The 72,089-nt window shown below is 42.2% G+C and overlaps 1 protein-coding gene and 2 pseudogenes across 1 annotated transcript; 2 read left to right on the plus strand and 1 right to left on the minus strand.

The window, feature by feature from the left end:
* Nucleotides 1-12,294: 12,294 nt before the first annotated feature.
* On the plus strand, nt 12,295-13,546 carry LOC130869097 (TAF5-like RNA polymerase II p300/CBP-associated factor-associated factor 65 kDa subunit 5L; annotated as a pseudogene).
* An 8,948-nt stretch (nt 13,547-22,494) lies between these two features.
* On the minus strand, nt 22,495-24,312 carry LOC130869110 (androgen-binding protein homolog). Its single transcript, XM_057761189.1, has 3 exons — nt 24,252-24,312; nt 23,602-23,783; nt 22,495-22,596 (listed from the first exon to the last, which is right to left on the minus strand). Exons 1-3 carry the CDS (start codon nt 24,310-24,312, stop codon nt 22,495-22,497), a joined length of 345 nt encoding a protein of 114 aa, XP_057617172.1.
* A 22,828-nt stretch (nt 24,313-47,140) lies between these two features.
* LOC130869867 (hsc70-interacting protein-like) lies at nt 47,141-49,021 on the plus strand (annotated as a pseudogene).
* The last annotated feature ends 23,068 nt before the right edge of the window (nt 49,022-72,089 follow it).

Genomic DNA, 72,089 nt, shown 5'->3' on the forward strand with positions numbered 1-72,089 from the left:
ACATATCCTTAGACTCAAATATTGAATTCAAGATATCTTTGAAATATGTATGTTGGCTTAGCTTAGCAGGCCATACAATGAAATGTCTCTCTGTACTTAATTCCTACATTGTCAAAAAAATTGAAATAAAACACAATAATATACAAAATCCAGAATCTCTGTGAATTTTCCATCTTTATGTGGCTTATATTTCTTTACTCCTTTAATTTATGAAAGACTGTACTTTATCTCTTTAAGGACTTTGTATTATTTTTTTAAAAATCATTAACTTATTTCTATAACTCTCTCTATACACTTTTTCCTCTCTCTCCTAAGGCCACATACATTTATCCATCACTGTGACCCATTTAGAAGTCTTTTATGTCTGAATTTGTCCTATTGTGATATGTAATTCTTTACTGTCCAGGAGAATTTCTTAAAAGGCTAAGCACTTCTTAAAAATTAAGGTGCATCATTACTAGGATGTAACAGCATAAATGAATGCAGACAGATTGTAAAAATACATACAGCTTTAATGGGGAAATAGACTTACAAAACCAGAGGTTCCCGCGGAGAACAGGAAAGCAGAAGGGGCGGCTGGGAGCACGCCCACAATCTTTATAAGTAAAAAATATCCTTGGGGGACCCCGCCCCCTGCTAGCAAGGTGATTGGCTGGGTCTCCCCTACATCTCCCCTTTTTGTCTAAATAAGATAGAGCCAAACCAAATACAACTATATACAATAGAAACAAATAATAAATATACTAAACGTTCTATTTCAAAGAATCTAAATAATGTAGAGAGTAACTACAATTATATAATCTTCAACTCTGTCAAAGATCTGAGAAGGGAATTAATATTACCTAACAAACGAGAGATATCCAAAATGTGCAACAATTGACAGAGACAACTGACTACCTGGGCAATTACCCAAAGTCTTGTTTGCAATGTTGAGTCAACCAACTTTGGCTAAGGCCTAACATAACTGACACACCATTATTAAAGGCAAGGAACTTTCTTAGAACTATCCTACCCTGTCTTGGCAAGATAAGACAATCCTATTTTATCCACTTCTGGATATTCTGTATCTTTGTCAGTAGTTGAGGTATGGGCTTTTCTTAACCCAAAGGCCAGTTCTGCCAAGAAGGCAAGCTCCCAGAGGAGCGTCTTTGGTGCTCAATGTTCTCTCGGCAGTAGAGTGGTGTTGTCAGGAGTAATTGTGTCTCGTTGGCACAGAATTTTAGGTTAGATTAAAGGCCATTTTTCTACAGTTCTTCGAAGAGGCTGAAGATCATACTAACTATACTAAATATAATCTCTATGTATCTAAAAAACCTGATTAACCTAAAAATAAATATGAAAAACATATAATTCTCAATACCTATCTAACTTGAAGACTAAGAGAATAAACAACTGTGCAATATATGAAGACAATGATCTTCAACTGTAAACAATGTCATTACATATCAAATGTAAACAATGTTATTATGTAAATAGTATCAGAGGTAGAAATGTACATTGTAATATGGAAGATGTATCAATACAATATAAATAGTATCAGAGGTTGTAGTAGGGAGCTGTGGGCCTGCTTTTTGTCCTGCCCGGCTCCTGTACGGCTCCTGTACGGCTCCTGTACGGCTAGCTTTATATCCGAAATAATGACACACAAACTGTATTCTTTTAAACACTGTTTGGCCCATTTCTGTTTGTGTATGTAGCACCCCAAGGTGCGCTTATCGGGAAGATTCTAGCCTACGTCCATCCTGGGTCAGAGCTTTATCGTGTCTGCTCTGGAGAAGAGAGCATGGCGTCTGTCTCCCAGAGGAGCTGCCCTGTATCTGAGCTCACTTTTTCTTTCTTTCAGCATTTTATTTTGTTTACTCCACCTATCTAAATTTTGCCCTATCAGATGGGCCAATTTTAAACTGATTTTTGAGAAGATTGTTGTCATTTTTAATTGTTTTTAAGTGTTTAACCTTGTCTCGTAAAGACTTTATCATATTTTTATTATCAAACCATACAGTACCAAGGAAAACTACGAATCCCAGAAAGATCCATATCTGTGGGCTGACAGACAGTTTTTGTAAAATCTCCCACATGGTACAATTGAAAAGGCTGTTAAAGTCTTGAATGGTAATGTTTTTAGACATTTTTTTTATTTATAAAAGAAAATTATGTACCTGTAATGAAGTTTTTCTGCCAGTGGTGGCTAAAGAAATGCACCTGAGTCCACGTGGTCTAAGCCAGAGCCGGTCTGAAACAATTAACTCAAAACAAAAATTATTGTACTGCCTGTTAAGGGAAGGGGTTGGCGGCTTTTTCTTCAAAACCGCAGGTGCTTCCCTTAAATCAGGCAGTGAGGGTTTGGAAGAAGCAGGGAGCTATTAACTGCTCTGTGGGGGGTCGCTGCTCTGCGACTGTAGTGGCCTGGAGTGGGGGAAGGGAAAGCGAGCAGGGAGTGCGCTGTAAATCGCCTTCCTGAGCTCAGGCAACTAGCCGGGAAAGGTGGAGCTTGCGCCCCCCCTGTGCCGGGTCGGGGGCAAAATAGCCCCACGTTGGGCGCCAAATGTGGTGGCGCAAATGAATGTAGACAGATTATATAGATATATACAGCTTTAATAAGGAAATAGACTTACAGGACCACAGGTTCCCGCGGAGTACTGGAAAAGCGGAGCAAAAGAAAAGGGCTGCTGGGCTCACACCCGGCAGCTTTATCCGTAAACATTAGCCCGAGGCGAACACGCCCCCAATGGGTGGGGCTATGTCCCTACAAGAGGTACATTGTAATATGGTAGATGTATCAATACAATATAGACAAAGTTATAAGCATACTCTTATACAAAAATAGAGGTAGGAACACTCTCATTCAATATTGGTGTATCGGCGTAAATAAATACAGACAGATTGTTAAAAATATATACAGCTTTAATGGGAAAATAGACTTACAAAACCAGAGGTTCCCACAAAAAACAAAAGGGGCGGCTGGGAGCATGCCCACAATCTTTATAAGTAAAAAATATTCTTTGGGGACCCTGCCCCCTGCTAGCAAGGTGTTTGGCTGGGTTTCCCCTACACTGGGATATGTACAGTACTTTTTGATTGTCTTCCCCAGTCCAGCATTGTAGAGCCCCTCGCACCTCTGAGCCACACACACTACCCCACTTCCAGGCACAAGGCTGGTTCACATTGCCACCAAGTAAGCTGCAGCTGGCTGCTTAAAAACCCGTTTTAAATGCTTGTTTCCAACAGAGTCAGAGTTCCTGCTAGTAGCACGTCCCACAGCCAGGAAACTGCCATTGTGAAACCTATCAGGTTTTATGTAGATGTAGTTACCCACATTGCCACACCAATGTGTTGAAGGGAGGGAAATGCTTTGTGGTTCCTAGCAACCCAGCTAGATTAGATCTGAAATAATCTCCCTGCCTGGTTCTGTTCTTGCCTGCCATGGGTTCAAAGAGTTCTTTATTCATCAATCAATAAAAGCAACACAGAGACAGAAGGAACTCCACACCAAGGAGGCATATTATCCAGAAAACCTACCCTTGTGGGATGTGTGGCAGAGGCATGAAACATCTTTTTCTGTGGACTGAACAGCAGGGAGTACATTCCTGACACAAACTGCATATGTGTGGACATGGGGAAGGCAATTCTCCTTCAGTGTAAAAACCTCCCAACCCCAACACAATGGAAGGAAAGGTCTCAGTGACGACGAGGACAAGAATCCCTGTGTTAAGAACCACACAGTCTCTAGTGCAGAAACCCCTTAGCTATTTGAAGAGGGTAGGGAAAACTCAGGCCTTCTCCACCATGAGACCAGAGGAGCTTACCTGTACACTATGGGTGCTGGGAACTCCTCTCAGTGGAGGTGGACATTGACGCTGCAGTGAATGCAGGAAATATTCAGCCACAAAAATAGGCTTCCCGAGCACCAGAGTATCCAGACTGTAGAACAGCCTTATAAGTGCCCTGGATGTGAGAAACGTTCATCAGATGGTCCCATCGTGTCCGGAATAAGAAAGCTCACTCTGGAGAAAGGCTCTCTGCGTGTCATGAATGTGGGAAAACCTTCAGCCAATGATATTACCTTGTTCAACATGAACAGTTCCACCCTGGGGACAGCCCATATTCCTGCAGCAGATGTGGGGAGGCCTATCACAGCCAATACTTACTTCTTCAGCACAAGAGAGTGAGTTCATCAAGTGTGCCAAGTTCTTCAGCCAACACTCTCGCCTTATTTTGCTTCAGAGAGGGATAAACAGTGTAGCAGGTGCCGGTGCATGTAGTAACTGTGTGGAATGCTTTAGCCAGAATTCTGACCTTCCTGTACATTGCAGAGTTCACACCATTCTCCCCCACCACTAACAGGCATTTAAATGCAACAAATGTGGAAAAGCCTTCACCTACCAACACAGATTTGGTCAACATCAGCGAGGTCACACTTACAAAGGCTTCATGAGTGTACTGGCTGTGGCAAAGCCTTAGCAGGAAGTGAAGACTAGTTGAGCATCGTAAAATCTGCAGTACATGAAGTTCTCATGAATGCAGGGAATGTGAAAAAGACTTTCAACAAAGCTATAACCTTATTCAACATCAGAAAATTCACACAGGGTCAAAATTTAATCAGTGTGATGTGTAAGAAATTCTTTTGCTATAGAAACACCCTTGTTCAACTGCATATAACATACTAGACAAAAACATTATGGAATCAGTGCACATGGAAACTATTTACCCACACATCCAGCTTCCTTAAATACCAAAGAGTTCACATTGAATGAGACTTTAGGCCAATGGCTCCCCATTCTTTGGTACTAGAAAATTCACTTTGAAGAAAGGTCTTGGAGTTCAGAGAGCATGTGACACGTTCAGCCAATTTAGTGAGCAATAGCAGAGATAACTCTGAAGGTAGCCTTCGTGATACAGCCATCAAGCACAAGCTGACTGCCATCTGGACATCCACACTGGAGACGTGAGCTGTGGGAGACAGGTATCATTAGCTCCATTGCTACTTTTAATCCGGACAAAGCCCTCTACTCAGTTATATCACTATGGTACTTGTTGCTGAAGCTATCCCACCTCTAGAAGTCAGCATGAATCAGGTTATTCAATGCTTAGAGAACCCTGGGTTATACAACCTCATGTGTTATCCCTGGAGGATATCAGGAAAGGAGTTAGCCCATTACAGTCTGCCACAAATACATCCATACCCTGGGTTTGATTAATAAACATGGAGGGCAGCAAATCCAAGAATATCAGCATCTAAATGTGCTTCTGGAATGTTCTGCTCACTGTAGCTGTGAGAGGTGAGGGTGCACACACAGTCTCAGGCCTTGCCTGGTTGTTTCCCTTTTGATACTCAGAGAAATGGCAGATGTTCTAATTAGCTGGATTCCCTGGACTACATGGGCCAGAACAAAGAGAAAAAAGGTCATGTGTGTGACCTGTGACTCAAAGTCAATCTTTATTGCTTGTGATGCTCTATGTCCTTTGAAGTAGCCCTCTATCACATCTAGGGTAGAACCAGTGTACATTTGCCAAACTTTCTTGTTTTTCAGTAGAGAGGAAATTCATATTTTTCAGCTCTTCATCATTCTGTTTGTACTGAATCATCCCTTTTACTAAAGCTCCCTAGTGGTGTCCCGTGTGTGACTGCTGAGATCTCCCTCACCTTGAGGCTTTGCCAACTTTCTCTTTGCAGAAGAAAACAGAAGCTAGCCCTCTCTCTTAATTATTTCATCTTTGACAGAAAACTCAAGGGAGTCACTTGCCTGCTCACCTGCATAGATGCGGCAAGCCCTACCCCTACCCTCCAGGTGTCTAAAAACAGGGTTCCAACAATAAAATTCACACAAGGGCCTGGACTGTTTGGATTTAAGTTTGGGCATTGAGTAGTTTGGGACATAACATGGACAACCGTTGGACTTTGGATTGTCCCTGCTGAATTGCAGCGCTGCCAAAATGCCCCTACAGAACACATTAGGGGATGTAGGAGACCACAGTCACCAGAGTGTCTGTCACTCTCATGGGCCATGGGCCATAGGGCACATACATGACATCCACGAACGAACTCCCCAGGAACATGGAACAGAGAGGCCGAGTGTCTGCTGAGGATCACACAGGCTCCGGACAGCAAAAGCTCTTTCTTCTTCTCATTGCTTGGGACAATGGCCAATTTTGTATGTGTAGTGTCTGTGAGTTTATAAGCTCAGTGGTTAAGAATACTGAATTCTCTTTCAGAAGTCCTGAGTTCAATTCCCAGGACCCACATGGTGGCTACAACCATCTATAGTGGGCTCTGATGCCATATTCTGGCACATGCAGAGTGAGCACTCGTATATATACATATATATGTAAATATATATTAAATAAACAAATAGTGACCCTAAGAGAGACATACATTGATCTACATAGGACAAAGAAATAGACAAGATCACCTGAGTAAGTTGGGAGTGTGGGAGTAACAGGAGAGGATACAAGGGGAGAGCGAGAAAGGGAGGGCGTCTGAGAAAGATGTATAACCCAATTCAAAAAAGAAATAGATATATAAACCATACTGTTCTGGGTGATAGATCAATTTTAGAGAATAAAACAAAAAATTTCAGGAAAAACCATCAAATAAATATTTTTGGCAGACTTCTACGAATGATCAGAGACCAAAACTGAAAATACAAATAAAGGACATTATAATTATAGACACAGGGGAGGATGTAACAATAATTGTACCAGAATCTTGACATCCAAATTGGCCTCTTTAGGAGGTAAAAGTTCAGCTTTTAGGAATTAGAACTTTTTCTTGGGGTCGGGGAGCACAAGATTGGTTGAACGTGTAGGTCCAGAAGAACAGAGAGGAAAATTAAAGCCATATGTGGCTAACATAGCTATGTATTTATGGATACGTGAATGGTTACAATAGTGGAAAACCTCCAATCTCAGAAAGAAACCATAAACTTCTATATGGTTCTAGGAAAAATATTACAAGGTCTTATAAAGAACAGTCATTGACCATTCTGGTTGTACAAAAACAGTGCACAACAGCTGCTGATCTTTCAAAAGTACCAACAGCTCTACCTTTAAAATGGTTAACTGAAAAATCTGTCTGGGTGGAACAATGCCCTTTGATTTCAGGAAATTCACAGGCCATAGTGAAAGACCCTCACCCACTTGGGTGCAGGCCCAAGGGGGAGAAGCCCCATGACTCAATTAACCAGTCCAGCAGATGCAAGAAAGAAGAGGCTTTTAACATTAACGATAGCACCACCAGGTGTATCTAGTCTCCAAAGAGGTAGAGCACACCGAACAGTAATTCCAGAAAACTTTTATAGGCAAAAAGCACAACATTAGCATGGCTAGCATAGTGGGTATGGGGTACAAAATGATTGGACATAACATAAGCATATTAAATCAGACATGGGCCACAATTATCAGTTCCCTTAAATTTTCCAGAAATACTATAAAATGTTGACATTTCCTACAAACTTTATCTGTCTCAGTCTGGGTACCAGATGCTTCATGAGGGTGAGCAGAACAGGGTACTGTGGTCAAGATGCAAGCACGACAGTTAGGATTATTTTGCAAAATTTGCAAGTTTATATTGATTATCTTCAATCTAAAAGTAGTTGCAAACAGGCACAAACAGGCTTTTCAATAGAATAGATGGTACAGGAGCAGGTAAATGCTCAACATTCATCTGGCGATGGATCGAGGTAGAGACAGAGACTCAATTAGGAGCAACCGTCTGAGCTCTTAAGGTCCAAATGAGGAGCAGAAGGAGGGAGAACATGAGCAAGGAAATCAGGACCACGAGGGATGCACCCGCCCACTGTGACAGTGGAACTGATTTATTGTGAGCCCACCAAGGCCAGCTGGTCTGGGACTGAATAAGCATGGGTTGATTCCGGACTCTCTGAGCATGGCGGACAATGAAGGCTGATGAGAAGCCAAGGACAATGGCACTAGGTTTCGATCCTAACACATGAACTGGCTTTGTGGGAGCTTAGCCTGTTTAGACGCTCACCTTCCTGGACGTAGATAGAAGACCTTCGTCTTCCCGCAGGGCAGGGAATTTGGACTGCTCTCCAGTATCGAGAGGGAGGGGGAATGGTGTGGGGGAAGGAGAAGAGGAGTGGGGATAGGGGGAGGGGACTGGGGGGAGGGGGCAATATTTGGGAGGAGGGGAGGGAAATGGGAAAAGGGGAGCAGGTGGAAATTTTAATTAAAGAAGAATAAAAAAAAAAAAGAAATTTGGAAAGTGGAGAATGGTGACAGATCTAAGAGCTATTGCCAAGGTGATTCACCCAACGAGCTCTTTACAGCCTCTTCCTTCTCAATTACATAAAGGATGGTCTATTATAACTGGTGGTATAAAAGACTGCTCTTTGTTGATCGCTTATAAGAAAAGGACACATAAAAATTTGCCTTCACAATGCCTACTTGGAATAATTCTGAACCTGATAAGAGATATCAGTGAAAACTTTTCCCAGAAGGGATGTTACCCAGCCCCACCCAGTGCTAATATTTAGTATGACAGCCATTGAAAATGATTTGTGTACAGTTTCCTCAGTCTGTAATTTCCCATCCTGTGGATGATATTTTTTTTTTTTTTTTTTTTTTTTTGGTTTTTGCGAGACAGGGTTTCTCTGTAGCTTTGGTGCCCGTCCCGGAACTAGCTCTTGTAGACCAGGCTGGCCTTGAACTCCCAGAGATCCGCCTGCCTCTGCCTCCCGAGTGCTGGGATTAAAGGCGTGCGCCACCACCTCTCGGCCCTGTGGATGATATTTTGCTGGCTGATTTAAATGTAGATCATTTAGAGAAGAAGTTTGAGGAAGTAAAGAAAATTTCACCTTGTTTGGGATTACAAATCGCTCCTGAAAAAATACAAAGAGAAGATTTTATTAATTACCTAAGATATAAAATCAGTTTACAAAAAAAATCAACCTCAAATGGTACAAATCAGGAAAGATCAATTGCAGACTGCTAAAGACTTTCAAAATTTTCTGGGAGACATCAATTGGCTACAGCCCATAGCTGAATTAACAACTCAAGAACTGAGAAATTCCTTTCAAACCTATAGGGTGACAAGGACTTAAATAATCCAAGAAAATTTCAGCTAAAGCTGAGAGAGAATTGGCTTTTGAAGAAAAGAAATTGCAGGATGCACATGTGGATCATTTAGATTCAGAGATTAATTCCTTTCTGGTTATTTTACCTTCTCCACACTCCCTACAGGAATTTTAATCCAGAGAGAAGATACCATCTTAAAATTTCATCTTTACCACACAAACAGTGTAAAAATATTAAAGACCTATGTAGAAAAGGTTTCTGAGCTGATTCCAAAACTGAAATTGAGACTTCATCAAATAAGCAGGAATAGAGCCAGCAGAAATTGTAGTACCTTTTACTAATGCTGAAATGGACTCATTATGGGCAGAAAATGAAAATTTACAAAGAGATCGCAGTACTTTTGGGGGAGAGATTAACAACAGATATACGAAAAGCAAAAGAATTCGGCTCAAAAAGACAACTAACAGCTTCCTTCCTCACATTGTACAGGGAACACCAATTTCAGGAGCCCCTGCATTCTATACTGATGAAAAGAAATCAGGAAACACAGGTTATAAATCAGGAAATTTGAATAAAGTGATTCAAAGGCCTTATGTTCAAAAGTCAGAATTATATGCTATTCTCATGGTAGTATTACATTTTCCAGAACCTCATAATGTAGTTACTGACTTTCAATATGCAGAGAGTTGTTTTATGTATTAAAACTGCTGAACTTATTTCAGTTGATTCAGAATTGACCTTGTTATCTATTCAGTTACAACAACTAATCAGAAATAGAAATCATCCCTGATATATAACATGTATTAGATCCCCTAGGGGTATTCCAGGCCCTCTAACACAAGGTAATGCTGAAACTGATAGACTGTTGGTAGTAAATGTGCCAGCAGCCTCAGAATTTCACTTAAAACACCATGTCACTAGCGAGGGATTGACAAAAGAATTTTCCATCACTTGCCTACAAGCCAAGGAAATGATAAGAAAGTGTCCTACTTGTTGCTTGTATAACCAAACTGCACTATCTACAGGAAGTAACCAAAAAAGTAATCAAAGAAATGAAATTTGGCAAATGGATGTGTTTCATTCTGTGAGGTTTGAAAAAATAAAATATGTACCCCACACCATTGTTATATATATATATATATATATATATATATATATTAATATCGATGGGCAACTGCTTTCATTTCTGAAAAGGCTGATTCTGCAATCACACATTCATTAGAAGTTATGAACATCATGGGCATACCCGTAAAAATCAAGACTGACAATGCTTCAGCATATATCTCTAGTAAAGATGAAAGTTTTTGCATATTACAACATAAAGCATATTGCAGGTATACCACACAACCCTACAGGACAAATAGGTATAGAAAGGTCAAATCGAACTCTAAAAAATATGCTTCATAAATAGAAAGCTGTAATAAAGACCATAATAGATTTAATAATGCTTTATTAGTTTTAAATTTTCTAAATGCTAATGAGAAAGAAAGGACAGCTATGGAGATACGTTGGATAATGGAAAAAAAACTACTGAATTGAATCAGCAAATATACTTTGATGATGTGTTGACCTCAAATAGAAACCAGAATATGTGTTATTGGGGAAGAGGTTTTGCTTTAGTTTCCACAGTAGAAGAAATGCTGTGGATTCCATCAAAATTGATAGAGATGAGATTTGAACAAGAGAGACCTTTGATTAGAAGAGTTCATCAACCAGTGAGATCATTCAATTTAGACTAACTTATTAGACTAACAAATGCTTTTCATTTGGTTGGCTAAAACTTGCCAATATGAAAATTCTCCAAAGTTAGGGTTTTTCAGGGATTTGGTTTTGTTTTTCCAGGAGAATGAAGGCATCCAATTAAGAAATCTGAAGATCACTGGACAAATGACACATTCAGAGTAATAAGACAAATCATCCAGAAAAAAATTATCCCAAGACAAAGAGTAAATTGGCCTACATATGTATCGCATTTCCAACAGGATAGCATTTCATAAATCATCCCAAATGTTTGTTTCTGCTGTTTTCTACAAACATATATAAATGGTTTTTTTGTACTTCTAGTTCAATTAAAAATTAAGCCTGGCGTTGGAATGGGTGAGTGGGTCTCCTCTTCTGTAAACGCAAGCGTGCTTGTTAAAGGACAACCCAAAATCTCTGTCTCAGGTCAGAAGATTTGCCTGATATGAAACGGAAGAAAAGCCAAAACTAAAGGACTATTCTATTGCCGCTAGTCTCATGACCCTTTGCTTTTATTTCTACTCTTTAATACTTTTCTTAATGTATAAATATTATCTAAAATGAATAAGGTTCAATATGTATTTTTAACTTTTGGTCATGATATTAATGGTCTTCTAGAATACTAATTCTAGACAAAGGCTTCCTCTAGATTCCTGTACAAGATTTCAGGTTGGAGTCTCTAACATGTAGCTAAGAATTAAGCTTTTATACTCTGGGTGAATGTAACAAATTATGATCCTTTAACCTCTAGGAGATCTGCTGCATGTGACACTAGAATGTTTAAGTTCTGCAGTCACCCATGACCATGCCCGCCAGTGACATTCGAAGTCTCCAAAAGGAGGATGGGCCCCACAATGACGATTACACCTGGATTATCATAATGTTACTAAGCTGACAAACACCCAAAGATCGGGTAAGAACTCCAAACTGCTCAGGACATTTTCAAGGTGGCTAGTTGAGTTGGTCCATCCTTACAGACTACTCGAGACATGACTTGAAATAAGCCCTGCATTTTCCCATTACACAGAGACTGAACAACAAATGATACAACTAGCTCTCCCAAGACATGACAGTTATTACAGTTTTATTAAGAGTCCCCAAAATATGCCATCATCCCAGGACAACAGGAAGTAATTTTAAGAACATGACACCCACATTCCTAACAGGTGCAGTGGGTGGGTTTTGGTTGTTCAGTAAGTTATGAATATTTGTCACCATTTAGAGGGATCAGTTACAAGTTGTTATTGGTAATGGTCAGGAGAATTCTGAACAAAGGAGATTAGATTCAGGAATCTCAATCTAAAAAGAAATGAGATGGGATGTAGAAATAGGTTAAAAGTGTAGATTATTGGATCTACTTTTAAACCAAAAATGTAACTACTACTTTTAAATATTTTACATTTAGTTTGAATTTTTTGTTTATTGATTTGTATATATATTTGAGTTTATTTTTGTTATACTATATGTATGTTTCTATTCTTAAGATATTTTTCTAGCTTCTATTGCCACTCCCACAGAATGTTCCTACAAAATGCAAGTCAGAAGGACATCATAGAGCAGCTGCAAACCACGCAGGTCATCCAGGACATTCTGTCAAACTTCCAACTTCGTGCATCCCTGACAATAAGTACATGGTCTATCTCCAGGAAGATAGCTACAACTACCTTATCCGCTATGTCCAAAGCGATAACAACACTGCAAGGTGCTTGCTGTGCACACTCACCTGGACATGCAGCCTGCCAAGATGACAGGCTACGAGCTGTATGCCAGTGGTGGCTCCTCCCGCGGTGAGAGCAGCAGCCTGGAACCACCTGATGTGCCAACCCTACTCTGCAGAATGAGGCTGCCCTGGAAGTCTTGCAGGAAAGTATCAAGCGAGTCAAGGATGGACCTCCTTCCCTCACCACCATCTGCTTCTACGTCTTCTATAACACAGAGCAGCTGCTGAATACTGCAGCGATCTCCTCTGATAGCAAACTTCTGGTTGCTGGATTTGACAATTCCTGCATAAAGCTCTGGAGCTTGTGGTCCAAAAAGCTGAAATTAGAGCCCAACCTTGTGGACACATCTCATATCCGGCTAGCCTGTGACACTTTGGAGGAGGGGGAGAATGAGGAAGACAATACAGGCACAGAGATGAAGACCCTGTGAGGACACTGTGGCTCAGTTTACAGCACACCGTTCCTTGCAGACAACTTGGGGTTGCTCTCTTGTTCTGAAGATATGTCCGTCAGGTACTGGTACCTGGTGAGCTTCACCAACACTGTGCTCTATCAGAAACATGCCTACCCTGTGTGGGACGTGGACATCAGCCCCTACAACCTGTATTTGGCAGTGGGTCCCATGACCTTACCGCCAGGCTGTGATCATTTGATCGGATGTACCCGCTGAGGATATATGCAGGACACCTGACTGACGTGGACTGTGTCAAATTCCACCCCAACTCAAACTACTACAGGTTCCACTGACAAAACTGTCCGGCTGTGAAGTGGACCCGGGGAACTCAGTGCGGCTCTTCACAGGGCCCCGAGGTCCCATGCTCTCCCTTTCTTTCTCTCCCAACGGTAAGTACTTGGCATCCACTGGTGAGGACCAGCGGTTAAAGCTGTGGGACTTGACCTCTGGGACACTTTTTAAAGAACTGAGAGGCCACACAGACAATATCACCAGACTGGCCTTTAGCACAGACAGTTGCTCCTGTGGCTTCTCGAGGGAAACGGGGACAGGAGCTAGGAAAGGAAGGATGATCTCACAGTCTTCATTTCCATAATGATAGAACCAAGACTTATTATTATTATTATTTATTAATTAATTATCGAGAAGAGGAAACCTAGCACTGGCAGAGGTGTCTCTGCTTGTATCTGCAGGTTTAACTCCTGGCACTGGCTGTGATACTTGGAATTTTGAGATTCAGGTAACTCAGACTTTGGTAGCCTGGTGTATCAGGAAAAGAGGGCACCATATAATGTGCTTCTGCAAGCAGGCAGACAGCTGAGCTGAACATGGGCTCCTGCACTGAAGGGAAGGAAGACTCTTTTATTGCCTGCACTTCTGTCAGGACTTCTCTACCCTGGAGAGAAATGCTGTAGTGGGCAGAGTGTGGACCTCAGCACTTGGGTTGGTTGTCCAAGGTTCCATCCTTAGCACCATGAACAAAATTATGATAAAGAGTAATTTTGAATAGGTCACAGGATAGACTTCAGAGTACTGATGACTGTTTCTTCTGGGATGTGACTTTCTGATGTCTTTCTCCCTCTGATCTGCTTCCACCCTCACTGCAGTTCCAGTGCAGTGAGCAGGAGCAAATCATGAGTGCACACTCACAAGTATTAAACATGCTCTAAGGACAGAGGACGTTCTGATGGTGTGGACAGGATTAAATATTTCTGTTTTCTGGAAAGAATTATTTTGTATTATGTTTTCTATTAAAATGTATTTGGTTTCAAAAATATTTTTCTATATTAATACAAATTTAAGGTTATTTTTCTTAGAAAAGACTGTATGTATGTTTCTACTGTTGTTCATGGAATTGTACTTACATAGCTCATTTAACAATGTAAATTTCTAGTTCTTAAAAGTTATTACCACAAGCTAGATAGGATAATATAAAAATGCATTTTAATTGTTAGTCTGCTATTACAACAAATTTGTAGTCATGTTAGGTGTGATATCAAGGTCAAGCAAGATATATTTTAGATAGACAAGCAGTCTTCAAACAGTTCAGAGATCCACAGAATATGGCATTTAAGATGTTTTAATAATATATGGTTGTTTTGTTTTGTTTTTAAGACAATGAAACGTCTCTTTTGGCAGCATCAATCTACTTCAGAGAAGATGATTAGCAACAATGAAACTCCACATGGTGTTTACTTTTTTGTGGCAAAGCTAGCCGCTGGGCAAGATACTGCCCTTTGCTCAACTGCTGACAGTATACTGTCCAAATGAACAAGCAGGAACAAAAGAAAATGACAGCTGTACTTTGCCAAGATGAGGTGGGGCAGTCCTTCAAAAATCCTGCTTTACAGAGAAGTCTGTCAGATATGCTAGACCCGTAGGCAAGAGTTGGAAGCACCAAGGTTGCAGAGAAACCTTGGAGGACTGTCCAGGCAGCCAGCTGTTTCTGTCATTTCTTAGTTTTGGAAGTTCTTTGCTCTTCCCTTCCTGTTTACTCAGGTAATTTTATACCCTTCTCAGGTCTCTCATGGAGTTGAAGCCTACACAGTTATTCTTAGAGTTTTCATTGTTACCAACCTCATAAAAAATTCTCACAAAAGATGTGTAAAACGTGTGAGGTTCAGAGACATAACATGATAGTTTTTGGATTGGTAATATAAGTTAGGATAGAAAGTATATTAGGTGTAACACTTTGGCCTCACCAAGATAGGGTAGATAATGGAGTATTTTCTCTAAATTTGTCAAATGCTAATGGACTAGACATTGTTACTATAATTACTGCCTGTATATATTTATTTATTGTTATTGTACTAACTGCATATAGTTTTTCTATGTTACTTAAAACCTTTGTTATTTAGACAAAAAGGATTAAATATTATGTGATGTCTTGTTTCTGTTCTGACAAATAAAACTTGCTTGGAGTCAGAGGTTAGAGCTAGCCACTAGTTAACCATAGGGGTGTGGATGTCTGTACTGAAAGGAAATGGGAAGTGAACAGGTTGGGCAGAGACAGGATCTCCGTCTTTTTGTTTGAAGGAATGGAAGAGGTAGGAAGTCACTGACAGTGCTACTTTGCTTCTCTGATCTTTCAGACCTGTGGTTTTTATTTATAAGATTAATTAGGTTTGTGCTTTAATTAAGTATCTACTACCTGTTAGTAGATATAGAAGGCTGAGGTTGAAGCTAGGAACAAGGTAAAACTCCCACTAGTACTGTGCACAAAAAAACAGGTCTAATACAGAATGGCATCCATGGTTCCATGGCCCAAGTACACAGGATGCCTTTGGGTTGAGCCACAAGGTTGCTGTGGCACGGGGGATGAAAGAAGTGGGAAAGAGTTGATCTACAGAGTGATGTTTCTTGAAGGGGGTGTAAACTGATATTCCCAGAACCAAGAGGAAACAAGCCAGTCTGGATTTGTGTAGGTACAGAAAAAGAGATTGGAATTGTAGGCAAGTTAAGGAGTGGGATGGGACCTTTATATTAGACCCACTGCTTAGATGGCATTAATCTGCTCAGGTAGCTTACTAGATGTGGGTGACAGGATGACCAATGAGAGAAGGAAGAATAGGGCAGCTATGCACCAGCTTCATATTCTCCTGAGACATAAACAAGGACACAGTGGGAAGGTTTGCAGTCTTTGGAAGGCTGAGAGTAGAGCATCTATGTAAGGACACTGTTTCTCTCACATCAAGGAGCACTGTGACCTTTGAGGATATGGCCATGGACTTCTCCTGAGAAGAATGGAAGCTTCTGGATGAGCGCAGAGACTCCTACACCATGATGTGATGCTGGATAACTTTGCCTCACAGCCAGACTGAGTCAGTTACTTCCCTTTCCTCCACTTCCCAGCATTTCCCAGGAGCGACTCTGCTTCTCATGGTCATCTATAGATCCTACTTCCTTCTTGTTTGTCTTGCATAGGTGCTGTGGTGGGGAAATGGGCCGAGTATTTGCTTATCTCATTTGACTCCTTTGCCTAGGACACAGGAACCTGCCAGGAAATGATACAGGATAGGAGTCTTCCAAAGTACCAGAGATGCACCCGGCAGTCCTTCCTTCATCCTGGCAGAACCACTGACGGAAACTGTTCCTCCTGCCCGCATCTGCCACTCCCCACCTGCTGACATTTTTGTCTTACCTGATTTCAGACCAATGTGCTCCCCCTCATTTCTCTCTCTCCAGTACATGCTAGGCAAGTGTTCTACTACTGAGCTGCATCCCCAGCCCCTAAAGATGCCTTCTCATTGCTGGTTTCCTGTCTAATGCTCTCTAGGGTCACCTGTGCTGCTACTGTTTGCTTTACCTTCATTGTCCTCTGAATAGGACATGTGCCTTCCAGGATTCCAGCTTGAGGAACAAGACTGGGTGACCCCAGGTCTAGCAAGATAGCCCTGGAGGAGGACTAGGTCTGGAAAGAGAAGCGTGAAGGCCATTGCATGTCAGGGCTGGCTTGTGATTGGTACCAGGAACCTGCCCTCGGCATTAGTGTTTCTCATCACCAACAAGAGACTCATTTAATTCATTCAGCACCCATTCCTTACTTTTTGTTGATTTGACAGGGCAGCTCTGGCTTTTGGCTTGGGTGAACCAAACCTCTCAGGCCAATTCCTTTCATGGCTCCATCTGCTGTGTTCTCTCACAATGAACTATCTACTCAGTGTGGTATGGATGCCTGTGTAGTCTGTGGGCCTGTTCTCAGTTGCCGTTTCATTTCCTGGGTTTGATGGACCCTAGCATCTCATCGGTGCTCACACCTCATCAACAGAAAAGCCTTGTTGAAAGCCATCTGCAGAGAAGTGAGTCCGAGGCCGCCTGTCCTTCCAGAAACTTTTCTCACAGAACTTTTGCCTTTAGTCATTAATACAGAACCTTTCTCACAGAACTTTTGCCATTATCTATTAAAGAGTATCATGTACAGATTCTTAGATTTATAAGACATGCATTTTTAGTGGGGCCATTTCTTCCAATGAAGTTTTTAATTTCCTTCGATATTTTTTATTTTCAGGTTTCTGGTTTCGAGTGGAGACTAAAGAGGCATATTTTCAAAGAGCATCCAAAGTCAAGGTTACCACCGCTGACTGAGTCATCCAGAAATCCTACCCTTGTGGGATATATGGCATGGTCATGAAACTTTTTGTTCTGTAAGCTGAACAGCAGGGTTACATTCCCCACACAAACTGCATATGTGTGGGACATGTGAAAGGCAATTCTCCTTCACTGTAAACACCTCCCAACCCCAACACAGTGGACGACGAGGATGAGAATCCCTGAGTAAGAACCACACAATCTCCAGTGCAGAAATTTCTTAGCTCTGTGAAGAGGGTAGAGAAACTCAGGCCTTCTCCAGCATGAGATCAGAAGGAGCTTACCTATACACTATGGATGCTGGGGACCTCTCTCAGTGGAGGTGGACATTGTGGATGCAGTGAATGCAGGAAACATTCAGCCACAAAATTGGGCTTCCCAAGCACCAGAGTATCCACACTGCAGAACAGCCCAATAAGTGCCCTGAATGTGAGAAACAGTCATCAGACGGTCCCATCGTGTCAGGCATAAGAAACTCAAACTGGAACAAACTATATTATTGTCACTAATCTCATAGTTATTTTCTTTTCAAGACTTTTCTTAAATATAAATATTATTTCAAAATTATAAGATTGATACATGTGTGTGTGTATGTACATAAAGTTTTGTAGGTAAAAGAGACAACTGGAGCAGGTTAACCAGCAAATCATTCAGCATCCTGACTCTGAACCCAGAGTCAGGGAAAGAAACACACCCTGGATATTAGACCTGAGCCAGGAAAAGAAACATCTTTATTCCTAGGCCCAGGACCGAAGAAACATGTTCTGCCTCTGAAACCAGTGTCAAAGAAAGACTTTGTCCATAGAATTAGAGTCAGTAAAAGAAATATGCCCTGGTCCTAAGATAAGAGTCAAAAGCTAAAATGAACCAGTGAAAGAAACACAGTTTGGCCCTGAAATCAGAGCCTTCTCTGCCCCTGACCAACTTCCTTAGCGATCAGGGAAATGCAAATCAAGACAACTTTGAGATACCATCTTACACCTGTCAGAACGGCTAAAATAAAAAACACCAATGATAGCCTTTGCTGGAGAGGTTGTGGAGAAAGGGGTACACTCATCCATTGCTGGTGGGAATGCAAACTTGTGCAACCACTTTGGAAAACAGTGTGGCAGTTTCTCAGGAATTTCGGGATCAACCTACCCCTGGACCCAGCAATACCACTCTTGGGAATATGCCCAAGAAATGCCTTATCATACAACAAAAGTATATGCTCAACTATGTTCATAGCAGCATTGTTTGTAATAGCCAGAACCTGGAAACAACCTAGATGCCCTTCAATGGAAGAATGGATGAAGAAAGTATGGAATATATACATATTAGAGTACTACTCAGCAGTAAAAAACAATGACTTCCTGAATTTTGCAGGCAAATGGACGGAAATAGAAAACACTATCCTGAGTGAGGTGAGCCAGACCCAAAAAGAGGAACATGGGATGTACTCGCTCATATTTGGTTTCTAGCCATAAATAAAGGACATTGAGCCTATAATACATGATCCTAGAGAAGCTAAATAAGAAGGTGAACCCAAAGAAAAACATATAGGCACCCTCCTGAATATTAAACTTCATCAGGCGATGAAAGGAGACAGAGACAGAGACCCACATTGGAGCACCGGGCTGAAATCTCAAGGTCCAAATCAAGAGCAGAAGGAGAGAGAGCACGAGCAAGGAACTCAGGACCGCGAGGGGTGCACCCACACAATGAGACAATGGGGATGTTCTATCAGGAACTCACCAAGGCCAGCTGGCCTGGGTCTGAAATAGTATGGGATAAAACCGGACTCGCTGAACATAACGGACAATGAGGACTACTGAGAACTCAAGAACAATGGCAATGGGTTTTGATCCTACTGCACGTACTGGCTTTGTGGGAGCCTAGGCAGTTTGGATGCTCACTTTACTAGACCTGGATGGAGGTGGGTGGTCCTTGGACTTCCCACAGGGCAGGGAACCCTGATTGCTCTTAGGGATGAAGAGGGAGCAGAACTTGATGGGGGAGGGGGAGGGAAATGGGAGGCGGTGGTGGGGAGAAGGCAGAAATCTTTAATAAATAAATTAATTAATTAAAAAAAAGAATATACTGTACATGAAGAAGCAGGGATGTCTTATAATTTCTGCTCCAAAGATTATGTCAAGATATTTCCTAACAATATTACTTATGACACTACGGTTCTCTTTATTGTGCATATTTTCAACATTAACACTCATGCTAATACAACTTGCTGAATTCTCTGCCTGACTGCTGTTAAATATATTCATTAATATGGTAGAGCCTAGTGGTCCACATTTTAGTTTTTGAAAATAATTTAAGAATCTAAATATTTTGTACTTCTCTTGCTTGTTGTTTTATTACTTTTAAATATTATAACTGCTTGAATTCAAAAAAAAAAAAAGAAAGAAAACATAGGCCCTTTCCTCAATTTATCAGCTTCAGATGTGCCCAAGCTTTCACAGCCACGCCCCCTCTGAGATGTATACAAGGTAACAGCAACCGTTTTGTTAGACTTTTCTGTTTTCTTTTGTCTTTTATTAATTTATTTATTTAGCATTATGAGGTAGGTTTTCTCTAATAGCTTTCTAAGATTCTCTCTTAATAGATTCTCTCCTGGAACTCACTCTTTAGACCAGACTGGCCTCAAACCCATGGAAAACCAACTGCCAATTCCTTCAGGGTGCTGCGATTAAATGCGTGTGCCACCACAACCAGGCATACTTCTCTGTTTTTGTAATCCTGTGAAATGCATGCCTAACATACTTGCTAGATACAAAGATTTGTTAATTGTGTCTGTGTAGGAATATAACTAGAAACCTTTTGGCATTGAAGAACACAAACAGAACATCGAGAGAACATCGAGGAGAATATTGGAAGCATAAATGGGCCATGACCAGCAGACGTGTGTAAGCTGATTTGTTCACCACCAGAACCCATTTTAGTCAGTTTTCTCACTGTACTGTTCCTTCTGGATTCTGAGAGGTTTAAGGGGGTGGCATCCCAATAAACCTCAATATAAAATGAGCATCTTTCATTCCTGTATGATCCTAAAGATTTCTCCATGAGAATATGAGCACTTGATTGTTGTGTTATGAGGCACTTCTGTCCTGCATTATTAGTCTGTAGTTTGTTCATCTGCTAAGGGACAATTAGATCTCTTCAAGTTCGTACATGAAGCTGCTATGAACACTTACCTCCTAGTGCCTCCTGTTTGTTAACATCCAGGCATCAAAGAAGTAGGTGTCTCATTTTACCCATGATGTTTTCCCTTAAATACATTACAGACAGCACGGACAGGTTGACAGTGAAAGAGCATAGTACTTACATGTCACAATTGAAGAGGCTACGCCACGCAACACGACCTCATGAGAGACTGGTATTGATGAGCCCTCATTCTTTGATTGGGAGTCCACAGGCAGAGTAAACAGTTCTAGGATTTCCTGCCCTGAATAGTCCCAACAGGTTTCAGATTATAGCCATGCCTGCTTCTGAGGTGTTGGTTTGGGACAGCACTGGCTTGGGTGCTAAAAGGAGAAGCCAGTCTGTGCACGTAGGAGTCGCTGGTTGTACATGAGAGCTGTGTTCCTGGAGAGGCCCTGTGGTCTTTCTAAGACACACCAGCCTTCCTTAGGAAGCATTCAAGCTATCACATACAGAAACTAATGCACACGGCCCTCTGGTCAAAGGCTACGTGCATGTTTATATTACACACTAACAGTCTGTGTCCTGTCCTTATGACTCAGTCCCTCACATGCTCACCAACATTGCTCTGCTCAATTGCTCTTCTCAATATTTGCACTCTCATTAGCTGTGCTATTATTTTGTATCTCCCTAATCACTAATGTTGTTCATGATTCATGGTTTTACCTCTTGCCATTCCTCTCCTTTTTAGTTGTCTCAATGTTTTGTGTGTGAGTGTATGAGAGAGAACATACATGCACATGCCACAGTGTGCATATGGGGGTCAAAGGACAATCTTGGGTGTTACCCCTCACTTACCTTTTTTTTTTTTACAGGTCACTGTGGTTGTCTAGACTCCAGACAAACTTCTGGGAATTCTCCTATCTCCTCTCATCTCTCAAAAAGAACACTGGAATTATGGGTGTATTCTGCCAAGTCTGGATTTATTTGGGTTTTGAGATTTGAACTCATGTCAGCAGTAATTCACAGAAGCACGTTATCTATTGAAACTTTTCCCCAGACCCTCTTTCTTCTCTTTAGTTGAGCTCCTACTCTAAATGGTTTCCCCATTTGAGTCTTTGGTTCTTTATTAATTTTTGTTTTTGTTTTTGAGGAAGTATCTCTCTATGTAGCTATTGAAGTCCTGGAGCTTGCTATATAGACCAGGCTAAACAAATGTTGATCTTTCTTGCAGACCAAGAATATATGGTAAGCACATACAAGTCATCTTCTGAGTCACAGCACTGTTGTGGAATGACCTATGTGGAGCTAGCAGCCTGTGGTAAGGCCAAGAGGCAACATATGAGGTGATTGCTTTGCATCTTCTTTTTATCCTGGTAGCTGGGGAGAAGCCTGTGGCTGCTTCCATGCTCTTTAGCCTCAGACAACTTGTCTTACAGTCTCACAAAGCTGCAGTGAGCCTTGCATGGTGGCGGCCAATGCTTTTAATCCCAAAACTTGGGAAGGAAAGATGGGTGGATCTCTGTGAGTCTGAGGACAGCCTAGTCTACATAGCAGCAAAAAAGGCTGCAATGGATTTCCCATGATACCTAGCCAGTCAGTGGCAGTCACCCTGCCCTAAGTGTCTGCCCAAGTCTTTTCTCTGTCTCCTAGATTTGAAGACATCCAAGACGCCTGTACAACACACAGACATGGGACGCAGAGCAAAGCTGCAGGTGTTTATTGAACCAGATTAACAGACTGAGCAAGGAGGGGACAGGTGTCTGGATTCCAACTTCAGGAAGGAAAGTGGATAGGACAGCAAGGTGGTTCTCAGATCAGTCATCATTTTCCACTGAAGTTAAGTTTGGAAATTAATGCCTTGAATTTGTCTATGATGTCTTGTTTATAGTATGCTCTACATTCTTTGCTGATGACGATGGCTTCCTGATAAACAAAGAGGCAGAAAGGGGCAGAAGTGGTTACAGTCAAGGAGCAGAACCCCAGCAGGGCTCCCCAGTCACCCATGTTGAGGCTGTTCCTTCTGCACAGGGAAGAAAATTTTCTGCAGGGACTCAGGGCTCCAGCAAAAGACTCTGCCCAGGGAGCTGCAGCTCATCCACAGATGTCAGGAGGAGTCTGAAAAGCCACCCTAGCCAGGCAGGGATGAAGGGACAAGTTCCCTAAAGCATGTTGGGGGCTAGGTCTGGAGAGGGGACAAGATGGCTGAGTTCTAGCTTTGATGATGTCTCATAGCTGAGGACATCTGTCAGCACATTGGTTGTGTGACCATGTTAGAAATATGTCCCTGTGTGGATGTGCTGGAAGAAATTCCTTCTTCGAGAGTGCTATGGTTTTGCAGGACCTGACACCCAAACTAAAAATACTTGTGGAAACCAAGAGTGAGAGACGCAAAATTCAAAATATGTATCACTGTAATCCAGCTATGTTTAAATAAGAGACTAAGGGAGACCAGGATCGACTGGGATGAGTAGCCACAGGCTACTCATGGTGGTAGTGGTGGTATCTAGGCCATGGAGAGAGGTTCTGGCTGTATCTCTGAGGAAGCCAGTGGAAGGAGGGCTCTATCTGAGACAGGAGACTAGAATTCAGGGAGGCTCCAGAGAAGGTGATCCTGGCCAGTAGACAGAAGCTTCAGGCATCTTAGAGTAGAGTTGAGGGTGTTCCTCCTATGCAGAAGTCAGAGCAAGGATTCTCCTGTGTCCCTGCCTGCCCTGCTGTGGTGAGAACCCAGTGGTCACTCATTGCTGGGGAGTGCTCTGCAGGACCTTGCATAGACAGACTGGATGTGGACCAGCATGCTGCATGGACAGGAGCTGGGGTGGGCAAGGTTTCGCTGCTATCATGTGGGTTCCCCCACCCCCACATGACTAGTTGCCTGATCATTCTACCATATAGTGCATGGGGGCATCAGGGTAGGGAGGACATTACCAGAACTTTGGTATTCAGGAATTTGCCTTCAAATCCTGACTCATTGTAGCATTCCAGAAGTTTTTCCGCTGCTGCCCTTTCCCCGTCAGTAGGGTCAAACTTGTTAAGGAGGACATTCAATATTCCCTTGTTTCCAATGAGGATTGTAGTATAGACTTCGAAGAAAGGAATGCATGCTTCCGCTGCAAACACAGACAGAAGAAGATCATTGACAGAGCCCCAGGCTGGCAGAAGTGTAGGTTCAGGGTTTCTTGCCACTTCTACAAATATCTTAACTGATCTTCCGCACAGTCCTGCTCTCCTGAAGGCTGCTGCCTCCTAGATACAGCACACAGTTTCCATAGACACACACTGCCAGCAAAAGGCAGACACATGAGTGTACCAATGTGCACATCTGACCTTCACATAAATCCCACACATAACTCAGTTTCAGCCATGCATGCAGGTAACAATCCGTCATCACCTCCACACCTCTGTCTCCCCGTTCCACCCATCCCAACTGTTGTAATCCTGAACAGAAAGCTTCCAGTGTCTCCTGCAGCTCTTCAGGCTAGTGACATCCCAGATACCCCCTAGATGTCCAAGCAGGTAGATATGGAAGGGAGATAGGGTGACCAACAGTCAGAAAGCCTGTCTGTTCCCATTCTCACATGTCTTGAAGCCCAGCTCCCCGGTCAACAGCAAGGCCAGCAGAAGCAGTGTCCTCTTCATGGTGTAGAGTGCTAACTGCTCTACTCAGAGCAGATCCTGCTACCTTATAAACTGCTGTGTCCCTGAACCCAGTCCCGCCTACTCCTTCCTACCCCACTCCCAACACTGCCTTCCAAGAGTTCCAAATGCCGTTGGGTAAGACCCGGGCACCTATGGATCCCCTTCCCCCTTGCATGGGTGACTGAGCTTAGGAGCCCCTCCCACTCTGAAGAACAAATGGCTGGAGAGAGATCCTGCTTCATCAGTTTCTGGACAGAAGTGGCTGTACCTTTGCCAGAAGATGCTTAGAGCTGACCTTTGTAAGAAGCCACATGCTGAGCCAAATGCCCCGTTCTGCTGTCCCCAACCTCTGCTTCCTGCTAACACTTCTCATCTCTCCTGGCTCCAACCATGTCCTTCTCAAGCTTTTAGGTGGAAACCACAGGGGTCAAGGAGGCTTTCCATGATTGTAGGCAGCCAACCTCCTAGAACACTGCATCTGCCTGAGTTCAAGATCTGAGCAGAAGTGTGTGTATCTAAGGGGACATACTGGGGACACTTGGACATCTTAGCTGCTGCAAACTTTGAACTAGACCACTGAGGACATGGGGGAACCATCTGGGAGGATATTCCCTGTGTGTTTGTTTGGTCATGTGTTGGATCCTCAGTGCACAGTGATGATTTTGTTCTACAACTGCATCATGCTGTTCATCACTGTCTTCCTGCTCTTGTCTATCTCAGTTCACCAGGAAGCAGGCCTCAAAGAGGTCTAAACAGTAGAGTCAATGTGGTTACAGCAGCCCTCAGTAGAGGGAGGGATTTATCTCTGTACCAGGACACTGTGGACTGGCCGTGTAGAAACTACCACTCTCCACTGTCCCCAGGCAGTGATGTGTGTGTGGACTCTCTCAAGTTCAATTCAACCTACTACCCTCAGAAAGACATTTGTGGCACAAATGACATTGTCGGCTGGACATTGTGTTAATCATTCCTGGAGACAGGAGACTACTGTGTGTGATGGCTAATCTGATGCTCATCCTGACTGGGTTTAGAATCACCATGGAATCATAGCTGTCTGTGGAGATGTGTAGGCTAGGATAATTATGTCTGACTATGTGGACAGTGTAGACTAGTTTCATGGACAGAGTGGAAAAAAGAAAGCAAGCTGGGCATTCATGTCTCTCTTCTTCCTGACTGTAGATGTGATCAACCAGGTAGAGTTCCTGCACCATGCCTGCCCTACCATACCTGTCATGCCATCATGGACTGTATCCCTGCAAACTATAAGCGGCAAGCTGCTTCTTATCTGGAGTAGCTTCACTAGTTCACTAACACAGTAATGGAGCATTTCTTAGCACGTGCAAAGCCCTGAGGTTAATCCACTAACTCACACACAAAAATTGGGTGGCTAAGGAGATGGTTCAGTAGATAAAGTGCTCATTATGCAAGCCTGAGGACCCGAGTTCAAATCCCCAGAACTCTGTAAAGAGGTGAGTGTGGTGGATGCACCACAAACTGCATGGGAGCTCCAGGTTCAAACACATACCTCATCTCAAAAAACAGGGTGGAAAGCAGTTGAGCTAGCGTAGTGATTAACTGTGCTTACTGCTAAACCCGATGACCTGAGTTCAAATCCAGAACCCACATGGTTGGAGAAGAGAACTAACTTCTGCAAATTGTCCGCTGACATTCTTGCACACCATAGGACCTTTTCACACACACACACAAACACAAACACAAACACACACACACGAATAATGTCTGTGGAAATAGCCAAAAAGAAAGCTAAACAAGCTTCTAATGATCAAACTTCAAACATTTGAACAAAAAGACTAAGTAACATCTGTTATGGTCCACAGAAACTGTGAAGTAAGATTTCAGCTGACAGAACAGAAGGCTGAGCCCCCAGAACAAATGTGTTCTGACTGAGAGAAGTCCTGTTTGCAAGGTGCTGGGCCCGCCACCTTTTATATATCATCTGATTCTTTCAGTATATGTCTTGTGAAACCATAAGCTCTCTCCCTTGGTGCAAGATTTGGCAGAGTATGGATTATTGGGCACAATTCTCTCCCATGTACTGGTATAGTGGGCCATCACCCAATCACTCAGTGGGAAATTTAGTCACAGTCAATAACCTTGGTTCCCACAGTCTAATCTCTGCTTCATTTCTTGAGATACATTAGATACCACCTTCTTGTCCCCATCTTCCATTTGTCAGGACATGCAGTCAGGAAAGGAGTATTTCTTACTCATCTCATTTAGGACCTTCAAAGATAAAAGGATATTCAAGCTCAGAGAATTGCCTTTGTTTGTATGTACATAAACTGAAAACTTTACAGAATAAGAAGAGAACAATAGAAGAATAAAGAAACTGATGCAAAAAAGTAGGCAATATAAAGTTTATTTCTCCCTCAGTTCCAAACCCGTGCTTGCTGTGAGTCTTCGTCTGGACACTGAGGAGACCCTGAGGCTGGCACTCAGAGGTCCCTGATAACATCATATTGTAATATAGTTGTGAAATAAGAAATGAATCCATGCTGGCATGAATGGTTGGATGAGCAGATAAATAAATAGGATTAAGCGAGGCTGTTCTTCCAGAAGAAATCATGAGTATCTCTAGATGCTCCTCTGGGGAGGGCAGTTTGCTTCCTTGAGATCTTCAGTGTGAGCACATGCTTCCAAAGACAACAGCAAGGTGGGCTCAAGGCTGGCCCAGTCACAAATGTGCTTGATGTGAAATTGAATACTTGAGTTTCAATCTCCAGAACCCAAGAAGAAAGCCAGGCACAAAGGCACACCTGTAATCATAGTTCTAGAGAGTCCGCCCCTGGGGATCTCTGACCTGCCAGTCTAACCAAATTGGCAAACTCCAGGTTCAGTAAGAGACCCTGTCCCTAAATCTACAAGGTGGTCAGTTGTTCAAAGGACAAAGTACCCCTATGGCAGCTAACAACCATCTGTCATTCCAGTTCCAGAGGATCTAACACTTTCCTCTGACCCCACACACATATTGATTTGTTGAAGTGGGACTGAAGGCACCTGATTGTCTATCTCTGGCTACCATGTGCATACACATATGAATGCCATGTGTCGAGTTAAGACTACTATTGTTCATCCAGATGTGGTTGTGCACACTTTTAATCACAGCACTCAAGATACAGAGATAATAGGATGTCTGTGATTCTGAGATCTGCATGTTATACAATGTGAGTTCTAGGAAAGGTGAGGCTACACAGAGAAACCCTCTTGAAAATGAAGATAGATAGATAGATAGATAGATAGATAGATAGATAGATAGACAGATGATAGATAGATAGATAGATAGATAGATGATAGATAGATGATAGATAGATAGATAGATAGATAGATAGATAGATAGATAGATAGATAGATAGATAGATAGATATAGATAGATGATAGATAATAGATAGATTACTATTGCTGTGATAAAACACCATGACCAAGAGCTCACTGAGGAGGATAGGGTTTCCTTGTTTCATATCCATATCCCCATTCAACATCAAAGTCAGGACAGGAACTACGCAAGTCTGGAGTATGGGGGGAGACCTGATGCAGAGGCCATGGAGGGAAGCTGCTGACTGATTTGTTTCCCAAGGCTTGCTCAGCTTGATTTTTATCTATAAAACCAATGACCTCCTGCCCAGGGATTACATCACTCACAATAGGCTGAGCATCCCCCACTGATCACTAATTAAGAAAATGCCTGCCCAGGGGGTGGTGGCACATGCCTTTAATTCCAGCACGTGGGAGGCAGAGACCGATGGATCTATAATTTCAAGGCCAAGCCTTTCTACAAAGTGAGTTCCAAGACACAAAGGGCTGCACAGAGAAACCCTGTCTTCGGGTCGGGTTGAGGAGAGACAATGGAGGCCTTACCTGATTTCCGAAGTCTACACATAGCGAGCATTTGTTTTTCTTTTTGTTTTTTTGTTTTTGTTCATTTGTTTGTTGTGGATGATCAAGACATGTTTTTACTATGTAGGCCTGGCAGTCCTGGAACTCTCTGTAGACCAGGCTGGCCTTGAACTCAAAGAGATCTGCCTGCTTCTGCTTCCCAAACACTGGCGTTAAAGGCATGTGCCAGTACTACCTGTCAGATGCGTGTTCTAGAATTAAGAATAACTTCTCGCTGATGATTTCAGCTTTTGTCAAGTTGACATTAGACTAGCCAGCATACCATATAACCACATACATAAATGAACATATGTGTGCCTGTGCACACATACACAGAAAGGAAAATGAGGAAAGATGAGAAAACAGTAGAGATATCTTCTAAGAGAATACTAATGGTTGTAGTAAGATGTTACAAACACTGCGGAAATGTGTACATTTCTCGTGTCCTCTGACATGTGGGTCAAGGGTCTTAACCTCTGTGACATCTACAGAAAGCCTGATGCCAGCTCTGACAGGTAGCAGAGGGCTTCAGGTGTCACCCAGCAGCAGACACATCTTAGCCACAGTCCACCCTCGTCTCCATTCCTAATACTTCCAAGAGTGAGAAGGCCTCTGCTGGGCAGACATATTGTGCAGGCCTCAGCAGCCTTCGGGACCTGCAAGGTCATCCAAACAAGGACTAGAGGACATAATGGATAGCCCACAACCAAATAGTGTTTGCCAAAACGGTTACCAGATGCAAATCCTGTTTGGATCGACAAACCAGGAAGTCAGAAGGCTCAGTACTCTCTAGGTCTTTGGCAGTGTCATCTGTCACTGCTTATGAAGAGAAAGTGACAGCCAAGTGCCTTTGACAACAAACGACTTAGCTCTGAATTATCAAAACACTTATAATCTTTACTTTTAAAAGTTAATACCAGCCAAGTGACATAAGCACTTATTTAATGTGAACAGGGAGGTGGTGGCAGAGGATTCACAGTTCGAGATCTGCCTGGGCTATATGGGAAGATACCTTTTGTTTCGAGGCTTAAGAATGGTCTTGTTTACAGACTAGAGAGACACAAACTAGCCCTTCAGCCCATCTACCCAACATCTGTGGAGACCTCCTATGTGCTGTCCTGTGTCCCTGGGATAGAGCACCACATGCCTTGCTCTCCTGTGCCCTTAGACTAAGAACACAAAAATCAGGTAATGCGATAGGAATTAGGGAAACAGAACAGGGTTTAGAGCTCAGTGCTGTGACGAAACACAGATTTATTCTTATATACAAGGGGTCCACTATGCTAAGGTGTAATCCGTGTTCCGTGGCTATGACAAAATCCCACCACTAGATAATTTATATGAGAAAGAAGTTAAGTTGGCTCACGGTCTGGAGTCTTGAAAGTTCAAGACAGAGCAGGCACATCCACCCAGTGCCTTGCCCTGTCTGAACTCCTGGTGCAGAGCAGAAGGGCAGCGTGAGGGGTGGGGGAGGTGGGGGCTGGCGGAAGACAGTTGGAGAGCAGAGGCTGCACATGCTTTACAGCCACACACCATGCACTGCCTCTCACCTGCCACACTGGGGACCAGGGTACAAGCTGGGGTTTGGTGTGGCCTAGCCATGTGGACACCATAGCAGGCTGTCCCTCTGATTTGATGGTTTTGGATGCATTTTGGGGAATTAAGCATCGAACTCCCAGCCAGGGGAAGGGCGAGCACATCAGACATGAGGGCAGAGCATTTGGAGGCCCGGGCTATCCCTGGGGTCATGCTTATGGGGACATGGTGCCATACCCGGTACAGAGGTGCTCCGGATGACAAACAGGGCAGGGTAATGATGAGTTCTGGTTTCTGAGCACAGAGTGGTCAGGGGACTGACAGAGTCCAGAGAAATGAGAGGAAGACTGGGGCTTCCCTCATGGAATCCCTGCTTGTGGGAGGCTGAGGCAGGTGTGTCCCCAGTTAGCTGTCTGGGATCCCTTTGCTCACAAAGGTAGAAATGGGTGCAGGAAGGGGTACTCTCCAGCTGCTGGACTGGGCAGCTTCTATTGCCCTCCATGTGTCCCAGCAGGAGCAGAAGCAGCTGGCAGGAGGGAGCAGCAGCAGGAGGAACCCTCTAGTGAACAGACCACACCAGCATGGGACCCAGAGCCTCATGGGTAGGAAGTCAGACCTCCTTGGCACTCAGCAGTGCTGTGGCTCTTGGCCCTGGTGAGGCTCTTGTATCTAAAGACGCCACAGCTCCCTGAATCTCTTTGTCAAACAGGTCCTGAAGTTTCTGTCCTCTGGATCTGTCCCCTTTGTTCCTTCCTCAGACCCTACTCTGCCTCTCTTGCTGTGGCCTTTCCTTTTACTGCCCTGTCCCTGTCCAATACTTCAGCCTGCACACATCAAGCTGCTTGCCTGCTGATGACTCAACTGTCATTCCCCTGCCTCAGCCTTTGCTTCACTGCCCCCTTCTCCATTGCTGTCCATTCAGCCCACACTCCTGAAAGTAGGGGAGACAAGAGGCAGAGTCCTCTCATGAGGCCTACAATGTTAGTCCCAGGAGAGAGTGCGAGCATGTCTCCCTGTGCAGTGAATGGAGGGGGCCTGAGCAGCCCCCCTCCACAGGGCAGAGGGGCACTGGAGCCTACCACAGCCTACCTCTTAGTAGCCTCCTCTGCTGGACCACTGGGTGTCAGGCGGGTGCTTCCTGTCTGACCGAAATTAAATGGTTGAAGGGTCATCTAGAATTCTGATAGCATAACTCTGCTAGACACTCTGAACCTGCCGGACCAAGGCTGAGTCTTCAGAATCTCGGGTAAGCACCTGAGATTGCCCTCTAGTTTTCCAGAGAATCTGTGGAGTATTCAAAGTGGCTGGTGCTGCCATCAAGGCCATCATGCTGGGTTCCTGATAGAAAGTCAAAGCAACTGGAGCAGCAAGACAGTCAGGCAGGGACCAATTAGGGGGTCAGGTTGCTCCAAATGAAGAATCTTTGCTTAGTTTTGAGAAAATGAACATGAGGCACTTGTAGTATGAACTTGTATATCTGGCTGGCCTGGAACTCCCTCCTGTGTGGACCAGCTGATGTCAAACTCACCATGGTCCACCTGCCTCTGTCTCCTAAGTGCTAAAATTAAAAGTGTTTGACACCACACCAGGCAGTTATCAATGGATTTTAACAGTGTTTACCACCAATCACAGGGAAAGTTGAATTTGTTACACACACACATACCACACACATATTATACAAAGAGAGCACACACATACTAGATACATACAACATACCAAACACACATACACACACCAAACACACATACCACACACACAGAGACACACCACAAATAAGCACCACACACACACCAGACAAATACACCACATACAATACCACACACCACAAAAACACACATATTATCCCCGCAGTGGTGGCACACGCCTTTAATCCCAGCACTCAGGAGACAGAGGCAGGCGGATCTCTGTGAGTTCAAGTCCAGCCTGGTCTACACAGTGAGTTTCAGGGCAGCAAGGCCTGTGTCTAGAGACCCTATATCAAAGCAAAAAAAAAAAAAAAAAAAAAACAAAAAGAACAACAACAACAACAGAAAGATGTTGAGCTGAAGATGACTCCGACAGCAGGAGGATGTCAGGGTTAGAGTCGGCTTCAATGGAGCCGTGAAGAAAGTGAAAGATGGGGGCAGGGACAGAAACAGTCAGGGCAGGGTCCCCACCTGGTCTGACCTAGACATTGACCTTAGGAAGGCTTTTAATAAATGGTGAGTTCCCTGGTGTGACAGGATGACAAAGGCCCACTGTAGATGGCTGATGGAGGGGCTCTTTCCTTCTCCTGACTCATCATTTCCTTGGTCCTCACATGACATGTGACCTTAAGCAGAACACTAAGAAGGCACCAGGCTGAGCCAGGGCCCATTGTTAACCGGGATCTTATCCTCTTGCCAAAACACACATCTCCCCCTGACACAGCCCCAGGGAGTTTCAAGCAGGGTTCTGGGAGGGGCCTGGAGGGCTCAGACCCATTTATTTCCTGCACCCTGAGCAGCCCAGGGCAGTTACAAAAGGGGCCCAAGCTGGGTAGGAGCACCTGCCACCATTACCATGAAGCTCACTGGTGCTCTCGTGTTGCTTGGGGCTGCCCTGCTCCTGACTTCGAGAGGAAGTGAGTACTAGAATGTGGGTGACCTCAGGGGGAAGTGGGTAGTATGGTGTGGGTGTCAGGGATGCTGGGTTTTCAGGGATTTAACACCCTCACTCCCCAGAAAGGATATCTGTGTTCTGATGCAAAGCTTTCAAGGGTGGATCACCTTTGTCTGTGTTCTAGATTGCGGCATTTGCCCTGCTATAAATGAGAAGGTTGATATTTTCCTTGATTCGCCTGTGTCTGACTATGTGGATTTCGTGAGCCACTACAAGAATAACTCTGCCACTTTGGAAGAAGCTAAAAGCCTGAAGATATGTGTTGATAACAAGCTGACAGAGGAAGACAAGGCGAATGTACAAAGTTTGGTGGTGAGTTCTCTGTGTGTCTGGTCTGAAAGCCTGTGTGCTCACCTGCTCACACCAACTTAGGGATGGAGCGTGCATGTGTTCCCTCCCAGCACTGCAACTTCTCTAGAAATCCAGAAAGATGTCAGGAGAAGGGACAGGAAGGACACTGGCTGATCAGCTCACTCAAGCCAGACAACATCCCTGCCACCACAATACTGCTTGCCTCCATCAGACTTTCTGGCCCAGCCTCCTGAGTACAGCTACATCAGCACCTGGCACCCCTTCTCCAGCCCGGATCTTTTATCCTAACTTTTAAAGTCTGCCACCGCACCCCCAAACACATCTTTTTTCTTGTTCCCTGTATCTCTGAGGTCACTGTGTACAATCCAGGCCTGGGTTGCTCAACTACAGAATCTAATTGAATCCCATCTTGTCCCTAGAACTGGTAGGATTGTAACCGCCCCATTGCATGCCTCTGAGGTCATCATGTGACAGGAATCAGTTCATTGTGGGGCCACATTTGCCCTGGAGGCTCAGCTGGAGCCCTTCCAGGTCCTCCCCATCTGCTTCTCCATTCTGTCCCACATGTGCCCATGGTGTCCTGAGGCAAGGTGGCTCTTCCCATCAGGCTGGATTGGAGGCTGTCTACTAGGCTCGCCCTGATGTGGTTTGTTGGAGACAGAATGGAGAGACTCCCAGGTCCAAGTCAGACCCAGGAGCTGTTGCAGACAGAGTGCAGGTCCCTCCCAAGTGGTGTCCCGTGTATGACTGCTGAGATCTCCTTCACTTCTGAGGCTTTGTGGCCTTTCTCTTTGCAGGATAAAATAAACGCTAATCCTTTCTGTTGATGATTCAGTCTTCGTCAGAAAACTCACGGAAGTCACTTGCCTGCTCACCTGCATAGATGCGGCTATCTCTACCCCTACCCTCCAGGTGTCTACAAACAGGATTCCAACAATAAAAAGCCTTGCAATTCACAGGGGATTCTGGACTGTTTTGATTTGAGTTTGGGTATTGAATGGTTTGGGACATTTCAGGGACAACCATTGGGAATTTGAACTGTCAATACTAATTGCAGCACTGCCTAAATCCCCTGCAGAATTCATGAGGGGATGCTAGGAGACCACAGTCACCACAGCCAGAGTGTCTGTCACTCTCATGGGCCATGGGCCATAAGGAACATACATGACAGCCCCGAATGAACTCCCCAGAAACATGGACCAGTGAAGGGCCAGAGAGTCTGAATGTCTACTGAGGATCACACCATTTCCATACAATAAAATCTGTCTTTTCTGTCCTCTGCTGGAGACATGGACCAATTGTCTAGTATCCGCATGTCACAGTGCTCCTCTGGGCCTCTGCGTCCCATCTATAAAACCTGACCACAGATGGGATGGGCTCCTGCATCAGGCTTTGGGGGCTATGCCACTTTTCTCTGAGTGTGTTTCTGTTTGTGTGTGCGCGTGTGTGTGTTTCCATGTATGTATCTATGTATGTATAGACATCAAAGGTGCTCTCCTACCATGCAGTTCCTAGTGATTGAATTAAGTTGCCAGGGTAGAGAGCAAGTGCCTTTACCTCTTGAGCCATCTCATCAGCTCCACAACTGACTTTATAATGGATGACTTCACAAGTATCTGAATAGAAATAAGGGAATACTATTAACTCAAAGGTTAGGAACCTGCTCACACAAAGCCAGTTAGGGTCCCTGGATTAGGATTATGTTAAGAGTAAGAAAATGCCAGATAAAAGAAACAGACAGAAAACACAGGATAGAATTAGATCTGGTTGGTCATGCTGAAACAGCCAAACAGCCCAGAGTTTATTTTAGAACTTGCTTATATTTAAAGGCAGAAGAAAGCACAACACAGTCCGTATCTAACCATAAGACCATTCCTGTCCTTGAGTGAGCAGCCTCCTACCTAACATGCACTTGCTGCTCTGAAGTAGCCCTCACTTTGGATCTTGATGTTCCTAAGGTTTGACATCAGCAGTTTACTGACCTCCCCACAGCCTGGCTGGGGACTGGGGATGTCTCTATTTCTGTCACCCAGTGAAGGAAGTTCCAAGAAGTCTTCTCTATAGTGAGACCCACGTGTTGAGACACTTGGAGATGCACATCGGGAGTGATGGGAAATGGAGCAGATGAACCGAGCAACTTTGATTCTGAGACCACTGGTGACACTGTGAATTGAAAAGACTATATTGTATATAATAGTGGGTGTTTAGCTTGCATGTATGTCTCTGCATATGACGTTCAGTGCCCCTGGACATTGAAGTTATAGATGATTGTGAGCAGCCATGTGGGTGCTGGGAATCAAACTGGAGCCCCAGAAAGAGCAGCCAATCTCTTAACCTCTGAGCCATCTCCAGCCTTTTATACCTACAAACCAAAGGAGAGTTGTGAGTCAATGGAAGGAAAGAAATGCTATCAGCTGACATTGAAAGGTCAGTTGTACAGGTTTTAAAAAAAAAGAATGCTAAGTGGCTTTGGGCCAGATGGTGGTGGTGCACACCTTTTAATCCCAGCACTCAGAAGGCCAAGACAGGTGGATCTCTGAGTTTGTGACTAGCTTGTTCTACAGATCAAGTTCCAGAGCAGCCAGCATTATGCAGTGAAACTCTGTCTCAAAAAACCAAGCAAGTAAACAGCAGCATAAAAAAAAGAAGAAAAAAGAAGTAGATTTGAGGCTGTGTTGAATCTGAGCGGTTCTAGATAACTCTGAGAAGGCACTGAGTGGCTGGTGACCCAATGTAAATAGAAGTGGAACTTTGTCACATTTAGGAAAGGAAAGAATTCAGGAATTGGTGGTAGCATTTCTGGGATCAAGGAAGGGAATGGGGAATCAGATTAGGAACAGTGACCTGATCTCTCAGACAGAGATGGGCATCACAAAGACAAAAAACGTTATCCTGTTCACGGGTTAGATCTGTGTTTGGCAGGGTACCAAGGCTGCCAAGAGTTACTTACCTTGGAATGAGTAGGAAAGCAGAACAGTAAGGTGATTTGACAGTGAGACAGAGACCTATAACTGCGACCATTCTACAGACATTTGTGCTAACTCACGGGGGTGGGGGGCAATTTGGGCTGGTGAATAAGGTTATAGATAAATGGGAGGGTTAGTGACAGTTGCAGGACCTGTGAAGCTGGTTTGCTTCAAGATTGAGGGTGGAGATAGCCACTGTTTAACCATAGAGGTCTGGAGGTCTGTAAAAGGAGAAAATAGGAGCAGATTCAAGATTTCAGCCCATTTGTCTGGAAACAGAAGAGGTAGGAAGTCACTGGTGGCAGCTCCCTTGCTTCTCTGATTTTTCAGATTTTTACCCTGATATCTGACGAAGTTTTTATTGATAAGTTTAATTAGATTTGTGCTTCATCTTGCGTCCAAGTTTTGGGTCACAAATTCATGAAAAATCTATTTGCCAGTGACTTTTCAACCACAAACACACACTGGAGATATATGTGGAATCTACATCCAATGTAGTCACTGAATCACCAGATGGCTTTCCATTTCTTCTCCAAGCCCTCTGGGCAAATCTGGGATTATCTCATTGCAGGCTTCTCAGGACCAGTCACCCAGTTTGAACATGCCTGAAAATGGGAGTGAGGATTGAGAACAAAAGAGACAAAAGACAGAAGATAGAATCTGGAGGGCTTCCAGTAAATGCAGTAACAGCCTCAAGTTTATTTCTTATAGTTTTTATATACACAAAGCCAAGGGGGGAGGCAAAAGGCTTCCTTACCAATGATACGAGGAAAAAGCAAGCATAATTACCTCCTTAATACTCAAAACATCTAGTTATGACCAATTCAAACATCCTGTTATTTGGCCTTGACAAACTTGAACTATCTGGGTTTCAGTCAAGATGGAAATAGAGTCACTGTGGGCTCCCACAGATTTCCTGCTTTTCAATTTATTTTTGAATCCTGCCCTTCTGCCACAGGACACAGGTGACTATGCCTGTCTTAGATTGTCCTTAGGTGTGTCATCAATACACACATTCCACCATGTGTACCCAGGCTTAGATTAACTGAAGGCAAAAAGATCTTGTCCATCTTTGACTATCAGCATCTGATTATATAGGGTTAAGGCAGAGTGTGTAGCTTGATGTCATGCACCCCTGAGCCAACTTTCCACCGAGAGTTCCCAAGTAACTTGATAATCATAGGCAAGCAAATGATGTCTAACAATACACATGCTCATATGGCTACAATACTTTCTAATAAAGGAGTAAAGATCGACTATGATGGGCGTGACCTTTTAAAATTGTTCCTTGATATCTTTAGCCATCTTAGCACATCAAAATTCAATTTTGCCTTATTAATTTCATCAAATATAAGGACTCATTAGCATCATGCCAAATTCCTCTCAGATGAGCTCTATCCTTTTCCATCCAGTAACACTTTCATAGTGACCAGAAGAGGTTACAAACATTAACTTGTCAATGTACACAGAGGCTGCTCGTTAGTTTCTTGGCCAGCTAGATCGGAACTAAGAACTCAGAAACTTCATTAATTCAAGCACTGCTTGTCCTATTATCTTAATCATATTTCTAGCAAGCACTTATATCTTAAAAAATTTGTTTTTGCCGGGCGGTGGTGGCGCACGCCTTTAATCCCAGCACTCGGGAGGCAGAGGCAGGCAGATCTCTGTGAGTTCGAGGCCAGCCTGGTCTACAAGAGCTAATTCCAGGACAGGAACCAAAAAGCTACGGAGAAACCCTGTCTCGAAAAATCAAAAAAAAAATGTTTTTTCATGACAGGATTTCTTTGTACCTTTGAAGCCTGTTCTGGAACTAGCTCTTGTAGATGAGGAAGCTTCAAACTCACAGAGATCTACCTGCTTCTGCCTCCCAAGTGCTGGGATTAAAGGCATGTTCCACCATCATCAGGCCTCTTATATCTTAAATTAACCCATTTCTATTAATCTGTGTATCACCATGTGGTTGTGGTCTACTGGCAAGGTTCAGTTCAGTGTCCTTCATCTGTCTCCTGCAGTGGCTGCATGACATCTCATTGACTCCTCCTACTCTCCCATCCTCTATCTGCTTGGAACTCCCACCTTGCCCTACTTTGCCCTGAAATAAGCCCAAAGCAGCTCCTTTTTAACCAATGGTATTCACAGCATCCAGAGGGAAATCCCACATCAGGGCAATACCGTAATTCTAGTGTGAATATTAACAATGAACATACAATTGGTTAAACTACAATTTACATAAATTTGACCCAATCAGGAAGCAAAAAATGATTTTTTGGTGGGTGAGGTATGAAGAACTTCATAATTCCAAACTTTTCTCTTTACCTCTCCTAAAGTCCAATGCATCACTGCTGCCAACTTCCAAAGATATGTTTGAGTGGTTCCTGTCCTTGAGATCCAAATGCCAGCAGGAGAAACCTCCCACCCTTCCTCATTTACAGAAGAGAAATTTTTAGCCACACAACACCTCCATAATAGCGTTTGATTGCTTCAACAAATCTTTCCCACACAGAGTAACATTCTGAGGTACCTGTTTTCCAGGCCTTCTATTTCAACAGCAGATGAACACTATATTGGCAAAGATGACTTTTGCATCCCATGAAACACTGTGGATAAATGCTCAGTAGGCATTCCTCATCCAAATCCAGAATAATTAAAACTCACAGAAGTCTGGGAAATTGATGCTGCAGGTATATCAAGGAAGCCAGGAATCATTAATAGTCACTATAATCTCCTCCTCTTCTCAAAATGCAGGATGCAATATCAGTGGATAAGAAACATAGGTTCAGCAGATCTTACTCCAACTCCTCTAGGGGGCAGCAGCAGCCACAATATCATCAGGACAGCGCCATCACCCCTATGTTCCACACACCACACCAAATGCTTAGGCAGCTGTCGAGCTTCATTTTCTCCCGTGAAAAAGCACAAACATGCCTTCGACCCCATATCAAAACAGGATTGAGAATCTTCTATACTCTAGCGGAAGGATCCTTCCATTTTACTTGAGAAAAAGTTGCTTGAGTGCCATCATGCCAAAATCTATCCATGACAGATTGCTCACAGGCATCCACCATCAGAAAATTTAAAATAAAAAAGGCATAATTTAAAGCATTATGTGGTGACTAAGGGTATAACTTCCCATTTATTAATTTTTATTAATTTTATTTTTAAGCTGCATCTTGAGATGGCCATGGACTCATTCAAGAACACCTCATCCTTAAGGATAATAAGGAAAGCCTGTTTTATGCTCACTTTACATTGGGAGCAAATCTGATGGAATGCTTTACTAATATATTGGGATACATTCTATGTTTTTCTAATTTTAGGAATCCCCAAATATGAAAAGCATTTTAAACAATGAGGTATCACATATCACATGCTGGGTGAATTCCCCAGTTTGCATAGTGACTATCAAGAACCCTGAATATGTATCGACTGTCACATCTACATATTTTAACTTGCCAAATTCTGCAATGGGAGTAACATCCATTTGCCACAATGATTAGGAAGAAGACCTTGAGCATTTACCCCTTGAGGCATAGGCAAATACTGTGGGGAAGCAAAACATTGTTTAACAATTTGACTACCAATTTCCCTGGTAAAAACAAATTGTTTTCTTAAACAACTGATATTCTGATGGTGACAGGTATGTGAATGTTGAGCCAGTTCTACCTGGGACAAAGCAACCATCTGTGTCCATTTACCAGCTGATGCGTTACCATTCACTAGAAGGTCAGGAGGATTGGAATGAACTCTAATATGACCCACAAAGCATGTCAACTTTCTTTGATGAATGCCATCTTGAATTTGCTGAATAGCATCCTAACCTGACCATTACTAGTCCCAGTGGAAGAAACAGTCTCTATAACTTGAGGGGCTCTAGAATGAAAGGATTATCAGTATACAAATTGAATGATTTGCAAATATCTGGAAAACAGTAGCTATAGCTCATACTTCTACCCTCTGAGATGAAGCTGGAGCTGTTTGTACTACATGACCTCCACCATTAATAACATAGGCAGATCTTCCATTGAAGAAACAATCAGTAAAAGCCAGCATAGCATCTTTTATGGGATCTTTCCTCACAGCTTTAGGAAATATAAAGAAATATGTTTGGGGAAATTGCAACAATTGATGAGCTGGAAAATTATTATAAATTTGGTAGAGCTGAGATCCAATCCTGCACTGCCTAGGTTTGCTCTTCAGAGGTCCTGAATGGATTTCCTTGAGGAGGACAGACTCCTGGAGGATCCCAAAACATTGCCTCGGGCCTGAGGCAAGCCCCTCTGCTTGTTTCCCTGCAGAAGATTCCCTTGGGCATCCTTTGATTCACATTCATTAACCCAAAGCTTCCCTCTCTGGCATCTCTGAAACAATCCCAGTTCCTTTCTTGCCCATAGGCCTATTCCCTTATCATGACATTGTTTGACCTGGTGCCCCATCTGACCACACCAAAAGCAACTTCCCAGAGGTCCAACAACTCTCTCTCACCACTGGCCTTACTTGGAAGACAACATACTTGGTTTTCCTTGTAATGCGGTAGTCATAGCTCAGCCTTGAGTATATGAGGACCCAATATCTGAACAAAGTTAATGTAATCAGAGATGTTGTATTTCTTTATTAAAAGGTCTCAAAGCAATCTGATTTATTTCAATTGTGCCTTGACACTGATACACAAATTCAGTTTTTGATAACAGGTAATCCCCTCCTGACAGGGAAGCTTTGGCCATACGTATCTGTTTCCCAGGAGGCAAGGCATCTAGAACCGTATTTTCTAACAAAGTTTATGAAAAGGAAAAGTGGGCCCATATTGAGAGTGTTAGGAATATTCCTTAAACAAGCCTCTCTGCCAACGCAAATAATGCTGATCAGATTGAATAAGAACAAATTAAAAGATATCTAGGTTTAATAGGATGTCTGTGCCCTTGGGTGGCCCTGAGGGGGGAAACAGAAAGCAGACAAGATCACCAAAATGGAAGAGTGAAGTCCACCTGTTTATACTCTGTGAGGCAGTTTAAATAGCCTGTGGGAGTGGTCTTGATCATTTGGGGGGAGGGTTCAAGGTTTGGACTGAAGGAGCTCTCAAAAGAAGGGGCTTTAAAAGATGGATTCCGGGGCCTGGGATGAGGCCCTCGACTTAATATTCCATTCCAGACTCTTTATAAGTGGTGACAAGAAGCTGAGGTGATGCTTATGACCAGTATTTTAGGATCTTTTAGGATAAAGAGGCATCGGCTCAAGTATGTCTACTTCCTGTGGGTATGGGCGACATGGAAGAGGGGAGAACTGGGAATTGGTGGGCTCATGCTCAGTGAGAGGTGTGGCTGGAGAGTCATCCTGTTTACTGTCACCCCAGAGATGCCAGGCATCTGTTCCTTGAGGGAGATGAGAAGGCAAGTGAATAGGAGGAAAAATATTGTTATTACCAATCTTGTTTGTATCAACAAAGATGAGTGTGCCAGGATGAGGAGCAGATAGGCCCTTCATTGTGGCATCTTGGAGAACCAGAGGGTGGGAAGTACTAACTGCTGGACAGACCAAGCATCCTGAGTAGGTACCTACTTGAACCTGGAGAGATGGTACCAGCACGGGTGTCCCAGGAACTTGGCAGCTGAGGGGTGGTGAGGATTACTGACTGAAAACCTGTCCATTGAGGTTAAAGAGACCTAGGAGCTAACTGTTTGAGGAGTACTCTGTCTGCTGGGGAGAGTGGGGCAGGTTCAGGGGCACCACTGATGTGGTGGCAGGAAGACAACTGTCAACATGTAAATGGAGAAGGGACCTCAGAAGGGAGAGGTAGGGTAGATACCCCACCAGTGGAGGAGCTTGGGCTGGGAGGTGATGGTTAAGGTGAAAGGGCCTGCCATAAAGGAGCCTGAAAGAGCTCAGACCCATAGGGGAATGTGTGGTGGCCCTGAGACAAGTAAGGGCAAAAGGGAGAAGGGAGGGCCAAGATAACCTGAGTCCAATGGAGAGCTTGAATAGCTGTTATTTGATGAGACCATTGGGCATCTCCATCTTTCCCAGGGACTGTGGATGGTACAGGATATGGAATTTCCAAGAGATTTTGAGAGTTTCTGACATAAGCTCCAGGACCCTGGAAGTGAAGACTGGTCCATTGTCTGTCTGGGTAGTCTGTGGGATGCCAAACTGAGGAATGATGTGGTCCAGGAGTACCTGAGCCACCACATCTGCTGTTTCTCTGGAGGCCAAGAACGCTTCTATCCATCCTGTAAAAGTGTCCACAAGTGTTAGGAGATAACAGAGTTCTTTTAGGAGTAGGCATATGGGTGGACTCAACCTGCCAATCTTCACCTGGTTGATGTTCATGAAACTGATACAGAGACTGACATATATGGAGAGCCCCTGTGGATTGGCCAGGACACACGTCTGGCAGGAGGAGTGAACCTGTGAAATATGATCTCAGAGAAGAGTGGGGTCAAATAGGGGCTCCAAGAAGTGGAACAAAGCTTTGGGGCCTATGTGTAAGGTCTGGTGGATGTCTGAAATGATTGACAATGGCAGGGCTGATAGGAGAGAGTTAAGACCAAATATGTTCCATGGAATCAGAGGAGCTGGAGGCCAGGACCCAAGCCACTGAGTCAGCCTTGGCATTGCCTAAGGCCACTAGGCCCTTGGAGGATTGGTGTCCCCGACAGTAAGTAATGGCTACTTCTGCAGGGAGCTGGAGGGTCTCTAAGAGGTTGGCTATAAGGGGTCTATTAACTTTGGGAATGCCCTTGGGAGTAAGGAAGCCCCTTTCCTTCCAGAGTTCAGAATGGGTATGGGTATAAAGAAGGCATATTTAGAGTCAGTATAGATATTAGCACGTTGGCCCTTGGCTATATGGAGTGCCCTAGTCAAGGCAATTAATTTGGCCTTTTGTGAGGAGGTTCCCATTGGCAGGCGGGTCACTTCAATTGTGTTAGTGGAAGTGACCACTGCATACGCTGCCTGGAAGTTTCCTGATTTATCTATAAGAGAACTTCCATCAACAAACAAGATGAGGTGGGGATTTGTAAGTGGCTGATCTAGAAGACCTGGATGAGGTGAGGTTAAAGCCTCTACAGCCTCTGGGCAAGAGTGAGAGGAAGTGCCAGTGGAGGAGGGAACAGGAAGGAGACTTGTGGGGTTTAGGACAGGACTGGAGGTAGAAGTAATTTGGGGGTTTTCTAGAAACAGTAAGTAAAAAACCTGGACTCATACAGCCCCAAGGGGAGAGGGAGAGAGAGACAGAGACAGAGACAAAGAGAAAGAGAGAGAAGAGTGTCTCAGAAAGTTTGAGAGGCACTTGGTGGAATATACAGTGATTGGCCTGGACAAGGTGATCTTGAGAGCCTTCCGAGTGAGTTCACCTGCTGCTGCCAGGGCTCTCAGGCATGGTTGCCATCCACAGATGGTGAGGTCCAGCTGTTTGGATAAAAAGGCAACAGTTATATTCAAAGGCCCAGCCCATTGGGTTAGAACTCCCATGACCACTCCTGACCTTTCATCTGTAAGACTTTGTGGTGTCTTGAAGAGCAAGAGCAGCGGCTGTTAGAAGGGCATCTCGCAGTAGACAGACGTGGCGGCAGATGATGGCCGGGTGGTGAGGGGCCCCATGGGTCTCTCTGGCTGCCTGGTACAGAGGCTTGGCTGTAATGGCAAAGTTAGGGATCCAAAAGCAGAAGAACCCTAGCAAGTCTAAAAATGAGAGGATCTGAGCCCCTGTGGTTGGGGGCTGTAAATCCCACAGGGCCTGGACCCTGTCAGAGGTGAAGGTCTTAGACCCTGGGCAAAGTGATCACGCAAATATATCCCTGTAGGAGAGCACAGCTGATCCTTCGTTGGTTAGACTTGATATCCCAGGGATCCGAGGCAGTTCAGGAGAGCAGAGGTGGCCTGTTGGGACAGTGACAATATAGGACTGCAGAGAAGGAGATCATCAATGTACTGGAGGAGTGTCTAGGACCTGGGTCAAAAGCTGACGGATCTTGAGCCAGAGCTTGGCCCAAGAAATGGGGGCTGTCCTGAAAACCCTAAGGGAGAACAGTTCATGTAAGCTGTCTGGAGGACCAGCAATCAGATTCCTCTCAGGTGAAGGCAAAGAGGAAGTATGAGTCAGGCTGTAAAGGGACAGTAAAGAAGACATCTTTTAGGTCCAGAACAGTAAGTAGGAGGTGGTAGGAGAGATGTTGGACAGGAGAGTGTAAGGGTTGTTAACCAATGGGTAAACTGGAATAACTGCCTCATTTATGAGGCAAAGGTCTTGAACCAAGTGGTAAGCACCAGAGGGCATACACAAGGGAAGGAAGTACTTGAGACATGAGATGGGTGATAATAGGCTTAAGGCCTCGATGGTGGGTTTCAGAAATAGGAAACTGGGGTCTGGAAGGGAAGGACAAAAGGTCTTTAATGCAAACTAGGACTGGCTGGGGTGACTAGCAAGCACAGGAGTGGAAGTGTCCCATACTTGGGAATCTACTGGATCAGGGAGAGTAGGGGCAGGACAGTCTGGGGTGGGAACCTGTGAGGCTATTAAAGTGAGAATAAGTGTGACTCAGGAGAAGGTATGGGGGCCAAAGTGAGAGTGGCCCTGAAGTGGCTGAGAATATCTCAACCAGGTAGGTGTGTGGGGCAAGCAGGTATGACTAGGAAAGAGAGAAGAATCGCCCTGCCAGAATACAGGGCAGTGGCAGAGTTTTAAGTGGGAAGGAGTGGGTCCCATCTACCCCCATGACTGAAATTGGTGAGGGGAACTTAGGGCCCGAGTGAAATGTTAAAAGAGTAGGTAGCTCCCGTGGCCAAAAGAAAAACAATGGACTTACCTGCTAACTGCAATGTTACCCTAGGCTTGGAGAAGGCTATGGGAGTTACCAACTCAGTTGCGTCAATCCTCCACAAGGCCAAGAAGCTCAAAGACTAACACAGTCTCACTTGCCAATGTTGTTTAGACTGGACCTCAGTGGCATGGCATAGAGGACAAGCTGCATGGGGGCATTGTGATTTCCAGTGTTCATGCTGCTGACAGATATAGGGCATGGCCTTATAGGTAGCGGTCTGGGACAATATGGCGCCCAATGGTCATTTAGACCACATTTGTAACAGGCTACTGGTGAAGTTGACTTAAGCTGTGCTCCAGCAGGATGGAGCCTCGGGATTGACTTCCCTTGTCCTCCCTCTGTGTGTCTTTTAGGAGGACTTGGCTGTTTCTTCTCAGGCATTAAAAACTTTAAAGGCCATTTTCACCAATACCTGTATAGGGGTTTGGGGACCTTCCTCAGCCTTTTTGAACTATTTTCTAATACCTTGTGCTGACTGAGAAATAAAGTGAGTAGCCATAATGCTTGCATCTGCGTTACTCTTGGAACATTGCCAGACAAGGGCCTGGAGACTGAAAGAACACACAAGAGAGCTGGGTCACTGGAAAGGAGATCAGCCGAATGCTCTTCATTCAAGCTTAAGAAAATCATTATATACATAGCAGTTGCACAAGGAAATCTCCCCAGGTAGGTGGGAAATTGTCACACCCAAGATGGAGTAACAATACCCTATAGCTAATCACCAGGCAGGGCAGAGGGAGCACAGGAACAAACAGGAAATGCTGGCTGGCCAGAAACTGTCCTCAAAATGAACCCCGGCAGCATGGATAGACCTATGGGCCCTACAGGTAGCCAGGACCATGGCTCCCTCTGGGGAGGCTAGATCCAGTCTAGTATACTGGACCATGGTCTCTTGTAATCAGTTTTTTAAAAATGGCTAGGTTTTCATCAGTTAACTATGTGATCTAAGTTTGTCAAAAATAACGACTTTTTCTGAGACCATCTCCATACCCTGAAGGAAGCATTGGACAATGATGTCCTGCCTCTGTTGGCTGTTTTGGACAGGTTGATAATCCTAGTATGGTTCTCTGGCTGGCACAGCCACCTCCCCCATAGGGTTTATACTGTCTACTAGGTGAGTCTGGTCTGCACACTGTCTAGCTGCTGCCTGAATTCTACTTTGCTCATCAGGAGTGAGAGTAGAGGCTGGGTAACATAGAAATCATGCCAGGTTAGAGCGTAGACCTGGAAGAGACAGCAAAACTCCTTAATATAAACAGAAAGATTAGCAGATAAGGAACCCAACCACTTTTCTAGCTGAGAGAGGTCCGGAAAAAAGAAGGGAACATGAACTTTGCCATCATTTCCTGCCACCTCCCAGTGAGGACAAAGTAGATCAGGGTTATGGTGAGATCTGGTATGAGAGGAGACAGGGGAGGATTGGGAGGAGTTAGGCCAATGTGTAGAAGGGATCCAAGAAGTGGGTTGTAGCAAGGGGTAGGCAGGGAGATGTGGTAGGGAGGGAAGGGAGGGGAAGAATGTGGGTAGGGAGAAAGTTGGCCTTGAACTTCTGGTTTGACTGGGGAGAAAGTAGGTAGGGATGGGTAAGGGGAGGAAAATGGAGAATGTTGTTCCACAGGAGGGGGTTGAATACTTAGGGCGTGAAGGAGTGGGGGAGGGACCTGATAGGTCATGGTGGACCTATCAGGGTCCCATTTCCCAGATGGTTGGAAATCTGGAGGCTGTGACCCTGGTAACCAAAACCGGTGTTGTAAGACACTGGCTACTGAGGGAGGGGTGAGCGCACAGTGGCCAAAAACCATGGACATAGGAGAATTCTGCCCATTTATTCCCCATGGCGGCAAAAATTTTTGAGGTCCCAGAGGATGGAAAATTCAAGAGTTCCTACTAGTGGTCACCGTGTCCCATTGTCAAAGTCATATGAAGGACAAATTTTAGAGCATAGAGAAATTAACCATTAGGGACAGATTATATCAAATACTCCCAATTGATAAAGATTTTGTAGGAAGCACCCCAGGGGCAATAAAAAATCTGGCTTCGAATTGCAAGAACCCATTTAGAAGTTCTGGAACTCAAGCCTGTGGCAAAGCTTCCACCACACAGTGCTCTTGAGTCAAAACAGGGGTTGTGAAAAATGAGCAGTAGATACCTCTGGCCTCGCAATTCTCGCCTCGGCAAAATCCTGCTTTGCCACTCGGGTCGGATTTTCACAGCGCCATTGCTACTTCAACAGAAAGCATGAAAATTGACAGAAATGAACGTGAATGGGTCGAATAGCCCTACTGGCATCGAGCAAAAATGGGGGAACTCACTGAGGTGAAGGCAATCTTATCCTGGAAGCTGATGTTAGCCTGGGGAAAGCCCGCGCCATAAGGGTAGTTTCCAACATGTGGCCTTCAGCCTGTGTGAAAAACAGCCTGCCTCTCCGCCCCCATGGGACCTCCAAAATGTTAGGAATAACAAGCCTCTCCACCAATGCAAATAATCCCAATCAGACCAAATCAGAACAAATTAAAAGATATCTAGGTTTAATTAAACGTCTACGTTCTCAGGTGGCCTGAGGGGAAAATGGAAAGCCTACATGACCACCGAAATGGAAGAGGGGGAGACCACGTGTAAATAGTCTGTGGGACCCCTTCCACTCGGTCACGTTGAGCCGTGCCCGGGCCTCCACAGCCGCCCCTTGTCTCCCGCCTCCCGACCATGGATCCCCGGAAAGTGAGCGAGCTTCGGGCCTTCGTGAAGATGTGTAAGCAGGATCCGAGCGTCCTGCACACCGAGGAAATGCGTTTCCTGAGGGAGTGGGTGGAGAGCATGGGAGGTAAAGTACCACCTGCTACTCACAAAACTAAATCAGAAGAAAATGTCAAGGAAGAAAAAAAGAGATGATAAGACAGAGGAAAGCATAAAGACGGATGAACCATCAAGTGAGGAGAGTGATCTAGAAATTGACAATGAAGGTGTAATTGAGCCAGACACTGATAACCCTCAAGAGATGGGAGGTGAAAATGCAGAGATAACTGAGGAGATGATGGATCAAGCAAATGAAAAGAAGGGGGCTGCCATTGAAGCCCTAAATGATGGTGAGCTGCAAAAAGCAATTGACTTGTTCACTGATGCCATCAAGCTAAATCCTCGCTTGGCTATTCTGTATGCCAAGAGAGCCAGTGTGTTCGTCAAATTACAGAAGCCAAATGCTGCTATCCGAGACTGTGACAGAGCCATTGAAATAAACCCTGATTCAGCTCAGCCATACAAGTGGCGAGGGAAAGCACACAGACTCTTGGGTCACTGGGAAGAAGCAGCTCATGATCTAGCCCTTGCCTGTAAACTGGATTATGATGAGGATGCCAGTGCAATGCTGAAAGAGGTTCAACCTCGGGCTCAAAAAATTGCTGAACATCGGAGAAAATATGAGCGAAAGCGTGAAGAGCGAGAGATAAAAGAAAGAATAGAAAGGGTGAAGAAGGCTTGAGAAGAGCACAAAAGAGCCCAAAGGGAAGAAGAAGCCAGAAGACAGTCTGGGGCTCAGTATGGCTCTTTTCCAGGTGGTTTTCCTGGGGGAATGCCTGGTAATTTTCCTGGAGGAATGCCTGGAATGGGAGGGGGCATGCCTGGAATGGGAGGAATGCCTGGACTCAATGAAATCCTCAGTGACCCCGAGGTTCTTGCAACAATGCAGGATCCAGAAGTCATGGTGGCTTTCCAGGATGTGGCCCAGAACCCAGCAAATATGTCAAAATATCAGAACAACCCAAAGGTTATGAATCTCATCAGTAAATTGTCAGCCAAGTTTGGAGGTCAAGCGTAATGTCAAACAGAGCCCTTGCTGAATGAAGAGCAGCTTAGCTCACTTACTGGATGTTGCAATAATACAAACCAGTGTACCTCTGACCTCATCAGGAGAGCTGGGGTGCTTCGAAGACTATACCTACCCTTCTGCATCAAATGCGGCTGAAGCATTTTACAGTGGTTTGCCATTAGGGTCTTCATTCAGATAATGTTTTCCTACTAGGAATTATAAACATTTTTCAACCTTAAACATATTTTTTAAAAATTTAGGGGGTTTTAATTCCTCCATTTTTCTTTACTAATCTTTTTGAGTTTTTCCTTTGAATTACTGGGCAAGGAAGCTGAATATGGTCGACTTACTGCTCTCATGAATGGAAATAAAGATTTGTTAGTAGGAAGTAAATAAAACTCATTTAAGTTGATTGAGTTGGACACTAAAGCATCTTGATTTGTCTTTTTTTAATGTTTTATTTCAAAATGATCTATTTCAGTGAATTTCTTGGGACCACCAGTATTTGGATCTGACCTGGGTAGAACTGAAATGTTGGACAGAGCAGCAGCAAGTCCTAGGTTTTGTTTGACCCTGTGTAAACTCTGTTTAAATCTTACACTGTGTTGCAGGGGCGATTTTTATTTTTAGGCATTGCAGTGGAATTAGAATCCCTAGTTCTGCTATTGTCCACTGTTTCACATAAATGTTCCCTATCATTCCCACATAAAGAAAAAAGTGCTTTCTATGTTTCTGTCAAAAATTACCTTTCCTGGTGCTGGAGAGATGGCTCAGTGGTTAAGAGCATTGCCTGCTCTTCCTAAGGTCCTGAGTTCAATTCCCGGCAACCACATGGTGGCTCACAACCATCTGTAATGAGGTCTGGTGCCCTCTTCTGGTCTGCAGGCATACACGCAGAAAGAATATTGTATACACAATAAATAAATATTAAAAAAAAATTACCTTTCCTGTTAGAAAATACCTGTCTGCTTGTCCTCTTGATCTTCTTGCTGAGCTAAAGATATTTTTTTCCACTAGCATCATTACTTTGCAACATAATTGTGGAAGCATATTTATTGCTAGTTTAATTTCATATATAGTAGATATGGTCATTGTAAGGTCATACCTGGAACAGCTGTGGTATCTTATTGGACCATGGAGTTGCTTGTTTGAATATTAAACTCTGACACTTGTGAACTCCTATCATATCAGAAGTCATTGGAAGGGAGCTTCCCTTTGGTTTTAGGTTTGCTTATGAAATTGAGAAACAAATGTGATTTTAGAGTTGATGTTGAAGTATACATCTTTGTAGTTTGAAGAGTTTAAATTGTTTACATATGATGAAAGATTCATTTGTCCTATTCAGCTCTTAAATACTACGATGTATTTAATGCCTGTTTTCTCTCCTGCTGCAAGGATGAAGAAAAACGATAAATTCACAGAGTGCAATTTTAAATTAACACATCTGAAATCATATGTCTATGCAGGTTTTAACTGCTTCATACAGCAGACACAGATGCATCTTGTTACATGTAAGAAGAAGCTGTATTTGGACAGAGCATGTGTTTAAAGTCCTTGATAACCATCACATATTCTTAAATTTGAACATTGCACGGTGTTCCTTTTGTCCAAGAGTGTTTTCCTTTCATAATTTCTATGGTGTGCTGTGCTTTACTAAAGGTAGTTTCTTTTGGACTCTGACTATAACTAATTATATTCTAATATTGCAAATATTACCATAAGTGGGTGAAATTGCTCTTCTGAAAATTGTGTTCTTTGCTTTTAGACTTCTGAGTTCCACAGATAGAAAAAAATACAGGCTTCATTTATTTCATAAAGACTCAGTATCATTTCTACACCAGAAATATTGGGGTATTTTTTTCACTAAAGATATTATAAGAAAAATACTATAAGATGATGAAGTTGTTTTTTTGTGTTTTTGGTTTTTGGTTTTTGTTTTTTTGCTTAAAGATATGTGGTTAATATTCCTAAGATGCTAAACTAAAATATGGTTTCAAACTGAAAAAAAAAAATAGTCTGTGGGAGTGGTCTTGACCTTTCCTGGGGAGGGCTCACGGTTTGGACTGAGGCAGCTCTCAGGGCAGGGCCTTCCAAAGATGGACTTCATATTACAGAGAGTATGCTGTTTTTAATTCCTTGAGATGTTTCAGCAGAATCAGGGCCTGCACCCTGTCTTAATTTCCCTGAGTGTTCCTTTCCTCCGTCACTGGAAACATCTGAAAACCTTGCACATCCCCGCCTTGGTTTTCTGCCTCCCTGACAGTAATTGACAGGAGAGACACATGACTAACAGTGAAGTCTGCCATACTCTGGGAGACCTTTGCATGGATACCCTAAGGGATCTAATCCAGGTACCACAATAGGAAGAGAAGGGCCCTTCTGAGACAAGAAGACTTACAGACTCTTCAGTTTTTGTGTAGGAGATAGAACTAAATTTCTCAAGCCCTTTAGCTCCTCTCAATCTCACCACAAGGTTTCTGCCTCTCAGCGTACATGGTCAGAAGCAAGGTGGGTGAAAACGTCCCATTATGGTACTTAACGATTTCTTCCTCAGGCTCACCAGGATCAAACTAATCATCATCAAACAGCTCCTCTGATAGCAACGAAGATTTTGTTTCCCTTTTGAATGTTCTGGGGGACATACCTTCTGTTGTTCAGAGTGCAAATCCAAACTGTCTCATATAAGCCCACAACTAGGAGCGTCCACTGGGACCCTGCTGTGGGAGCACATTCTGCTCCTTCAGCCAATAGGCTTTAAGATACAAGACCACTGGGCGTGGTCTCTTATACTGTAAAAACAGCTGTAAACACGAGCCCGCTTTCTTGCTTCCAACTCCCACTTCCAGCTGCTAGACTCTGTTCCTGTTTGTACAGACCACTGTTATCTAGGACAGTGATCTGTAAGGTTTTTCCCTTAAATAAATAACCCTTTTATTATTCATAATTCTGAACTGGTGTGGGATCATTTTGTGACTTCCATCATCATTGGGCACCCAACATTTGGTTTTAGAAACCCCAGCTCTGCTTCACGCTGCCAGGCTTGGAGCATGCCCAGCTCAGCCCACCTCGGCCACAGCCTGTGCATGGAGCCAGCAGTTCATTTGAATAGAAAATTCTTGCCCAGCGGCGGCTTTTCTTGCAACATATCAGCCATGGTTCTTCACATTATCTCATTACATGCCTCGACGTGGCTTCTGGTTCCTGCGCACTTGCTCTGGTACTGTGCCCCACTGCCATGTACCACGTGAAAACTCAGATGTGATATAGGCTTTCCCGGGTCCCTTCTCTTATCTTGTTGTCCATGTGCTCCTGCGGCTGCTGACTGATCTGTGCCCACTGCGGTGCACACAGTCTGTGATTTCTATTAAATAAATGTTTTTAATCTAAGCATATTTTTCAGCATTTCACCCTAAAATCACATGACTCCAGGTGCACTGCTAAACCCAGCAGGGTTTGTTTTGTAGGTGGCCCGCGACACCTAATGGCAGATAATGGTTATTGCACCTAATCCAGCTAATTAAACCACAGGTAAGACTTAATATCCAAAAGATAAGTCATACATTTCTAATTCGAAAGTGCAATATGTCAGATGATCTAACCGTCCAAGATTTCAATAGCCTCTTTACTTACTCCATGTATGAGGTATTACAAGGTTTATATGATGTCCCTTCTACATCACTATTTTTTAAACTAGGGATTAGTCTTATCCTCAATATTTTTTTTTAAAAAAATATGGTTTGAAAATAGGGCTAAGAATGAGACCCTTTTAGAAATGGTACAGTCTTTATAGACTGATACTAGGCTTCTCAAAAAAAAAAGGTTGGAAATCTGAATAAAAATACGACCAATTTAATTAACAAAACTTAGTCAACTGAGGTACTTTAAGAAATGGTAAGACTGATAGTAATTTATTTAAAGGAAGAATCAGCACTCTGGAGAAGGATAAAGCTGATTTGGCAAAGAAAACCCAATCAATGACAGTGGGTACTGTAACATTATTTGAGAGAATTCATACTGTTGAATGTATTGATCAGACTCTGTTGAAGGAGTATGACAGATTGACTGGTAGACTGTCAATCCAGGAAGGTAATATGCATGCTATGAAGGTTATGTCCACGGATGAGACATTATCTCTACTGGTCAGACTTCATACCTTGGAATCCTCAATGAGGGCACTAGAGCAGAACACTGGACAAGAGATTCAGACATTACAAAAGGCAGTGGTAAATAGATTTGAAAAGATTGAGGACATTATCAAATTTGATGACCATGAACACAAGGTACAAAGACAAAATTTAACCTGGTGAGTACATAAAAATCTCCAGGATAGCTTTCCCGGAGTTCTGAATGCTTTTCCAGTAATAACACCAGAAAGAGTACATGACCCCAAGTACCCTAAAGTTGTCGAGAATATTCATGGGAACTTATAGGTATGACTGAGCTATAGGAAATTGAGGAAGAAATTGTAGCTTGTGGACTACATTCTTCCTTTGTTAGGGAAATGTCAAAATGTAGGCTTCTTGTAACAAAGCACACCACAAGACAGGACTCAGTTAATCTCAGCAGTACTAGAAAAAGGAACACAGTTATATTGGAGGTGCATTTTTTTTAAGGAAGAAGCTAGAATTATAGGACAACAAAAAAATCATAAGGACTCGTGATTTCCCTAGATCAAATTTTAGGTGAAGGTCTTTACTTTGATCCTCAGGATCAAGCTTTTTATGATGACCACACCTTGTCCCTATGAAGCACAGCAGCTTTAAAGGCTTGGAACACAATTCAGGAACTAGGAAAGAGAGATGAGTCATATCTTAGGGTAAAACAGGTGTCAGAAGGAACCTTTTACTAAATTTTTGCAAAGACTAACTAGGGCTGTACAATGAGGTAACTGACCAGAAGCTAGACATATAATAATCAAATCTTTGGCTTATGAGGACAACATAGAATGCAAAAGGATCCTTGGGCCTTTAAAGATCAGATTAGCACCTATGGAAGAGTGGGTCTTGCATACAATGAATGTCAAGACACTTGACTATGGTACTGAAGTTAGGTAGAAGAAGAAATTTCCAATGGTAAGAAAAGACATCGAAATACCAAATGTTTTAATTGTGGTAGAATGGGACATCTAAGAAGGGATTGTAGACAACGCATTCCTAGGAATAATGTCTCCTCTGGGAATGGCAGAAACAGAAGGACTCAGCCTTCAGGTATATGCAGGAGATGTGGGAAAGGCTGACAATGGACGAATGAAAGAAAGTCAACAAAGACAGACAAGGCAACCTGATACCATCAGGAAATGCCATGGGAGGACTCTTGCAGGCCCCCATATGAACATATTCCAGTCATTCCCAGTTACTAGGGAGAACATGTCTCACCAAGAAAATTTAAAAATCCAATTCCTGCTGTTAACGATATAGGTCTGAATGATGGATTCAGTGTGGAGGATGAGTTACAAACCCCAGCAGGACATAAGAAAATTATGTTCTGGAAGATTTCTATAAATGATCAGAGACCAACGCTAAGAGTATGTATAAATGGCATTTTATTGAAGGATTATTAGACATTGGGTATGGATGTAAGTATCATTACTCCAGAATCTTGGCATCCGAATGGGCCTCTTCAAGAGGTAGATGTTCAATTTCTGAGAAGTGGAACCCTATCTCAGAAAAAAAAAAAGCATGAGATGGGTTGAATGCATAGGGACAGAAGGGCAAATAGGAAGACTGTGACCATATATAGCAAATATTGCAGTGAATTTGTGGGGCCATGACCTATTGCAGCAATGGAATATGCAGATTAACATTCCTGCAGTCCCCAAAACTTATGTTCCTGAGGAAAATATTAGAAGATATTATAGATGATGGACACCAGCCATTCGGGTTGTACAAGAACACAAAGCAATTGATAAACCTTCAGAAATACCAACAGCCCTAACTATAAATGTTTAACTGAGAAACCAACATGGGTTAAGCAGTGGCCTCTAGCTGAGAAAAAATTGCAGGCTTTAGAACAACTGGTACAAGAGCAACTAGATGCTCAACATATTGAAGAATCTACCAGCCCTTGGAATTCTCCTGTATTTGCTGTTAAAAAGAAATCTGGAAAATGGAGGGTGGTGAAAGATCTTAGAGCTATCAACAAGGTAATTCAACCTATGGGACCTCTACAATCTGGAATTCCTCTGCATTCTCTGTTACCAAAGGGATAGCTTCTCATAGTTATTGATTTAAGGGATTGTTTCTTCACTATACCTTTACAAGAAATGGATAGAGAAAAGTTTGCCTTCACAGTGCCTACCTAAAATAATTCTCAGCCTACTAGGAGATATCAATGGACCATGCTCCCACAGGGAAGGCTCAATGACCCCATCCTGTGCCAATACTTTGTCAGCCAGCCATTGGAAATATATGTAGGCAATTTCCTAAGTCTATAATCTACTATTACATGGATGACATTTTGTTATCTGATTCAAATATAGATACTTTGGAAAGGATGTTTGAAGAAGTAAAGATAGTCTTGCCTCAATGGGAACTACAAATTGCTCCTGATAAGATTCAAAGAGGAGATTCTGTTAATTACCGAGGTTACAGAATAGGTTTACAGAAAATTAGAGCACAAAAGGCAGAAATTTGAAGAGACTAGTTGTAGACTCTTAAAGACTTTCAAAGATTATTAGGAGACAATTCCAGTCTGGGATAACACCTAATCTAATAATTGATTTAAACAAAACTTTAGATGGTGATAAAGACTTGAATAGTCCCAGAGAATTAATAGCTGAAGTGGGAAAAATATTGATGATTGTTGAGGAGAAATTAAGGAGGCACATGTGGATAGGGTGAATCCAATTCTTAATTGTATTCTAGTTACTGCCTTCCAGAATTTCTCCTACAGGAATTTTAAATCAGATAGATGATATTATCTTAGAATAAACTTTTTACCACATAAACCAAGTAAAAAATTAAAAACTTATGTGGAAAAGGTCTCCAAATTAATTATAAAAGGTAAATTGAGTCTTTGTCAATTAGCAGGTATAGACCCAGCAGAAATTATAGTGCCTTTTACTGCTGAAGAAATTTTTTTAAAAAGTTATGGGAAGACAATGAACCCTGGAAAGGGGCTTGTGCTAATTTTTTTGGAAAAATTAATAGCGATCATCCCAAAAGTGATAGATTTAATCTTATAAAGAGAACTACTTGGATTATTCCCTGAATTGTACTTGATACACCAATAACTGGAGCCCATACATTTTATACTGATTCAAATAAATCAGGAAGGCAGGTTATAAATCAGAAGAATTAAGTAAGATGGTACTAAGGTACTAAAGAATTTTAAAGAACCTCTCAATATAGTTACTGATTCACAATATGCAGAAAGAGTTGTCTTGCATATTGGAACTGCTGAATTTATACCATATGGTACAGAATTGTCTTGTTTATTCATCCACATGCAAGACATAATCAGGAATAGGCTTTGTCCTATATGCATAACACACATCTGATCCCATATGTGTCTCCCAGGTACTTTAGCACAAGGTAATGCAGAAATTGATCAAATATTGATTGGAAGTGTGCTGCAGGTCTCTGAATTTTATAAAAAATATCACATCAACAGCATATGTTTAAATTTTCTATTACATGGCAACCTGGTAAAAAGATTAGAAAGAGATGTCCTACTTGCTCTTTCTATAACCAAACACCATTGCCTGCAGAGAGTAACCCTAAGGGTACTCAAAGGAATGAAATCTGGCAGATGGATGTGTTCTGCTTTGCAAAGTTTAGTAAATTAAAATATGTACACCACACCATAGACACATACTCAGGTTTTCAATGGAAAACTGCCTTGAGCTCAGAAAAGCCTGATTCAGTAATCACACATTTATTGTAAGTTATGGCCTGCACAAATAAGATGAACAATGGTCCAGCATATGTATCTAAGAAAATGAAATGCCTTTTTGCCTATTACAATATAAAACACATTACAAGTATACCAAATAATCCTACAGGTCAGGCAGTTATAGTAGGGTCAAATCATACTATAAAGGATATGCTGAACAAACAGAAAGGGATGGAAAATACCCCCAGAAATAGATTGCATGATGCTTTATTAACCTTGAATTTTCTTAACGCTAATGAGAAAGGAACAATAGCAGCAGAGAGGCATTGGATAATGGAAAAAACTTCTGAATTGAATCAACCAGTGTATTTCAAGGATGTGTTGACCTCACAATGGAAACCAGGAGATGTACTATGTTGGGAAAGGGGTTTTGTTCTTATTTCCACAGGAGAAAAAAATATGGATACCATGAAAATTAATAAAGATTTGCTTTAAAAAGAAGAAACCTCTTTAAAAAAGAGAAATGACAGCTCATCCACAATGGTGACAATCATACAGGTGGTATGCAAAGCTCATAAGGGTTAGGGCAGGGTTCTGCTCTTATCTTTACAAGAAAATACACATCATCAAAAATTCAAGAGACCCTGGATGTTTGAATTCTTACAGAAGAAAAAAAATAACTATCCACTGAGGAGCATCTAGGAAACAGAATATGGTTTATGAATCCAGGTGTGGGTTACACTTACATTTACACACACACACACACACACACATACACATTAATATATTCAGCTGGTTTTGGAGTTGGACAATGGCTCTGTACTTCTCTAAATCCAAGCTTATGGTTAAAAGGAACATTCAGAGTTTCTGTCTCATATTGGGAGCCATCTGGTATGGAACAGAAGAAAAACTTTAGAAAAAATTTTACTTTATCCATGCTTATTTTATCTATATCATATTCTTCATTGATATATGAATGATGTTTAAGTTTTTCATGATGATCATAGATTTTCCTAGAGATCCTTTTCCTGCAGTAATCTTTGAAGTTTTCAGGAAGACGATGGGGTTCCACAGCAACAACTCCACCTGGTTGCGATGATATTGAGGTGCAGACAGTGCTACTATAAGACCGCTTTTTTAGGTACCAGTTACTGAAATGGTGCACCTTCTCATATTCTGGCCAGAACTCCAAATAAGAACTTTGAAAAACAAAACAAAACAAATAAAACCTATGGACTGCTTAGAAACTGTTTGCAACTACACTAGACAGTAATTTTGAAACTTAACCACCTCTTAATTTTTTCAGGATCCCATTAAAATAGCATTGCCCTCATGACAGCTGGAAGCAATTCTAGAAGACGACGCCCCCATCACAAAAAAAAGCTTGCCCATAGGGTTGGAAACACTGTTTAGTGGTTGTTGATTATTATTTGTACTAGATAGATGGTTGGGATGAAAGCAATGCTTCTTTAAAATAAAGCAGGAGAAGAGATAGTAATAGTGGGTAATAGAGTGAATACTTGTAAGCTATTTATGGATAATTTACATTGGTATAGTTTTGTATATCAATACAAGTTCAAATTATATCTGTTACTTTTGTTTATATTTGTACACCTATGCAAAGTTATTTTGTCAGGTTGTATTTATGTATGTTTCTACCTCAGTTTACAATATTTTGTATATATATATATATATTTTTTTTTTTTTTTTGGTTTTTTGAGACAGGGTTTCTCTGTGGTTTTGGAGCCTGTCCTGGAACTAGCTCTTGTAGACCAGGCTGGTCTCGAACTCACAGAGATCCGCCTGCCTCTGCCTCCCGAGTGCTGGGATTAAAGGCGTGCGCCACCACTGCCCGGCTAATATTTTGTATATTGATACAACTTTTAAGATATATTTTCATATTGTATTATATATTACTCCTATCTCTGATCAAAATACTTATAGATTATTTACATTTTGAGGTCACTGTCCTCATTTGTTGCACATTTATTTACAGATTACTTAATATTCTGACATGAAGTTTTGGTTTTTAAGTTATACAGGTCTTAATTATTATAGGTCAATATTTGTTCAGGTTTTTTGTACGTACAGTCAGATCACTTAGGTTCTTTAGGTATATAGAGATTGTATTCTGTCTAGATAGGAGATCTTTAACCACTTCAAGGATCTGTACAACATGGCATTTAAATAACTTAGGGTTTTGTTGGCATGAGACATGATTGCTTCTGACAGCACCAATCTATTCCTGAGAGAATGTTGAGCACTGAAGACACTCCACTTGGAGCTTGTTTTCTTCTTGGCAAAACTGGCCTTTGGACAAGGAACTGACAATGCCTCAACCACTGACAATTGACCTGATATCCAGAAATGGATAAGCAGGACTATCAAATCTTGCCAAGACAGGGTAAGATTATTTTGAAAATTTCCTGCCTCTGAAAATGGTCTGTCAGTTACACTAGGCCTTAGCCAAAGTTGGTTGCTTCAATGTTGCAAAATGAGACTTTGGGTGATTGCTCAGGTAGCTAATTGCCTCCATCATTTATTGCTGGTTTTGGAAGCTACTTGATTGTACTTTCTGCCTGCTGAAGTATTATTATTGCCCTAATCAGGCTTTGATGGGGTTGAAAATTAGATATTAGTAGTTACTGTACTCTGATCTAGCCAAGCCATTTCCTTTACAAGACTTAGACTCCTTAGGACAGAATGTTTATTAAAACATTTAGCATACGTTCCTTGCTTAATATTGTTTATGCTGGTTGTAATTCTAATTATACTTGATATCCGTTCCTAATGTATATAGTTTTGTATTGGGTTTGGAACACTCTTATTTAAACAAAAGGGGGAGGTGCTGTGGGAGCACATTCTGCTCTTTCAGCCAATAGCATTTAAGATACCAGCATAGTCTCTTTTGCTTTAAAAAGCAGCAGTAGCTGTGCGCTCAATCTCTTACTTCTGGCTCCCACTTCCGGATGCTAGAATCTCTTCCTGATCATTCTGAGGGCTGTTGTCTAGGACAGTGATCTATAAGTTTTTCCCCTTAAATAAATAACCCTTTTATTAATCATAATTCCAAACTGGTGTGGGATTGTTTTGTGACTTATGCCTTCACCTCTGGCTTTTAAAATATCTTTATGCAATATATAAATAGGTGAGTAATATTACTATAGGCCATATTTACAATTTTACTCCCGAGTTGATCAGCACACTTCCTCTTTACTATGATCTGAATGCTCCTTCCAGTTGCAGTGTCTTTCACTCTGGCCTATTTTGAGGGTCCATGTATGGGCACCATTTTTCAGCACCAGCTGGCCTGTTCAAACAAGCGAGGAAAGGGGAATGAGGATTGAGAAACAAAGAGACAACAGACAGAAGACAGAATCAGGAGGCTTCCGGTGAATACTGTAACAGCTTTGAGTTTATTTCTTACAGTTCTTACATGCCCAAAACCATAGGGGAGGGCAAAAGGCTTGCTTACCAATGACACAAAGAATAAACAAGTGTAATTACCTTTTTAATAATCAAAACATCTAGTAACCAGAACCTTAGTCAAACATTTTGTTATTTGGCCTCGAGGAACAAAGAATCTAGTGACCATGTCTTTGGCCAAACATCCTGTTATTTGGCTTTGACTACTTTAAACTCTAACACATATTGAGTCAAGATGGAAATAGGTTGTGGTTTTCCCTGACCCTCACCTCAGGCTGCTGACATGCTATCAGCAGCAACTATCCTCAGTAGTCATGCTGTGTACTGCCTGGGTTCTCTGTTCAGACATGCTATGCAGTAGCAGCCAGCCTCACACTTCACCATCATTGTCAGCAGATTTTTTGAGACACTTGGCAAATCTTAGAGGGGGAAATTAGTTTAAAATAAGAGAGAGTTTTTCCCATGTTAAAGAAGGGAAACACTATTAGGATGGAGAGAGTAAGGTTCCTGTATGATTTCAAAATGGATAGTTTAAAAATGGAACAATTAAATGAGGGAATAATTAACTTAGAAGGGAATTTCGTAATGTCAATTATAAACATTATGGGTTTGATAATTCTTGTTTTAACCCTTAAAATGTTGGTTGATATATATGCCAAGACACAGACCTTAGAAATTTTGCTAGTGATAAAAACAAGTTCTACAACTAATTAATTACTAAAGAAAATAGTGAAATTATAATTGACAAGTTACAAGTCTTAGAAAATCTTATTAAAATGGGCAATACAGATATTCAAACACAGACAGAGGAATTTAAAGGAGAACCAACTACACCATTACATTATAAAATTAGAGAGGACAGTCCAAGGTTGTCAAACAACCAAGCTTAATTTATTAAGTCACCTTATGGGAACAACTGCCAAATGACAGTATCCCCAAAGCTATGCAAGAACTGACTAGAGGGCTGGAGTGATGGCTCAGAGGTTAAGAGCATTGCCTGCTCTTCCAAAGGTCCTGAGTTCAATATGCAGCAACCACATGGTGGCTCACAACCATCTGTAATGGGTCTGGTGCCCTCTTCTGGCCTGCAGACATACACACAGAATATTGTATACATAATAAATAAAGAAATAAAGAAATAAAAAAATAAAGAACTGACTAGATTCCTGTGGAAATGTTAGAGTTGAGGAAATTTAAGGAAATGATAGTCAAAAATGGTATGTATTTAGCTTTTGTGCAGCACATGTTAAATTCATGGTCGGTTCCCACAAAATGGTAAATACTTGATTACAACAATTTTGGAACCTGTTCCTCAATTACAGTGGAAAACCTAGTGGAAAGATGAGGGTATCACTATTGAACACTGAAGAAGGGCTAGAGGTATTGAAATCTCCAAAGAGCAATATATACTTAAGGTGTCTGTGAGTCTTCTTTCTATGGACACATGTGAACCCAATGCCTGTGCTGACAAAACGGAGTCATTTACTAAAGTTTTACAGAGCCCAAAACAAAGCTTTCCTGGTTTTATACAAAGAATGACTTCAGCAGTAATAGAATGATACCAAATTCAGAAACTAGAAAAATAATAATTGAATCTTTGGGCTTTAAAAATGCTAATTCATGGGTAGGCAGTGGTTGCATACTCTTAATCCCAGGACTTTGGATGCAGGAACATGTGAGTCTCAGTAAGTTTGAGGCGAGTTTGATCTACAAACCAAATTCCTGGACAGCCAGGACTGTTACATAATAAAACCCTGTCTTGAAAACCAAAAAAGAAAAGCATGCTAACTCCCAATGCAGAAGGATAATTAGATCTTTAAAGGCATTATCCACACCCATACAGGAATGGATCTGAGATACAGTCAATATTGAATCTCATAACCATGATGATATTTGGATAGGAGAGGTAATTTCCAGAGACTTGAAGAAAAAAACAACACATCAAAAGTTTATTTGTGGTAAACAAGGTCACTTAAAAAGGGGGTATAGGCAGTACATTCCTAGAAACAATGTATTTTCTAGAAATAATCCAAACAGAAGTCCCCTCCCTTCTGGAGTATGCAGAAGGTGCAACAAAGACCAATATTGGACCAATATATGCAGATCAACAAGAGACAGACATGGTAACCCTCCACTATTGGGAAATGTCTTTTGGGGACCTCTGTCAAATTTGGTTCAGTTATTCCCTGTTACTATAGAGAAAACTTCTCCCCAGAGCAATTAAAAGACCTAATGCCTACTATAAAAACAAAACAATATCAACAACAACAACAACAACAACAACGACAAAAACGTACTGACTGGATGATAGAACAACATCAGAAGATAAAACAAAAATTTCAGGAGAAAGCATAAAGCAAATATTTTAAGCAAACTTCTATAATTGACCAAAGATCAAAGATAAAATGCAAGTAAGCAATATTATAATTGAGGGTCTTACAGACACAGGGGAAGATGTAACGAAAATCGCACCAGAATCTTGACATCCAAACTGGTCTCTTCAGTATGTAAATGTTCAGCTTTTAGGGACTGGAACTTTATCTCAAGTAAAACAAGCATGAGATGGGTTGAACGTATAGAGTCAAAAGGATACAGAAAAAAATTAAAGTCAAATGTGGTTATTATAGCAATGACTTAATGGGGACATGATTTGTTACAGCAATGGAATGCACAGATTAACATTCCTCCAACCTCAGAAACAAATCATAAACTAACATATGTTTTGGGTAAAATATTAAAAGGTATAATAAAGAATAGTCATCAAATATTTAGGTTGTATAAAACAGGGCATAACAGCTGCTGATCTTTTAAAATGGTTAACTGACAAATCTGCCTGGGTGGAACAATGCCCTTTGACATCAGGAAATTCACAGGCCTTAGAACAGATGGTACAGGAGCAGGTAAATGCTCAACATATCAAAGAATTGACCACTCCTTGGAATTCCCCTGTATTTGTTCTTAAAAAGAAATCTGGAAAATGGAGAATGGTAACAGATCTAAGAGCTATTAATAAGGTGATTCAGCCAATGGGCATTTTACAGCCTGGAATTCCCCTGTCTTCTCTATTACATAAAGGATGGTCTATTATAATTATTGATTTAAAAGACTACTTTTTTGTTGATCATTTACAAGAAAAAGACAGAGAAAAAAATTGCCTTCACAAAGCCTACTTATAATTCTCAGCCTGATAAGAGAATTCAGTGGAAACTTTTCCCACAAGGATGTTACACAGCCCCACCCAGTGTCAATATTTAGTATGACATCCATTGGAAGTGATTTGTGTACAGTTTGCTCAATCTGTAATTTACCATTATGTGGATGATATCTTACTAGCTGATTCAAATGTAGATATTTTAGAGAAAAAGTGTGAAGAAGACTGAGGCAATGGGGATGTTCTATCGGGAACTCACCAAGGCCAGCTGGCCGGGGTCTGAAAAAGCATGGGACAAAACCGGTCTCGCTGAACATAACGGACAATGAGGACTACTGAGAACTGAAAAACAATGGCAATGGGTTCTTGATCCTATTGCACGTAATGGCTTTGTGGGAGCCTAGGTAGTTTGGATGCTCACCTTACTAGACCTGGATGGAGGTGGGTGGTGCTTGGACCTCCCACAGGGCAGGGAAACCTGCTTGCTCTTTGGGCTGAGGAGGGAGGAAGACTTGATTCGGGGAGGGCGGGGGAATGGGAGGTGGTGGTGGGGAAGAGGCAGAAATCCTTAATAATTAAATTAATTAATTAATTAATAAAAAAAAGAAAGCAAAAAAAAAAAAGAAAATTTTACCTTGTTAAGGATTACAAATTGCTCTTCAAATAATACATAGAGGTGATCCTGCTAATTGCCTGGAATATATAATAGGTTTACAAAAAAATTCATTCCAAAAGGTACAAATCGGAAGTGATCAATTGTGGACTCTTAATGACTTTCAAAAATTGCTGAGAAGCCAGGCGGCGGTGGCACACGCCTTTAATCCCAGCACTCAGGAGGCAGAGGCAGGTGGATCTCTGGGAGTTTGAGGCCAGCTTGGTCTACAAGAGCTAGTTCCAGGACAGGCACCAAAGCTACAGAGAAACCCTGTCTCAAAAAACAAAAAACAACAACAAAAAAAATTGCTGAGAGACACTAACTGGCTATGGTCCACAATTGAATGAACAACTCAAGAACTGAGTAATTTGTTTCAAAACCTACAATGTGACAAGGATTTCAATAGCCCAAGAAAATTATCAACTAAAGCTTCGAAAGAATTGACTTTGGAAAAAAAAAAAAAAGAAGAAGAAGAAAGAAATAAATTACAGGATGTACATACATGTGGATTGTTTTGATCCTGAACTTGATCATACTCTGGTTATTTTATCTTCTATGCATTCCATATAGGAATTTTAATACAGAGAAAAGATAATATCTTAGAATGGATGGATTATCTTTACCACACATAGAGTAAAAAAAAAAATAAAGACATATGTAGAAAGGTTTCTGAGTTGATTCTAAAAGGAAAATTGAAACTTTGGCAATTAACAGAAATAGACCCAGCATAAATTGTACTAACTTTTACTAATACTGAAATTTCCTCTTTATAGGCTGTCACTAATATTTTGTGAGAGATTAACAACAAGTATCCCAAAAACAAGAGAATCCATTTAATAAAGAGAACTTACTGGATCCTTCCTCACATTGTATGAGGAACACCAATTTCAGGAGTTCCTACATTCCATACTAATGCAAACAAATCAGGAAAGGCAAGATATAAATCAGGAAATTTGAATAAAACGACTCAAAGGCCTTATGATTCTGTCCAAAAGTCAGAATTAAATGATATTTTCATGATTTTATTAGATTTTTCAGAACCTAATATAGTTGCTAACTCTCAATTTACAGAAAGAGTTGTTTCACATATTGACAGTGAGGCATTTATTTCAGATGATTCGAAATTAATTTTGTTATTCATTCAATTATAAGAAATTATCAGAAATAGAAATAATCCCTCATATATAAGAGATATTAGATTCCATATAGGTCTACAAGGTCCTCTAGCACAAGGTAATGATCAAATTGACAGACTGTTGGTAGGAAATAGGCTAGCAACCTCAGCATTTTATAAAAAAAAAAAAGAACCAGTATGTCAAAGGAGGGTTTGTAAAAAAATTCCAGCACTTAGCAACAAGTCAAGGAAATTATAAAATGTCCTCCTTGTTTCTTATATAACCAGACTCCACTCCCTGCAGGAATTAATCCAAAGGGTACTTAAAGAAATTAAATTTGGCAAATGGATGTGTTTCATTTTGCCAAGCTTGGAAAATTAAAATATGTACACCACATAGATACATATTCAGTATTTCAATGGGCAGCTGCTCTGAGTTCTGAAAAGGCTGCTTTTGTAATCATAAATTTGTTGGAAGTTATGATCATCATGGATATACCTGTACAAATTAAGACTGAATGATTCAGACCATGTCTCTATTAAGTGAAAGTTTTTTGAATATTTCTTAGTGATGCATATTACAGGTAGCCACACAATCCTATAGGAAAAGCAGTTATAGAAAGACCTAATTGGCTGGGTGGTGGTGTAACTCACCTTTAACCCCAACAGCAGAGACAGGCGGATCTTTTTGAGTTTGAAGCCAGCCTGGTCTGCCCAGTGAGATCCAGAAATCTAGGATTGTTCCACAGTGAGAATCTTTCTTGAAAAACCAAATAAATAAATAAAATAATAAAGTAAGATCAACTCAAACTCTAAAAGATATGCTTGATAAACAGAAATGGATGATAAAAAAAAAACTCCAGAAATAGATTGTGTAATGCTTCATTAGCATTAAATTTTCTAAACGCTAATGAAAAAGGAAGGATAACTGCAGAGAGACATTGGATAATAGAAAAAACTACTGAATTAAATCAGCCTTTATACTTTAAAAATGTGTTGACATCAGAATGGAAACCAGGTTATGTGTTAAATTGAGAAAAGGTTTTGCTGTTGTTTCCACAGGAGAAGAAAATCTATGGATAGCATCAACATTGATAAAGATTAGATTTGAACAAGCAAGACATCTTGATTAGAAGAGGTGATACTTCATTAACCAGTGTGACCATTCAATTTAAACTAACCTATAAGACTAACAAATGATTTTCCTCTGATCAGGAATAACTTGCCAAAAGAGGAAGTCCCCAAAGAAAGGATTGGGGCTGGGTTTTTGTCATTGTTGTTTATTTGCTGGTTGGTTTTCTTCTTTTTCCAGGAGAATGAAGGCATCCAACTAAGGAATCTGAAGACCACTGGACAAAAGAGACATCTGAAAGAAAAGGACAAATTAAAAAGAGAAAATGTCCCAAAAAAGGGAGTAAATTGGCCTACTGGTATATGACATTTACAAAAGGACAACATTTTATAAATCATCCCAAATGTTTCTTTCTGCTGTTCTATACAAACATCAAATGCAAATGGTTTTTCTGTAGTTCCAATTCAATCAATTAAACCTGAATTTGGAGTGGGAGCATGGCTCCCTCTAAGCATGCTTGTTGAAGGAAAATCCAAAATCTGTCTCATGTCAGAACAGCCACCTACTATGGGAGAGAAGAAAAACCAAAATTAAAAAAGTATTTATTGCCACTAATCTCATAATTCTTTGATTTTATTTTATTATTTTCAAGACTTTTCTTAAGATATACCTATTATTTCAAAATTATTAGATTAATACACACATGCATATACATATATACGTGTGTGTGTGTGTATTGAAGTTTTGTAGGGTAAAAGGGGCAACTGGAACAGGTAAACCAACCAATCATTCATCATCCTGACTCTGAACCCAGAGTCAGTGAAAGAAACACACCCTGGAACTGAGACCTGAGCCAGGGAAAGAAACATCTTTATTCCTGAGCTCAGGACTAAAGACACATGCACTGACTCTGAAACCAGTGCCAAAGAAACACACTTTGTTCCTAGAATCAGATCCAGTAAAAGAAATGAAAAACCCTCATTTTCAAGGGCGGTGGGAGAAATCCCCCAGTCTCAATAATTCAGGCCAACAGATGCAATCAGCAAGAGGTGTCTTTATTGATTACACAGGCGCCTGAGGGTGCAACAGTAGCTTACGCCAACTGCCCACACCGGGCAAATTCAAACAGCCATATTTATAGGGAAAAATGATTACATAAGAGGGTAGTATAGTACAAGCATTTCATTGGCTCTCAAATTGGTGGGCTTAGCTCATCCTGGGAATGGCCCTATGTCTATTCTCGAATTTCCCCGAAAAACCATAAAGACAGATAAAACACCCTGTAGCAAGTTGGCAATTTAGATAGGATGTCTTGGGGGATGGAGTATCCCTCTCCTTAGCCTAGTCAGTGAGTCTGAAACCCATAGATATCCAGTTTTAGCAGGCTGAGCCCAGGGGCCCAGCTAAATTTTCAGCAGAATTTAACATAGTATGTGGGCATGGGGGTCTTTCAAGTATGGGGTTTTTTCAAATATGGGGGTCTTTTAGAAATATGCCCTGGTCCTAAGATTAGAGTCAAAGGCTAAAAAAAATCAGTGATAGAAACACAATTTGACCATGAATCAGAGCCATCTATGCTCCTGAGCAGGGAAAACTAACCAATCCCTGAGCAGGGAAAACTAATCAATCCCTCTTCTCCCTGGGAAAACCCTGCCCCTAAGAAGCCCTATATAAGCCTCTCTGCCTGTTCATTTAGAGGCTGCTGTTTATCTCTCCCTGGCAGAAGCAACCAGTCTCATAGACTCCCCTTTCCTAAATAAATCTCTTTCACAAAAGAGTCTTGGTTGACAATCTTCATTTGGCATAGAATAGGAGAGCCTGGCTGGGACATCCCTTAGGGGAATGAGCTAAAAATCATGCTGAGATGCTCCCCTAGGGGGCCTGAGAAGGGGGAGCAGAACAGAAGAACCTTGTCAAGATGTTCCCTAAGGGGGTCTGAGCAAGGCTAAGCAGAAAAAGTAACAACTTTTCAAGGAGCCAGAGATGTCCATATTTCTGCAGGGCCTTCCCCTTTAGTAGAGTGTTAGCAAAAGAAGTCACATCTTGGCCAGAGAAGAAGCAGGACTTTCCCTTAAGGGAACAGAGCAGATCTCATCTGTTGCAGCTCTCCAAGAGAAAAACAGGATTGCTATATCCTGTGGAGAGACCATCTCCCACTATACCCCAGTTTAAGGTACCTTGGTTTCCTGATAAGTCAGGATACATTTTCTCCAGGGCTGAACTGTCCTATTGCAGCTCTAGGTGCCTGGCTTCCCGACAGTAAGGATATTTTTCTTCTTGTATGGAGCTGTCCTCCTGTGGCTCCAGCCTCCAGAGCTGTCCTATTGTGACTCTACCCCTCCAGAGCTTTCCTATTGTGACTCCACCCCTCCAGGGCTGCCCTATTGTCAACCTAAGTATAGCCTGGCTTCCCAAAAAGTCACGATATCTGCAATTTCACACCTGTAACACATTCCCCTACAAATTTATGCTCCAAATTGTCTTGCAATCATTCAGTTCCTAAATAAACACACAGAGGCTTATATTAATTATACACTCTTTGGTCTATTGCCCAGGCTTATGGCTAACTAGCTCTTACAACTCAAATTATCCCATAATTCTTATCTGTGTTTAGCCACATGTCTTGGTACTTTACTCAGTAACGCAGACTCATCTTGTTTCATCTGCATCTGGCTGGTGATTACATCTCTGCCCTTCCTCTTCCCAGAATTCCCCTAGTCTGCTTACCCTACCTATACTTCCTCCCTGCTACTGGCCTATCAGTGTTTTACGGTGTACACAAAACTTTACTGTGTACAAGGGCATTTTAACACAACATATATATATATATATATATATATAATATTTTATGCTATTAATTGTCACATAGACCACTAAATGATTATAGAAAAAGGCTTCTCCTACCTTCCTTTACATGATTTCTGCTTTGAATCTCTCTGATGTAACTAGGAATTAAGTTTTTGTACTCTTGATGTACATAACAGATTATGTTCCTTTAACTTCTTAAAATATGCTGTATATGGCATTTAAAATGTTTAAGTTTTATGCAGTGACCCATGACCATGTCTAACACTGACCTTTGAAGTCTAAAAATGTGGATGGGGCCCCACAATGATGACTCCACCTGGACTAAGGTAGTGTCGCTAAGGTGACAAACTCCACCCAAAGATCAGCTTTGGACTACCGAAGACCAGACTACAAACACCAGAGAAGTGATACTGGGCAGAAACAATATGGGTGCTGTGCATGTGGGAAACTCTCACCCACAAGTCCAGCCTCCTTAAACACTGAAGGAGACCTTAGGTCATGGCTCTCCTTCTTTGGTACTAGAAAATTCACTTTGAAGAAAGGTTTTGGAGTTCAGGGAGTAACCTGGTGTGTACTCATGTGTTATCCCAAGAGGGCTGCAGGCATGGAATGAGCCCATTATAGTCTGCCACAAATATATCCATACCCTGGGTTTGATTAATAATAGTGGGGGCAGAAAATCTCAGAATGTCTGCATCTAAATGTGCTTCTGGAATGCTCTGCTCACTGTAGCTGTGAGAGGTGTGGGTACACAGTCTGTCTCCGGCCTTCCCTGGTTGTTTCTCTGTAGATACTCAGAGCAATGGTTACTGGATTGCCTGGGCTATGTGGGCGATAAAGTGGAGAAAGGAAAGAGATGCCCGTTCATGTCTGTGACCCAGGACTAAAGTCAATCTTTATTTGCTCAGGATGCTCTGTGTCCTTCAAAGGAGGCCTCTCTCTTCCAAAGACAACAGTGCATTTGCCAAACTTTCTGGTTTTTCAGTACAAAGAAAATCCTTATTTTTGTGCTTTTAGTCATTCCATTTCTTCTGAACCATTTCTTTCATTGAAGCTCTGTTGAGGTGGAATTGATGTGCCCCATGTTGTGTGTAATTAAAGTGTAATTTGATGCAAACCCCTGAACTCATCACTGCAGTCATGATGATGAACATCTCCATCGCTCCTAATGTTCTTTCCTCTCCCCTCATAATACTCGTCTCCTAACTGCCCATCCCAGTGTTCACTAATTGAGTTTCACTATACATTTGTTTTCCTCTTTCAGAAGTGTATAGAAATAAAATTACTGTGGCCCAATTATTATACAGTGATAGTACAGCTGACAATCAGGTGGCTAACACTCAATTTGCAAAGCTTTGGTGACCTGCCTTGAGTGGTCACTGTCATTTCTGTAAAACCCTTCTGAACCCAATGTACTCCCTTCTCCATAGTGAGACTCCTCCCCCAAAAACCTCAGTAGTGTATTAATCAAAAATTGGGCATAACTCTGCCATGTACGGTTATACTGGATGATTTTTCATTGGCCATATGATCTTGATATACTGGATATATACCGAGTGACTTGAATTCTAGAAAAGTCCACAGAAAAAGGAAATTCTTCTCACTCAGGAAAAATTGGCAAAAATTCCAATACAGATCCAGTGCAATACTTTTCCTCCCACAGCTTACGCTGGCTTCCACAAATGCTGGCTTCCCAGCCACCACTGGAACAGAAGAGCTCAGAGACTGCACAGCACTCCCATGGTTTTTTCTTTTCTCTTTTTCTACATTTACTAATTGCAAACTTTGATCTTACATAAGCACACAAATGTATTTAACACACAAAGCCCCTCCCTCTCTCCCCTCCTAGAAAACATAGGCCCTTTCCTCTATTTATCAGTTTCAGATGTGCCCAGGCATTCACAGCCACGCCCCCTCTGAGACATATGCAGGGTAATAGCACCGGCTTTGTCGGGGTCGTCTGATTTCTTTCTTTTTACTTAGTTATTTATTTAGCTTTAGGAGATAGGGTTTCTCTGTATAGCTTTACAGTCTGTCCTAAAACTCACTCTTTAGACCAGACTAGCCTCAAACTCATGAACCACCTGCCTCTTCCTCCTGAGTGCTGGGATTAAAGGCATGTGCCACCACCACCTGGCAGACTTCTCTGTTTTTGTTGCCCTGGGAAATGCATGCCTGGTATCCTTGCTATGACCAAAGAATTGTTAATTGTGTCTGTGCAGGTATATAACTGCAAACCTTAGAAACCTTGTGGGATTGAAGAACATACAGAGAACATGGAGAGAGCATAGGGGAGAACACTGGAAGAATAAATGGGCCCTGATGAGAGGCATGTATAAGCTGATTGTTTGCCCTCAGAACCCATCTTAGTCAGTTCCTCATGCTGTACTGTTCCTTCTGATTCTGAGAGGTTTAAGACGATGCCATTCCAATAAGCCTCAATATAAAATAAGCATCTTTCATTCATGTATGATCCTAAAGATTTCTCCACAACTTGATTGTTGTGTTACGAGGCACTTTTCTCTTGCATTATTAGTCCATTGTTTGCCCATCTGTTATGAGACAATTAGATCTCTTTCAATTAGGACCGTTCTAAATGAAGCTGCTATGCACATTTCCCTCTTAGTGTCTCTGGTGGGTTAACATCCAGGCATCAAAGGCCTGGGTGTCTCATTTTACCCATGAGGTTTTTTTTTTGTTTTTTTTTTTTTTTGGTTTTTTCGAGACAAGGTACCCATGAGGTTTTCCCTTAGAGACATGACTGATAGCACAGGAAGGTGGACAGTGAGAGAACATAGTACTTACATGTTCCCATAGCAGGGCCTACGCCATGACACACGGCCTCATGAGATGCAGGTGTTGATCAGGAGCCCTCATCCTTTGATTGGGAGTCCACAGGCAGAGTAAACAGTTCTAGGATTTCCTGCCCTGAATAATCCCAACAGGTTTCAGATTATAGCCATGCCGGTCCTGAGGTGTTGGTTTGGAAAAACACTGGCTTGGGTGCTAAAAGAAGACAGTCTGTGCATGCGGGAGTCGCTGGTTTGCACATGAGAGCTGTGTTCCTGGAGAGGCCCTGTGGTCTTCTAAGACAGACCAGCCTTCCTTAGGAAGCATTCAAGCTGTCACATACAGAAACTGATGCACACGGCCCTCTGGTCAAAGGCTACGTGCATGTTTATCTTACACACCGACAATCTGTGTCCTGTCCTTATGACTCAGTCCTTCACATGCTCACCAACATTGCTCTGCTCAATTGCTCTTCTCAATATTTGCACTCTCATTAGTTGTGCTATTCTTTTGTATCTCCCTAATCACTAATGTTGTTCATGATTCATGGTTTTACCTCTTGCCATTCCTCTCCTTTTTGTTGTCTGGATGTTTTGTGTGTGAGTGTATGAGAGAGAGCATACATGCACATGCCACAGTGTGCAGATGGAGGTCAAAGTACAATCTTGGGTGTCACTCCTCACCTACCTTGTCTAAGACAGGTCTTTGTGGTTGTCTGGACTCCAGAATTCTGGGCATTCTCCTATCTCATCTCATCTTCTGGCAAGACAACTGGAATTACGGACGTATGTTTTCAAGTCTGACTTTAGATGGTTTCTGGGATTTGAACTCATGTCACCAGAAATGCACAGAAGCACTCTACCCATTGAACTTTCTTCCCAGACCTTCTCTCTGCTCTTTAGTTGCACACCTATTCAACTCTTTCCTCATTCTAGTTTTTGGTTTATTATTAATTTTTGTTTTTG

Source organism: Chionomys nivalis, chromosome 2 (assembly GCF_950005125.1).
Source record: "Chionomys nivalis chromosome 2, mChiNiv1.1, whole genome shotgun sequence".
NCBI classification, from domain to species: Eukaryota; Metazoa; Chordata; class Mammalia; order Rodentia; family Cricetidae; genus Chionomys; species Chionomys nivalis.

Bases quoted from the DNA above. Each gene is read 5' to 3' on its own strand.
- LOC130869110 (XM_057761189.1), bottom strand. From the start codon at position 24,312: ATGAAGAGGACACTGCTTCTGCTGGCCTTGCTGTTGACCGGGGAGCTG. The intron at 23,784-24,251 runs GTGAGAATGGGA...CTGTGTTTGCAG, and splicing joins GGAGCTGGGCTTCAAGACAT to CGGAAGCATGCATTCCTTTC. The intron at 22,597-23,601 runs GTAATGTCCTCC...TTTGTTTATCAG, and splicing joins TCCTGAATACCAAAGTTCTG to GAAGCCATCGTCATCAGCAA.